The sequence below is a fragment of the Scardinius erythrophthalmus genome, assembly GCF_964197995.2.
Source record: "Scardinius erythrophthalmus genome assembly, chromosome: 13".
Classification (NCBI taxonomy): Eukaryota; Metazoa; Chordata; class Actinopteri; order Cypriniformes; family Leuciscidae; genus Scardinius; species Scardinius erythrophthalmus.
In genome coordinates this window covers 30,079,046-30,139,993 of record NC_138233.1, presented here as the reverse complement: position 1 = coordinate 30,139,993, position 60,948 = coordinate 30,079,046, and the positions used below count along the sequence as shown (strand labels likewise).

Below are 60,948 nucleotides of genomic sequence, written 5' to 3'. Positions count from 1 at the left end.
TAAATAATACATTTTATTTTATGTTTTGTTATCTTAAACCCCCAAGATGGTTTCTTAATAATATTAATAATAAAAAAATAAAAACGAAATACTATGGCATCATTTTAAGTTTGAAACATTTCATACAAACAAATTTGTATGTCAGGATGGCACAACTGCAAACATGGCTTTTTTATAATGAATTGACAAGTTACTAACAGTAAACATGATAATGCATCATGATCCTTGTGGCAGTGAAAAGATTTGTAGATCTCTCTCAAATACTGGTCAAAACTGCTCATTTCAAATATGGGTAAGTTGGTACACTTTCCACGTCAGGTGGTACAACTATATATACAACTATGTGGTTTTACCGCCTGACATTCAAAGTAAAAAAAATTAAACTAAACACTTTAACACTAAACAATGTTATTTAATAACTAAAACTTGTTTAAAGACACTGTTCATGACTCAAAAATATGCATTATATCAGTTATGATTTTTTTTTTGTATAAAATTTGAAAAAAAAATAAAAATAATTGACAATACTATATTGTGCATACATAATTTTTGATCAGGCTCTCATTCAAAGAAATTATCTACAAATGCAAAAACGAGAGAAACAAAAATATATAAATATTAAGAACTGATTGTTGTCGTCAATGCATGCTTTTTCCTGTAAGCTTTTTGTTTTGCGAATTATTAAAAAAAAAGAAAAGAAAAAAAGACATATATATAAACAACCTTTTTTTGCCAAATCATTTTATCAGATAAATACCTGAACCAAGTATAGTGTTTTGTTCTTCCCTCAAAAATAAAATATTTAATAAACATAAAATATTTTCCTCATATTTTGATGGTTTAATTGAACTTGTAGGGTCATTAAAAACAATATCCCCTCCGAACATCACTTTTGGCCACTACAGTCTATCACAATAGGGAAGAAAAAACTTGCAACTTCAGTCTCATGACGATTTTGAACAATCTAATGCACCTCATTAGAAAATAATAATTCACAATCACATTTTTTTTTTATATATATTTGAATCTTTATTTTATGTCACTGTGAAATAGAGTACGATTTCTTCTCTCAATGCAACTTAATCCAAACTATCAGTATCACTTTTGTTACAAATTCACAGATACACTAAACTATCAGGGTACATTGCTTGCCGCCACATCTATATGGAGAGAGCTGGAAAAATAGTGGATGTCTTTAGAGATCCCATTCACATCTTCTGATATGCAACACTCAATCACACTATCATTAAGACGACTGCAGACGATTTCACAGGTCACTCTGGCAGTGTATACAGTTTAAGTCAGAAGATCTGGCCTTCATTCACATGCAGTAAATCTAACCAGCAAACCTGTGACAAACACAACAAAAATGTACCACTTCAAGCATTAAAAAAGAAAACATTAGCTCACTCTAAAAAAAAAACCCTGCATGTTTCCGCAGTACACAGACATTCCCACTAATTAAAAAGGTCAGATTCCCCCGAGTACAGTACAGTCTACACCAGTGCAAACAAATGATCATGTTAAAGGCCATTTACATTAAGAAAACATCACAGTTGCCCTCGAGAAAGCACTTGTTACAAACAGAACTACCCTGACCAAAAAAAAACACATAAAAAAAACCTAACTTCAGCATTGAGTAATAAATGAAGTGCCTTTATCTCTCATGTGACTCTCCTACTACAAATGCATAAAGTTTGATGCTCTGCAGAGATGTAGTCGATCTGAAGATGCGCGTCACTGGGCAGGAGGAGTGTGTGTGGTGGCTGAGCATCGAGTCTGCGCTCACAGCGTGTGTTTTCAGCGCAGGCCTTCATTATGCCACAGTCCACAATCCCTCTGAACAGAGAAACGGCTCCGGAGACCTGCAGATGAGAGGACATTTGACGGTGTTATGCATGTTGATTGACGTGTCCTAAACATGTGCAACGCAGCATCAAGTAGTGATGAAATTAGTTAAATAAAAAATTTTACTCAAGTTTTTTTTAAAAACACATTAAACCAAACATACAGCATGAGCTGTTTAGTCCAATTCATGAGCAAATGACTCTAGAGCTGGTTCTTTATCCTTCACAAATGCTGGATTTGAAACCACATACTACTCTGGAATTTTTACAGAGGTTGTGGGAGAAAAACAGTCTTGGAAGATTCAGACGGGATTAAAATAGCAACGCACGTCTGTGAAACACAAATTTCTCTAACGTCCCCCTAGTAAACTAGTGCTGTCCGAACAGGGCTTTGGTGAGCATGAGAGACTTTCAAAAACAATCTTTCTGACCTCGAACTTTTGAACAAGGGTGTAAATTCCATACTGAAATACCATGCAAGCAACAGATTCAAGTTTTGCATATACTCTGTAAGTCAAGGGAAACACCTGTACTGAAAGCAGCAACAACAGAAAACATGCTGTGACACACACGGTGACATCATTGTACAGGTTTTACCACTTACATGTCTCTTGGCAAAAACAACAGCTCTACGGTGAAGGAAAGTTCATCTTGTCAACCTGATTCATCTTAAGGTGGTTATCCAAAATCTGGAAAAGCTCCTGAATGTTGGGCACGTATCCAGATTGCAACTTGGACCAAATTGGTACATCTAAAACAGAAAGATAGTTATGCATCTGTGACATACATATATTGTTCATATATATATATATATATTTTAAAGTTTTTTTTTTTTTTTTTTTCGAGTGGAGTGGTCATCCAAATGACATTACCATTCAATGTAACCTCAAAAGCTCCTGTCGAGAGGAAATGGGTCTCCAACATGTTGCTAAGGAAGAATGCCATAAGGCAGGAGAAAATCTGCAAAACAGACCATCAACCGTGAGAAACTTTCCTCCAGATTTAGATTGCTTCCTGTTTAAAACCACTACGAAGACAGTGGACAAAACGCAGTTGGCACGAAATGTAAATTCACCCCATCTCTGTAATTGATCTCAATGTGGACAATTAATCTGTGCATATGTTTCAGTTTGTAATTCTTTTAGATATTGTACTTCTTAATCAAAATCTTCCAGTGAAATGACAGACTTCTGACAATTTTCTCCAATCATTTTTTTCTGCTTAAACCCGCACTTTTCTGACAATTGGCTGCAAGCTTTCATTCAGATCTGACTCAATCCAGTCAACAATGGATGCACAGAACCAAGTCCCATTTTATTCTTCGATAGTCAAGAAGAGATAGTCTAGAAGCGTCAAAGTGCCATCTGAAATTTTCTTCTAAAATTAGTATTTTTATCAAGCTTGTATATTTAAGTTCAGTAATTTCACTTTAATGACATTTAATAGGTAATTTTTATTGCCATTAAAATGAAATAAGTGAACAAACATACAAGCTTGATAAAAATGATCATTCTAGAAGAAAATTTCAGATGGCACTTAGAGGCTTTTGCATCTGAAGTCTTCATATATATATATATTAGTGGTGGGCCGTTATCGGCGTTAACGCGCTGCGTTAACGCGAGACTCTTATCGCGCGATAAAAAAAATATCGCCGTTAATCTATTCTCCAAGTTGGGTTGGGAGATGGCTCTACTACACAAGCTATGATGACGCAATCTACCCGCGGCCGCGAGGTACACCCGGCTGCAACGCATCATATTCGTCGTCATCTTAAGTAAACACGGCTGAAAGTTAAAGCTGGTGTAAAAGATCGGTGCAACATTCATTATTTGGACTTGGTTCGGATTTAAGCCGTCCGACGTAGACTGTGTGGTGTAACAGTTCGGTAAGTTAACACACGACTAATCCGTTCTACCACCTCAAATTCAAATCGAAACATAGGCTATCACTGAATACCAGCGCGCGCGTATTATTCCCAATATATCTGAGTGGTGTACTGTAGAACATAATCTCTGTCTGCGCCCGATTTAAAGAATCGTTGTCGTGTTTCTTTTTAACTGAAAAGACATCAGTTAGAATATTCTAATTTTAAATTTGGGGTTTCATAAGCTCCAAGCCATAATAAACATTAGACCTACTTAAGATCTCTGCAGCTAGTGTACTTAAATTTTATTTATCTGCAAAATGATGTTGTATACTTACAGTTTTGCACAATATATGTTCTCAAAACTACATGCACCCTTTAAAAAAAAAAACATTTAGCAGTTGTTTAGCAGGGTCTGTGTAACCTGTTCTGAAATGGTTTTATTATAATATCGTTATCGCAAGAGGCTGCAATGTATATCACAATATAGATTTTAGGCCATATCGCCCATCCCTTATTGATAGCCTATAGTAGTTGATAATAACATAGGCCTACCTAATGTTGCCTACGGACGGTAACAGTACAGTAGTAACTTTTTACAGTCTATGAGTAGAACAGCTTTCTCAAGCAGTTTGTGATGCATTTTGGAAACAGGAGATGAGCCCCTGGTCTAATGCGCCACCTGGCTTGAGAAACCCGTTCACAAAGACTTACTTTTATAGTCATTATTTGGGTAGCACACATATTCTGAATGTCTTCGGCAGAATTCAAATGAGCCATTTTAATCTAGATTAATTTCAAAATTAATCTAGATTAAAAAAATTAATCTATGCCCACCTCTAATATATATATATATACAGTGCCAGATGAGCATCAATAACACCATGTGTCTCTTGACTAAATGCCATGATGTGAAACCTCTGCCACTTTTGATTAAAGACTGTAATATGTGACATAATATGGAATATTTCAAAGTGAAACAGCATATTGAGCTTGGAATAATAATAATGTAGAAACAGGATTTAATAAAATGGTAATAATTAGGCTATGATATTATCGGTTAATATTTTACCTGCGGTCTCATGGAGCATGATTCATCAGTGCATGTTTGTTTTCATAACAGTTTGTTTTCATAACAGTTCCATAAAATGAATGTCCAGCTTTGAAACGACTTTTCTGCTGATGTAACCAGGCTGTCCTAAAAATTTATTTTACATCTTTAACACGGGTGTTTGAAATCAATAGGCCATCGTATACATTCTGCCAATTCATGCCCTTCAAACTGAACAATGTGGTTACGGCTCTGAAATGCTGCTCATTCCTCAAAACAGGCTTAAGCGTCAGTTCAACTATGACACGGTGAAAGTCTATCTTCAGCCTCGACTCCGCTATAAAACCAGGTTAGAGTCCAAGCACTATTTTCAACAACATTACCTTATTCTCCTGTCCCCAGGACCATATTCTTGGAGTGTCCATTCCAAACATTTGAAAAGGATTTTGTCCAGTCACAATCAAAGCGATGGCAAGCAGTTTGAAATAAGAGATGAAGTTTCCTAAGTATCTGCAGAGGAAGACACATGACGAGTTAAGGCAGGACTAAACCACTTTCTGACAGAGTGTCAATTCCATTACATCTGGAAAAATGCTCTCACTTGTTGATGGGTTTGGGAGGGTAATTCTCTCCCTCGATTCGGATGTCCGGGTACAGCTGGCTGATGGACCGGGAGTACTCCTGGAACACCTTACTGTACCCTCAGGATATACTGAAAACAAACACAGTACATGGCCGAGATTATCACTTAAGAAATGGCCATGAATATGAAGATATTTTTGCATATATTATTTTTGACTTAGTAATGTTAAATCAAAATGTCATAACTGTCTCTTCTCTCTAGTGAGGTCATCTCCAATCATTTGATCATACAATTAACAACCGGTACAAAGAAACAAGCTCCACCCTGCATTTTTTCTTTTTTGATAATGCGTTACACTCGCAACTGATGTACTTCACAAACTGGAAGAAAAGATTTAGCGTTACTTCCATATGTACATTTATATATCAATGACACCTATGAGAAAATGGTCTACACTGGTACATGATGTCATCCAATCATAACAGAGGTCATTTACATATAGAAGTCTAAAAGTCGGCATGAGACTTTAGTTACGATCGTATTGTCTTCTAGCCTAGAAATCTAGACGCACCCTAGCGGCAGCAAAATGTATTTCGCAGCCAGGTACGTCTAGCAACTCTCAATAAACCTTCTCGCTGCAAAAACCCAGATTGGGTCAGGCCAATCACGTTGTGTATAGAGTAGGCTAGGCGGGGGCGGGCTTAACATACATGACAGAGTTGCGACGGTTACCTGGCTGCTGCTACTTGAAAACAAAGAATGGCGGCTGCTGATGGAGAACAACAGTCTTTCGAATCGGCTTTGGCCGCGACTCTGGAGGACTTGGAGTTAAGCTTTTCTTTGGGAAAAGAGCAAAGAACGGCAATTAAGTCATTCTTAAAAAAAGGAAGATGTGTTCGTCGTTTTGCCGGCCAGATATGGCAAAAGTTGAATCTTTCAACTAGCTCCGCTGTTGGGAAAACGCTCTGGTTGGTTGAAGCGCTGTCCTATTGCGTGCAGAGGGAATTTGAAAGACAGCCGTTTATCCCGCCCCTCGGATTGAGCCGTGACTATGGTGAGTTTCCAGACCTAACATCTTGATGTAGGTCTGGCTTGCCAGGCTAATTGTCTTCCCTATTGTGACGTATAACAGAGAAACGGCTTCTCAAACAAGAAAAACATTTAGGGTGTGGCTTGATTTTATCACAAGGAAATGATTGGATGGTTGTGGCTTGCTATTGGAGGATCTCATGTGAGTGACAGGTTGTCCCGCCCTCACATCAGTAAGAGAAGAGCTGTCACTGCAAGAGGGATAGGAAGTTATTTTGATTTAAGATTAAGAGAGCACATGAATTGTATGGGCAAACCATTAATAATAAATACACTATAAAAAATAAGAGTTGTTCATTTATTTCATGGTGACTTTTAAAGTACAGTAGACAGACAATTCTAAATGCAGAGAGAGGTTGTAAAAAATGTTGTGAAAATTACAATTGTTTGACCTAAGATGGTGGGATGCTGGTGCTAAATATTACATGCACTGTGAGTGAGAAAAAAATGCTACAAAAATATTATTATTTAAAACCACTTTCACTTAGATAATATTCAACAACATCTAGCTTCATCAGAAAAAGAGATAAAATATTAAAGTCTAATATGTCGCTCATTGTGTTTGGATATATTGTGTTTTAACAGGAGCAGTCATAGACTGCAAAAGGGAGCCATGAAATCCTTATTAGCTTTAAACAGATTTATAATAATCTGCTGGTTTCAGCATTTCACGTAAAGACAAGAATGCACGATAACCTGAGCAGTTTTTGTTGCAGCAATGATGTTAAATCATGTACATAAGTTACATATGCATGAGTTGTAAAAGATGTTTTATGATTATAACGTATTTAAAGGGTGGAATGACGTAAATTGCGCTTTACGTAAATCTTTTGGCATTCATCCCATGACAAAACATGGGCCCAATTTATCTCAGTTCATACTCTTTATTGTGTAAATAGAAATGTTATACAGGTTATAATTATTTTAATGTATATTTATATTTATATATTTTTTTTTCGGGCATGGTGTGTTAGCCGTATTAGCTTATCACCTCCTTTGTCCTTTAAACAGAAAGTGAAAACACTGAATAACATGAATGTCTGTGGAGTCTCTCACCAGAACTGGAACTTGAGAACCGGACCAGTGTATAATGTGTGTTTGTTCGGTCTCTGTGTGTGCATGTCGGGTACGGCGCTGTCTTGTTGAATCATGCTGTTGCGGCCCACATAAATATCCTTCAGTGTTACCACAGTAAACAGCAGCAGGGCTGTTAATATACCCGTCTGACTGTACTCCGCCATCTCCGGCCCGTCCACAGCGACAGATCCGAGCCCAAAGACCCGCTGCAACCGCGGTACCGCCGAACGGTCGAATGTCTGCTAGTAGCGATACAACAGACAGAGTAAATCAGGCTAAAGCGAACAAGTATGTTTCAAAATAAAAGTCTCTCACGCTGAGTCATTACGGCGAGCGTGTAAACAGCGACATCTACTGTCTGTGTCATCAACGCATTTCAGCTCCAGCACGCCACTCCAGCACGTGCTCATCAAAGGAAATGACAGGGAATGTTATATAGATTAAAATTAAATTATTTGAACACTTTTTAAGTATATTTCATAAAAGTTTTTAAAGAGACAACAGTTACAACAACTTGTTTCTCCATTTTGCCAAACGGCACATGAATTACATAATGAGTAAAAAATCAAATGTGGAGAGTTGACATTGATGATTATTGTGTATGATGATGTTAAAGAGATAGCCTATTATAGTTTGTGTTGATTATGCGCATTTGTGTTTGAGTGTACCAATTACAGGCTGCAAACTAATTATGAGTTTAACTTTAAAATATATGACATTTACCCACGGTTTCACAGACAAGGTTTAAACCTAGTCCCAGACTAAAATTAATGTCTGAGCTGTTTTACCTCAAAGAAACGTGCACTAACATACAGTATCTTAAAATATGTCAGTGCCATTGTTTTGTCTCAAGATGTGTTTTTTTTTTTTTTTCTAAGACAGGTTTATAAAAGCTACTTAAATTAATAAAACCATGGCCTAATCCTGGCTTAATCTAAGCCCTGTCTGTGAAACCAGGCCATAGACATATTTCTATAGCACACATTATTCAATATGCACGCAAATACCTTGCACATAGATTTTGAAATGCAATAAATACAAAACGTTTTTATTATATACACTGTTAAATGTTTCTGTTAATTTACACCCAAATTTCAACATGATTACCCTGTTATTTTAAGTAACTGCGCCTTACTGTTATTTTTAGGAAATATATGTTAAATAACACCTCATTTTTGTTATTTAACACCTCATTGTTAAATAACACCTCATTTTTGTTATTTAACCGCAAAATCGAAAATTCAAGATGTCGGATCGAGTACGATGGTCTGACTCTGGTATGTATGGAGATAAATGCTGATATGCAATTTTATGCTCATTATAAAAAAATTTAGGCTATTATTTATCAGTAGAGAAGTTAGCAATTTCATTTCGGTTTTTTTTTTTTTTAGGTTGCTAAACAACGACTGATTCATTCGTCGACGGTGGCAATCCATTACTAACAAACTAAATATTGTATGCATTTACTGAATGAAGTTTAGACAAATAAACACCCGATTTCTCTACTGCAAATGTTATCAAGAATAATATTGCATAGCCTATTCCACAGACAGAAATAAGAAAGTTTGCGGTGTTTTCTGCGCATACGCAAATGTGTTTGTTATCGTGGGTGTAAATAGCCTTTTATTAATACCCTACACTCCGGATTTTACGCGAGACGGCCTATAGCCTACATTTAGTTGAGGAACTGCGCTCCCAATGTCTGTCTCCGCTGTTATTTCTGAACACGGTGTAAATATCCGTATGACACGCAGCACGCAGGCATGCGCCACTTTATTTGGCGCCACTATCTGAAATAACATGTTCATACAGTATTTTTTTTGCAATCTGGGAAGGAGCGTAGAAGGCGGCATTTGAACCTGCAACGAACACGGAGATCCATGTCTGAAGATCGCGGTGGTTACATCGACCAAAATCACAATAATCAGGTGAGATTAAAGAGTTTTTTGAAAGTCATGCATAGTTTTAACATATATCAGTGATGTTGATGTGACGTTATACTAAACGCCACGGACTTTCACCACATGAATAACTGCTAATGAGCCAAGGTGATTCAAGCTAGCAACATTTCGATAGTTTGTCCATTAATTTTAGAAATGCGCTTATTTTAATGTCCATTTATGTATACGATCTAAATAAACAATAGGCTAACGTTAGGCCTATAACGTTTAAGTAGCATTCCCGTTGTCAAGTTTGTGTGGCATTCTTTCCATGTGCACGTCTGGTTAAAGCAGATTCATCCTGAAAATCAAACGGCTAACATAAATCTGATTCTGTTTACTGATGAATTTTTTTTTTTATTTGATGAATTCATGTCTGCTGCTCGTCTTTGATGGATTATAGCTGTTTGGGCTAACTTACCTGACATGCTGGTGTGATTTTATGTGCAGGTTTTAGCCTATCAATGTAAATCCAGCAAAAACAGCTACTACTGATCGGGCTAGTGCAGTATCTAGCTATGTGAACAGCTATTCTCTTTTAATTGCATTGGCATAGTGCACCCTATTTTTTATTTTTATTTTTTTGCTGTTTTGATTATCATTGAGTTGTAGATCAATGTTTACAATTTTTTATTTTTTTTTATTACAGATGCAGATGCAGGGTACCACCCCTGATCACACTGCTGTTCAAGATGATATCCCAGGATTTATATCTCAGAACCAGGTGGGAATTTGAATGGTTTCTTGCTTTAATCTAGCAATTTACTGTTAATCTATCAATAAGTCTAATTGGTTTGCATAATGTTTTCTTGCCAAATTTGTGGACAACAGTCAGCCACCTCTGTGGCCTATGTGAGGCACATAAAAATTCACAGCAACATACCCAATTTAGTACTGCAGTGCTGTATGCCTAATTGCCAAAGGACATTTAAAAAATGTGCTGGTCTGAAGGGACATATTTACAGACATCATAAGGATAGTATTGTTCATATATATATATATATATATATATATATATATATATCTCACTCAGTGGTAGTCTTATGTCATTAATATTGTGTTTAATTTGTTCTGTGTCCTAGGGATATGCCACTGCAGCTGACCTTGAGAGTTCACTCTCAATACCCGCAACTCCTCGTCTGATACTTCTTGGTAAGTTGGTTTTAGATAAGACAGTTGGCTTTAGTGTTGTATGTAGTGAATTCAATGGTATCAAACTAAACTGTATTCAAAATGAAAACTAAAACAGAAATTTGACATTTAAAACGTTTCTGTTTCAGGAGAAACGGGAAGCCGCTTCCAGCGCTGGATGCTCAGCCTTGAGGGCCAAATCATTTGCGAAGGGATCCAGTCCACATTTGTGACAGGTTCTGGCGTCTTTTTTTTCCTGTTTTTACATTTTTAACCTACAGTACCAGGAGGAGGCAGCCTGCACGCTTGAATTCATCCAGAGGTAAGATATTGTCTGTTAACACCTGGATTTTTTCTGGCCTAGCTGTGGCTCAAGCATGGTTTCAACAGGTCTGGTGATGGGATTTAGCAATTAACTTTATTTAGAAAGTTGAAATCGTCCCAAAAAAGAAAGTTAGAAAGTTTTAGTGCAACTTACAATATTCAGGCAAGAAGATAGTGCATGTTGAGGATAGTTCATGTACATTTGTTGTCTTTGTTGTGCTGTTAGTCTGTGTGAATTACTAGATTTTTAACCAGTGTATAATTTTTCAGACACTTTGTGGGGATAAACCCAGAAAAAGGGACAAAGGCTGCAAAGGGGAAAAAAGGAAGAACTGTCAATTCACACGTCGCCAGCCTCTTGCGCAAGCTCATGGACTTTCAGTGGGATTTCATTTGAAAATGGTGAGTAAGATGTATACATTACACATATGTTCAAACAGCAATGACTCAGGAGACTGGGGAAATTCATTCTAATGTTCATTCTCAACTGCCTTTCAAAGTTAGAATGCTGAACTCCTCTTCCATGCTCTTTTGCTCTTTTCCATTCTTTTTTTGTTCTTTCAATGAATTGTCACACTTTCTATTATTTTATGTTATTCTGTCTGTTTTGTGCTCTGTTTCTAAAATTAGCTTTTGTTAGGTCAAGCCATGTGATATAATTTTGGATAAAAAAATTGAAATTATGGAACTCATCTCTCTCTCTCTCTCTCTCTCTCTCTCTCTCTCTCTCTCTCTCATACAGACCCAAGACTTTGCAAAGGATCCTCATTGTGTGCTTTGAGAAAATGGTTAGTGTTCTAAGCAGTGACAGTGTTTTTATTGTTTATTGCTCTGTATTGATGAAGAGTTCCATTAAAGGAGAACTCCGGTAGATTTTAACATTGAGCTCATTTTTTTGTACATTTGGAGTGCTGTCAATACAGAGAACAACGACAAAAATCGGTGTTGCCTACACCGAGTTATTCTATTTTTAAAGTTTGCAGCCTGTTGACTTCAATGGGGCAAGTACTAAACCTGCTTTTAGGCTCTTAACATCCTTGATGTGTCATTACAAGTGCACAGAAAATGTGAGTGATTCCTTCTGAGTGAATCGGTGTAGGTAACACCGATTTTTGTCGTTGTTCTCTGTATTGACAGCACTCCAAATGTACAAAAAAATTAGCTCAATGTTAAAATTGACCGGAGTTCTCCTTTAATGGAACTCTTCATCAATACACCGATTTTTGTCGTTGTTCTCTGTATTGACAGCACTCCAAATGTACAAAAAAATGAGCTCAATGTTAAAATTGACCGGAGTTCTCCTTTAAGTGTTAAGTATTGGTTTGAATGTATTCATACATGTTGAATTTTAGTGGTTTAGGTAACACTAAGTGTTGAGGTTCACTATTTTGTTATAATGAACAATGTATGTGGGTTTAAAAATGTATTTGCTACTTTTTAAGCCATGAACATGAGAAAATGAGATTTGTTAGTGATTAATCTGAGCCTATGTGTAACATTTTTATGTGACCAGGAGTCACAGTGTATATCCTTGGTTTGAGTCTTTTTGGATGAATTTTAGCAGCAGTTCAGGGAACATTAAATGTTGAGGTTTAGGGCCCTATCTTGCTAGTTTAAGACAGACACAGTTGTTTTCCGTCCAGCGACCACAGATGTAAGCAATGAACATGATATCTGTGATTGGTCTGATCCATGTGTGCCTACATTTGTATGTATTTTACCTTTCAGTGTTTGTATTACAATAAAAAAAAAGTTAATTTCAACACGGAACTATTCGTTTTCTTTCACTTAAGTGTTATCTGATGGATTATGCCTATTCTTGTATTAACTCAAGCTAGAATATGTCTATAACAATCAGTGGTACATGTTACTATGCTAAAAATAATTAATATTTAATGGAAATAAAATAAATAGTGATTTAACAGGAAAATAATGGTAACACTGCTGCCAGTTATTTCCTGTTTTTTTCTGTGATTCACAGTAAATTCCTGTTGAAAAACATTACGGGGAGTGCACTGTAAAAAAACATTAACAGTAATAAACTGTTAAAATAACAGGAAAATAATGGTAACCCTGCTGCCAGTAATTTCCTGTTATTTAACAGGGAAATAATTAACAGTGTAGTTTATATTTATTGTATTATTAATATATTTTTATTCATATATGGAGAGATTTTGGAGCCATTGTTTAATAGAGTATGAGAATACACATATGCCCGGTTTCACATGCTTATATCAAGATGCACTTCAGTTTTTTTTCAAAGTTTATAAAATCTTAAATGCAGTTCTAATTTAAGGCCTAATCCTGGCTTAATCTAAGCCCTGTCTGTGAAACCAGGCCTGAGAGTATATCTTAACCATAGGCACTTTTGACTAAAGTTTAATTTCACTTTTAAATCCATTACCTGTTCTGTGAATGCAAAAATCAGTCTAATATTCTATCGCCTGTTTTTATTTAAAAATACAACTGATTACATAAGCACTCTGGGTAAGATTTATTATGGCTTTTTCCATTTGTTTATATTTAGTACAGTGAAAAATTATTTCTATAATTATAAATATTTTTTTCTACATCCTAAAAATTAATGTTAAACTCCTCTCTTTACATTGCAAATTTATCTATTAATCTTTTTAGCATTTATTACAACAGGATGATTATTGTTGCATAATGTTAGTCTATTATAATTGTTAATACTGTCCACAATAATTCCATGAATAATTTCAGCAGAGTAGGATTTTACAAGCGTTTGTAACTCTTTTCAGCATAATATGATAACAATATTGTGTAGTGCATTTGAAAATCATTTAATCAGTTCATAATTTTTCTCTTGATTAAAAAACTCCAATAATTGTTTTAAAGCTTAGCCATTTCTCAGGATATGTGAGATTTAATTTGGTGCTCAAAACCTAACATACATATTGTAACATGTGAGAGCATACAATGGCACAAAACAAGACAAATCATAAGGCTTCAATGTCTTCAGCAGATATAAGGCTAAAACGATTGAAACCAGAGAATTCTCTTATGAATCTGAATTACATTTGAAACCACACATACAAAAAACAGCAACTTCTCCTGTAGAACCAAAAAAAAAAAAAAAAACAGAACAGAAATGGCAGTGGATAGAGGTTATAATAACTAAAACAAACTTACAGGGGCACCAAATTACACTCTTTTTCCATAATCAACATTTCCACAAACACTCACACCGCCAAATTGTCATGTTAATAACATTATTTTCTGGTTCTTTTGAATTGAAATGTAATAATAATTAGCCTGTTTGAACCTTGCTTTTGTAGAAATCAAAGCCTTTATGCATTTGGAAGAACCACTTTAAGATGGTGAAATACTGTGATGCCACATAAATCTTCCCACACGTTTGTGGTGAATTATGAAAAATATCAGATTACATTAAGCATTTTGTTGGGTCACTAAACTATTTAATGCTAACTAACTATCAGAATATGTTTCATAATTTGAATGAGTTTCAAATACATACATGCTGTTAGTGAGGGTTAATGTTAGAAATATTTTAGCATGGAGTAACCACAAGGCTAGGAAAAAGAAATGAATATGTTTTAAGGCAATACAAACATTTAAATGATCATTGTAAAAACTCTGAAACTGCAGTACTGGAGGGTTTGGATTCCATGTGCAGTTCCTGACGGCTGAAACCTTAAAGGGATAGCTCACCTAAAAATGAAAATCCTGCCATCATTTACTCACCCTCAAGTTGTTCTAAACATTTTTATGTTCTGTTGAACAACCACAAAAAATATATATATTTTGAAGAATGCGGATAACCAAACAGTCGCTGGTCCCCATTGACTTCCATACAAAATAATACTATGGAGGTCACTGGGGACCAGAAACAGTTTGGTTATCCGCATTCTTCAAAATATCATTTTTATTTGTGTGTGTGTTCAACAGAACAAAGATACTCATACAGGTTTAGAACAACCTGACTGGGAGTAATTGATAACAGAACTTTTACTTTTGGGTGAACTGTCCCTTTAAGACCATCAGCCAATTATGTTGGAGATGTTGTGTGATGCCCATGAATGAATTTAAATGAATGTGTGACAGAACCAAATGACTGTAAATCTAACAAATGTCACGTTTTCTCAATCCTTGAAAGGTTACTCATAAGTGGTATTTATGCGGATAAAGTGCACCCTGAATTAAGTATGAGGGATTGAAAATCATTCTTCTACACAGGCATGAAATATTGTGTAAACCTGTCTAGCTCGCATTCTGTTTGGATGACAAAAATGAAGCATATTGAAGGGCTATTATATCTTTTTTTTGCAGTTTTTTCTAATTTTTCCTTGCCAGAAATCTCAAAATAATGTACTTGATGTTTTACTTTTGAGTAAACTACTTCTTTTTTGTAATTATAAAATTAATGCTTAATAATACTTATACTTTAAAATACTTAATAATAATATATTGTTTTGCATTACAACAATGAAAATAAGATTTTTTTCCCCCATTACACCCTAGTGAAAAAAACCTATACCAAAATGTATTTAAAGTACATTTATTTCATACTAAGTATCCTAGAAAACCATTAACATATTTACTGACATATCGCTTAAGACTTACTGATATAAACATTACAATTAAACTTTATTTGGAGTACTTCTTTATTGCACAATGCACATTTCTTAATATTAAGCTTAATATGTGTTTTAATATCACTATTAGTAAGGATAGTATGATCAGTATTAGTCTTTAAATGCTAGATATTTAAGTTTACTTGAAATGGTTCCATTTCAGCACAATTAAATATACTTAAGTTATAAGAACCTCAGCACTATTTCTGGATAACTAAAGTACATTAAGTAAAAAAAAAAAAAAGTTTAGCAGACTTTAAGTATACCAATTTAATATACCAAAAGTACAATTGCAGGATGGTATTTATACTGTATTAAGTACCTAACATGTAAATGTATTTGTAATATACTTAGCATAAAATACAGGTATTTCAAATATATTTTAGTATATTTATTTTTCACTAGGGCAGTAATGTAATTTTTGGGAGAAATGTGCTTGTCATGAAAATAATGTCACAATGGAAAAGTGGCATTATTTTCTGTCTCATTTATTTCCTTTGATTTTGAGATGAAATACGACCAGTTTTGTGGGATTTGTCTTTTAGCGATGGTGTAATTGAAAATAGAAAAATAAACAACAACAACAACGTTTTAAGATAAGCACACACACACACACACACACACACACACACACAGGGATAGTTCATGACGTAAAGTAACTAAAATGAGTTGCAGGCACATTCTTGCACTGAATTATCATCAATGTTAATAATTCCACAGTTTAAGGTCCTCAGCATGGGCATGTACTCTTAGGATCGGGCGGATGCGTCAGCCTCACTCTGCCGTCTTCTCTCTCCACGTCTCTGTAGATCAGGGACTTTTGTGCTTTTAGACGACATGCCAGGCACATGAAAATGGAGTCCACATTCTGGCTCTCCTTGGGATCTTTGGCTGATGTTTCAAACAGTAGCATGTTATGGGAATCTGCAAACTTAAGGGCAGTGTTGGAAGGGACCTGGATATGGTCAACTAGATCGCATTTGTTTCCCACCAGAACACGAGGCACTGAGGATGACACCCCGTGCCCGTTACACTCCTGAATCCAGGTCTTTAGGTTCTGGAATGAGGCCATTTTTGTGACGTCATACACAAATACCACAGCATGCACATTGCGGTAGTAGTGCTCCACCATGCTCTTCCGAAAGCGCTCTTGGCCCGCCGTGTCCCATACTTGTACCTGTTAGAGAAGAAACAAGACAGAAACTAATTTCAAGGTTGCAGAGAAGGTGAAGGAGAAAACTGATGCATCAGAAATAAACTAGCATGACAATAAATAAATCTACTTTGGCTATTTTTTTAAGCATTCAAGGTGTGACGGTAAATCCAAATGATTACTGGTCAAATCTTTGAACTTTACTCATAATTGTATATGACTGTGCTCTTTAAATGTCATAGTGTTTGCCTTTTTTAATTTATGACAACATAAATTGGCTCAACATAAAGATCATTTCAGTGTTGATGCATTTGGAATATTTAGTACTGGCTTCTATTGCATTAGATGGATGTGTAACTTTCTCAAAATACATTTTTAATAACATACAAGATACATGCAAACAATTTTATCAAAATGAATGTATTAAAGGGGTGACTGAACACACACACAGAGAGAGAGAGAGAGAGAGAGAGAGAGAGAGAGAGAGAGAGAGAGAGAGAGAGAGAGAGAGAGAGATAGATAGATAGATAGATAGATAGATAGATAGATCTCATCTGTGTGTGCATGTGTGTGTTATCTATGTAATGTCATCCCCTTTCCATCAGTCTATTGTATTAATCACAATAAATGAAAATACAAGATATTGTTGAACAATACCATAAACATTCTATTGGACAATCTGGCTCTAGATGGAAGCTGTGGAACATGCTAGTGGGTCATTCTGTGTCAAATCAACCAAATTGTAGAATTTATTCCTAGCTCAAATTTTTTATTTTGTTAATATTTCTTCTAAAGAAATACAAAGATTAATAGTGATGAAAGCCAAAATATTAAATGTCATGGATGTATATTTACTGAATAATCCACTATTTTGCAGAGGGGGTCAAAATGACAATTTTCACCTGAGATTTGGAGCCAAATTACACCGGGGTAAAAATGACTTTAGAAAGATGGTAGCATCATTATTTTATTTTTACACTGAGATTTATTATTTAAATCTGTTGACTTTGGCAATCTTTGTAACAGTATATGCCAACAGAGACAGTTCAGAAATGGGAAAAAGCACTTCTTGTGTTTTTTGCCTGAAGTTTGTGTGCCTGTAAGTCAAGAAGTATTTAAGATCTATCTTAATATCCTTTGGTTTTTGACCACTGAAAATGTGTTCAATTGACCAATTTACTCATGGAGGTGCATTAAGATGAAATAGCAGGTGTGATGATTTAAATAAATAATCGACATTATGGCATGTAATTTGATTTGTCTGAAATGAAAGACGATGACCAGGCGCCTTGATGCAACATGCGATCAGAACATTGATATTACTCAGAATGTAAACACTGAGCTTCCTGATGCTGCTGTCTGTCACACGTCCACCCAAAAACACAATACAATCGTGACACAACGAGATATCGGCCTTCGGAAAGAGACCAGCCCCGACAATATATCCCACCTTTATTTTCTCGCCCTCGATTTCCACGGCTTTCTCCCTGAAATCCACGCCGATGGTGGCTTCAGTCTTGCAAGGGAAGGCTCCGCCGGTGAAGCGGAAGGTTAAACAGGTCTTACCCACATTTGAGTCCCCGATGACAATGATTTTAAAAATCCGCGTCTGCACACTGTGGTCTAGAGACGTGCTCAGGTCTAGAGACGACGTTATGTTGGCATGGCGTGAGTTGGCAGTTCTTTCTCTGTTTTCTGGGAATTCATTTGCCATAACGGTGAAATGATGTACCGAGCCTGGTGTTCACTGGTCCGGCGGTGATGATGGTGGTGGGGATGGGGGAAGGGATGGCAGATACACTCCCTTTGCAGATGCAGTGAGTTTACTAGACTGACTGACACTAGCTGATGCAGTAGCCTAAACGCAATTAAAATCGTATAATAGCTGAAAAAGAAATGATACTTTAACCATAGTTGAATAAAAATGACAGTATGGGTGTGGTAGTTAAATTTAAAGGGATAGTTCACCCCAAATTTAAAATTCTGTCATTATTTTTACTCTCATGTTGTTCCAAACTTAATTTTAATGAATTAACCAAAACCAAATTAATTTTGGATGAATCTTTATGTAGCTCTTTTCCAGACAGTGATCATATAGTCAACAAAACATCATAGAAGTGTCCAAAAAGAACTCCATATGACATTAAAGGGTAACTAAACCCTAAACCAACTTTTTTTAGTTAATGATCTGTAAGAATGGGGCTTTATTAGTGCTGTTCATTGATTCGAGTAACTTTTTTGACATTTGGGTATAAAGTGTTTTAATTCTACAATATATGGTGTAAAAACGTCTGAGTGCTGCCCTCTTCAGGTTGAACGGTGGCTACTGCAGTTGAATTTTCCTATTGGATGTTGCGGTACTGCGTGACGTAAGCGGTACTGCGTGACGTAGGCTGGTTCCAGCTCACCACGCCCTCCATTGGTACGATCTCACCAGGCCCTTGGATGAGATAGCGTAGATTTATCTGTATTTAGTACAGTGGTAGGTGTAGTGTGCTGGGTGCAACAGCACTGCTGAACAGCATAGCTTTCCAGCAGACTTGGAAATTAGGCGCCAATGTTTGCATGCACTTGGCCTGGAAGACCGTGAGTGTGAAACCTGCATTTTACGCGGAATTGCTTTTCCAACGCAATAGAGGTGGAAATGGGCTTCTCCACACAGCTCGCGCTGAACAGCGACGCAGTGCCAAACGCTGCTCCTCCTGCATGGACTCCACCACCGCAGCGGCGTCTTGATGTGAGTGATCATATATATTTTAATCACAATTTATGGTTAGGCTAAAGTTAATCCTCTGGGGTCGACAAACGCGTCGGCGCATTTTGCTGGATTTTTTCACATAGCGGCAAAATATGAATATGCCTATAGAGAGCGCGCGCTATTGACATCAACTCGATAAAACTCATCAGATGCATATTTACGTCGTCTTGCGACCCTGTGAGCAAACTCTCCATTTTAGACAGTCTGACAGCAGGACTCTCAGGTGCACGCCCTTCCGCTCACGGTTCGTCCCCTCTATCTCCGCTGGGGTCTGCCCACTTTTCTAGCATTTTTCAAATATTGCCAGTGGGTGGAGTCAGGCTCTGACCAGGGGTTTAGTTACCCTTTAAAGCAACACTAAGGAACTTTTCCTCTTCAATCCCCCTACAGGTTGGAAGCGGAATTGTCCATTAGCGCTGTCGTAAATAATTTCGCCGCCCGCAGTCTACTTGTCGCACGCACGCTCACTGTTTATCCAGCACCGGCTTTGGAATGAACAATGTCCACAGACAAGGTAGAGTATGTTGCATGATTTCATGAAAGTATGATGTATTGCGGCATCAGAAACAAAGAAAAACTAAATAATGACTATTGTAACGCTTGACGTAAAGCAAGTCAAATTTGTAGTTTTCTTATGTCTCATTCGAACTACAGAAACGCGACCCGGTTTGGCAAACTTGCACAGTGCGGTTATAGCCGATATAGGGTCGCAAAGCGAATGCAGAAGTGTCGTTCACCCTGTTACGAGTTGATGAACCACTGATACGATTTTGGAAACATTATTTTAAGGTAAAAAATGTTCCTTAGTGTTGCTTTAAGAGTATGTAGCCATAAAACTAATGTGTATAGAATAGCTCGGATAGTTTGGTCTTGAGTGAATTTAATAAGAAATTCATATACATATTTCATAGTTCATATTGAGATCTGACTTTTGTTTGCAAACTTTAGTATCTTGTTAAATCTGTTGCACATATTGTGACATCGTTGAGATCTCTTAAACTCTAGAGCAGACAAATCAGATAAACACTAAAAATCCTATCTAGGAGATGATATCATTCATATCTCATTGTGATTTTTATTTTCTAGTATGCATTAATTAGTACTATTGCTTGATTCATCATTGTGGCATCTTACATTTAAAATGTAATAGACCTCAAATTAAATGAATAGGCCCACATTAATTTACTTAGTAATGTTGTGCAATTGTGGCATTTTGTAAAATAAATAGTATATGTTAAAGAGTTGAAACAAAAAGACCATAATAGTATTATTTATTTGCCCAGTGTGGCAGTAAGTATCTTACATAATTGTGTTCTTGTCTTATTTTTTGTACAGCTACCACATCAATAGCAACATTTGTACCATACATTGCCTCATTCCACTCTGACAAGGCCATTTTGTTCTAACGCACTGAAGAATGCAAGAAATTCAACAGGCAGTATTTCAGACAAATTGCAGACATTCTGGAATGTTTTATGTTCAATTTATGTTAGAAAATAAATGATTGTTTACTCTGTGGAATATATATAAAAATGTACAAATTCATATTTTTATAAATTAAAAACAGAATACCAAAGACATCTTATCCCTGGGTCAATGGATGGGCAGATCCAAAGCTAACAAACATTTAACAACATTGATGAGGGCATTTTAAGTGCATTGGTGCACTTAATACATTTTTTAATACAATATATAAACCCAATTTCCAGAAAAGTTGGGACATTTTGTATAATGCAATAAGAATTTGTGATTTGTTAATTCTCTTCAACTCTTGAACTGACAAATGTACAAAGAAAATATTTCCAATGTTTTCACTGACCAACTTAATTGTATTTTGTAAATATTTTGATGGCTGCAACACACTCCAAAAATTTGGAGACAGAAGCATGTTTACCACTGTCACATCACCTTTCCTTTTAATTATACTTTTTAATCATTTGGGGTTTTGAGGATACTAATTGTTGCAGTTTTGCAAGTGTAATTTTTATCCAATCTCGCCTGATATAAGACATCTACTCAACAGTCTCCTTTGATAAACCACTCCGTTGTTGCACGTGCAGAATGAGGCCTAGTATTGTCATCTTGATGCTTCCCAGGAAAGTTGTCATCTTGATGCTTGATGGCAGTATCTCTGTACAATCCCAATATACACCTCCACATCAACTGTACCTTCACACATATGCAAGTCAACCATGCCGTTTGCACTGATGCACCCTCATACCAGGACAGATGTTTGCCTTTGCACACATTGTTGTCGTTGATGAAAGTCTGGATGGTCCCGTTCATCTTTGGGACTAAGAACTTGATGTCCGTTTTTTCCAAAAACAAGCTGAAACATTGACTCATCTGACCACAGCGCATATTTCCACCGTTTTTTAGACCAGATGAGATTGGGCCCAGAGAACTCGCCTGCATCCCTGCTTTGAACAGATATATAGCTTTCTCTTTGCATAGCAGAGATTTAAGTTGCATTTCTTGATGACTGTGTTAAGTGAAAACGGTTTTCCAAAGTACTCCAGAGCACATGTGACTATATTTAACAGTAGCATGATGGTTTCTCTTGCAGTGCCATCTGAGGGCTCAAAGGTCACGCACATTCAATGGAGGTCTCCTGCCTTGCCCAAAACAGACTGAGATTTCTCTGGATTTCCTGAATCTTTTCACAATATTATGTATGGTAGATGGTGAAAAACATAAATTCTTTGCAATCTTGCATTGAGAAATGTGATTTTTGAATTGTTTGACAATTCCCTCATGAAATTTGGCACAAAGTGGTGAGCCATGACCCATATTTGCTTGCAAAGACAGAGAATCTCCTTTTACACCCAATCACAAAACCCTCACCTATTACCAATTCACCTGCTAATTGTGTATATATATATATTGTACAAAAGTACAAAGAAAATTTTCCAATGTTTTCACTAACTGTTTTTATATATATATATAAATAACAGTTAGTGAAAACATTGGAAAATTTTCTTTGTACTTTTGTCAGTTAAAAAAAGGTTCAAGAGAATTAACAATCCACAGATTGTGGATTTTATTGCATTTTACAAAAGGTTCCAACTTTTCTGGAAATGGAGTTATATCTATATTATCTAATGGATGTATGTCTATTGCTCAGATCACTTGAAGGTATGTTGATTTGAAGTCCGTTCCCAAGGCATTTCTAGCATTACATTTGTAAATCCCTGAGTTCATGAGGCCTGGGTCCTGTATTACCAAATTTCCCTCCTCTGTCATGTGAATTCCACTCTGTGCTGTGAAGCGACTATTGGGTACAAGTGTGGTGCGTCCAGGCAGAGTCCAAGAAATGTCTGGTTTGGGTATGCCAGAAGCTATGCAGTTCAGAATCACAGGAGACCCCCTGTTAACTCTGGTTATCGAAGGTGGAGCATGAGTGATTTGAGGTGGAAACACCATAATACTCACTGGATATGACAATGTTGATGATCCAAATGTGTTTTTGGCTTTGCAGGTATATGTTCCTCTATCCAATTTGGAAGTTTCTTTTACCTGAAGTGTGCCATTAGATAAATATGTTACTCTTCCAATAACTTGAGGCTTGTCCAAGACCAGGCCATTTGGAAGAGTCCAGGTAATTGTTGCCTGAGGCCAACCATCCGCATTACATGGCATATTCAGTGTCTGCCCAAATGAAATCTTCATTGTTGCAGCAGTACTTCTAATTTGAGGCTTTTGTCCAGGTTCTAAAGCATAGCGCTTTTCTCCTTGTCCAGCTACATTTTTGGCCAAGCATCGATATACACCTTTGTCAATGACACCTGGTTGTATAATGTGTAAAGTCCCATTTCCCAGGAAGTGAGTGAACCGTTGAAGTTTCATGCCTGGATTCAGTGCTGTTCCATTGGGTAGAATCCAAAGAAACTCTGGCTTTGGTTTTCCTGTAGCACGACACTCCAAAGAAATATCATCACCATCTGGTTTGAGAGGAAGAACCTCTATATTTGGCACTGAAAAGCTGGGCTTCTCAGCAAGTGATGCTACTTCCAGGTCAACTGCTAGACTTGCTTCCCCTAAGAAATTCTTGGCTACGCACAGAAACCGACCTTCATCAGTCTTTCGAATGCCCCTCAATTCAAGAGTGCCATTCCTGTGGACTTGGAACCTGCCTCCCAAATATGGGGTGGGTAGAGACATGCTATAAGGTGTGGTCCAGGTGACCTGTGGCTCAGGCATACCCTCTGCTTTGCAGCCCAGCAGCAGTGTCTGGTAATACACTGCTAAAACTTTGTTCTCTGTTCGCCCACTCTGTCCATTGATTTGCGGCCCTTTAACATCAACTAGAAGCTTCACATTCTTGATGTAATCTCCGGCTGGGTTCCGTGCCACACAGGCATACTTTCCCTGATCAGCCAAAGTCAATTTTTTTATGATCAGAGTCCCATCGTTCAGGATTTGATATTTGACCGAAGATGAGGTAATTATCTCATTCCTTGGTGAGATCCAGATAATCGTAGGTGGTAAAACACCTGTAGCATCACACTTCATTTGGACTGATTGCCCGAAAGGCGCCCACATGGATACCTGCTCTTTAGAAGATATTTGGACTGAGTTTGGCACCACTTGGACAATTACTTTCATTGCATCCTCCCCCAGGTTGTTCTTTGCGAAGCATGTATAATTGCCTTCATCCTTTTTTCCCATTTGTTGCAACAAAAGCGTTCCATTCCCAAAGATGATATAGCGCCGGTTACGGGTTCCGCTGTCATCTGACTGAAGGGCATTGTTGATCATGGTGCCATCTGGGAGGCTCCATGAAACCTCAGGGTCTGGAAGGCCAGAAGCTACACAGTCCACCAGGAAGTTGTCTCCATTAGCTATTCTTTTATGTTGTGCCCCATTGTTCTCTATCTTTGGCGGCCTCATGAGAACCTCTACTTGGAACAGCTCCATGTCCTCACCATTTGGTCTTTGATACATGCAAAAATAATTGCCTCCATCTTTTTCAGTCAGTCTCAGAATTCTCAGAGTGCCATTGGGGAAAGCAGTGATGTGCCTTTGTGGACTGAGAACAAAAAGAGAGAAATTGTTTACACCTTTTTATGACAGCTGAACTCTTTCATAGTAATTAACTATGATAGAATAAAATAGCTCATAGAATTCTTCCTACGCTGCACACAGTGCAATTTCTTTTCCCTGTCCATTACAATTGTTACTTGTCAGATTTTGTCAGATATGAGTCCGGTGAGATTTTGCATAAAAACTAAGCTGAACAGAGTGGCATCTATGCTGATTCAGACTGTGTGATACATCTACAATTTTGGTCATGATTGACAGCGCTGACTGGGAAGTCCACATCCATTTAGGGGTGCGTTTCCCATATAAAGACGTAACTCACTGCATAACTCCGTAGTACTATGAATCGTGGTATGCATTGGTTTTCCGAAACCTTAGTAACATGGCCACACCTCTGTTGTTTGAAACGTGTTATAGATAAAATTAACTAATTTAAAATTGTATGATCTTTACAACAGAACTGAATCAACACTGAACTGACTTTAGCTGAACAACAGCCAAAATGCATAATTTTGAAACAATCTATATTGTATAAAGTGCTATATAAATAAAGGTGACTAGACTTGACATTGGCTCAATATATAGGAGTGTAGGTAATGGCATCACGTGTCAGAGTTTTTGCTTTGTAATGTTTTATTTTGACCACTAGAGGTCCCCATAAGACTCTCGTGTTTAAACGTGTGCCTTTAGTAATCAGTGCTATTGTTTTCTCGTTCTGTGCTGTGTATTTAAGCTGGTCTGTTTCTCTGTATCTTTGCTTGGTTATTGTTGTTCCTAAGCAAGTTACTGTCGTAAGTCTGCTCTTGTTCCTAGAAGTTTTCTTTTGTGCCTTTTGGATTGTTTCCCTGAGTTTATTATTTGCAATTTTGAGTTTTTGTTTTGGAGATTGTTGTTTCTCCTTTTGGATTTTTTGGATCTTTTTTGGTCTGGATATTCTTCTGTTTTTGTGGCTGTCTTGAAGAAAGGGATTTTTTTGTACCCACATGCAGGTGTTGGAGTAATAACTCCTGCTAATTAATCCAATCAATTCAAGATTGCAGTTAATGTAATATTATTATAGTTAATGTAAGTTAACAAACAACAGAAAGCTGTTCATTTATTTTAATCACGTTCACATTCAGTATTTAACTGCTGTATACTTTACTCCCGTATACATTCAGTCAGCAGCTTACTCCACAACATAATTTCTCTGAAATGCTGCTGTAAAGAACATGGCATCTGAGGACTACTTTAACCTTTGTGTTTCCTGTCAAGACAAACTTTGAATGTTGACGTCACAAAGCTTTGTTTGAAAGTAAAAAAAAAAGTGTTTTTTGATGAGCACTAATTGTTCTGAGCAACTAAACTAGTTGTTTGACTGAAAGTCTCTCTTACCGTCTCTCTTTCACACCACACACATTGGGTTTTCATGTTTTATGGGGACATTCCATAGACACAATGATTTTTATATTGTACAAACTGTATATTCTATCATCATCAATTGCTGTGCTCCTATCCACCTTTTTCCTATGCCCAATGACACAGTGCAAATTATGGGAGTAACTTCTGTTAAACTGTAAACAGCAGTGAAAGGTCCGCTCTATGGATGCAATAATAAGCTTTAAAAAAATCTGGGTACAATGAAGGGACATTATTCACATTAACATTAAAAGGATTAAAAGGAAATTAATTTAAGTGTAAAATGATTAACAAATTACAAGAACAGACCATGATTAACCCAAAAAGCTTGATTATATCCCTATTAGCAGTGTTTACTGTAACATTTCTAAAGTTGGTAAATACAGTATTTGTTATTTGTTAAGCACAATACTTAAGTTAATGAACATTCATTAAGGCAAAGTATGTTACATAATACAGACACACACACACACACACACACACACACACACATACACACACCAGGCTTGTGCAAAATTCAGAATTTCAGAATTGGCCTCCATTCAATTCATGAATTTGAATTTGAATTGAATTTACTCCGCCCTACAGGACGTTGAATTGAATTTCCACAGTCACACAACAGAAAGAAAGTGTTCTCGCATGCATTCAGTGTTAGGAAGGTTACTTTGGAAATGTTATTGCTTACTGTTATTAGTTACCCATTATAAATGTGGTTTGGATTACTTTATTTGGATAACTTTATCAATGCAAAGCAATTTCGTTTTAAGTTGATTAGTAACTAATTGAATTAAACATTTTACCTCAGTAATGCAACTAAATACAATTACATTAATTTTGTAATTTAATAACAGAAATTTCATTTCACATAACTATTTACTCCTCAACCCTGCATACATTTTGTTCTAAAATAGATATTGATCAAATTCTTGAAATAATTTACCCCCTCAATGTTGTTTAATTAGTTTTGCTTTTAACATTGCTTTTAACATTAATTGCTGGGGGAGAACATATCCAAATTCGAATTGTAATTCTAGATCCTGTTTTTGACATCAATTCAAATTCAAGAATTGAATTGGAATTAAGGAGTCATTCTCAATTCAATTCTGAATTGTGCACAAGCCTGACACACACGCATGTGTGTGTGTGTGTGTGTGTGTATGTGTCTGTATTAAGTGTCATAAGTGTAAAGCATCCGTGTGAAAACATGCCTGGAAAGAGAAGTGCGAATTTGGGGAGAAAAACGAGAGATTCTCTGTGCACTACAGTGATTTATTCATGGGATATATTGTAAATTAAATCGGGAGAGCAGACCACAAATTCACATTACTGTATATGTTGTCTTTTTAATGTTACAGCGGAATACAAAGAAAAAAGAAAATAGGATGAAAAGAATGCAGCGAGTGAAAAGCGCTATTGCCATATTCTTAAAATTAAAAAAACGCATTATGTTATTCTTCTGACGTCTGAAAATAAAAGTTTAAGGGAAATTGACAGCTCATTCAGTCAAAATGGCTGATGTTAATTTGTAGTGGAACCTTATTATTTGAAATTATTTGTTTCAGTCTTTTTGAATGGAATTTCCCCAAACCGTAAGTACCACAATTCAAAATGCATTAGTCTTGTCAGGAAAAAGGTGGATTGGTTCTTCATTAAAAGTCACATTGCATGACTGTGAACCAAAATTTCAGAAATTTTAATAAGATTATTTTTTTTTTTTTACATCATTTAATTTTGATAAATTTTAGTTGTAGGCATAATAATGACTGACTAATGTTAAACATTTGTTATATAACTGCTTTAAGTAGCCTGTTGCATAGCTGGCTGAGCATTTAGACAAATTGCCCTTGCATCCCGCTCTGTTACTGTATTGTCTGGATCAGCAGGGGTTGTTTGGGCTGAGACAGACTGCTTGTTTAATCTACGCCAGACATGGTTTGAATTCCACTAGTGATGAAGTTGGCCTGCTGTGAGTTTGAGAGCATATGTCAGCTTGAACAGTGAGGACCAATAATTGCTCAAAAGAGAAAAGTAAAACACTTAATAAAGGAGAAATAACTATACAGCTGTGACGTCTTGACTTAAATAATACCACTGTTGGATTATTATGAAAGGGAAAATAAGTTCCTAAACTATTAAGCCGATAAACTCTTCATAATTTTATTCTAGAAAAAAAAAAAAAAAAAAAAATCATGCTAGATAGAACATATATACATTTAGCTTATATTTAATAGCATAAAACATGCTACCTGTACTGATGTTCCAGTATGGTTTTAGATGGCAGTCTCCAGACTGTACCTCTGTGGGAACCTATGGACTCTGGACAATGCAGGAAAACTATGGATCCATATGTTGCCTTGACACTGTGTTGCTGGTATAGGCCTTTCCAGGGGCCAGGAGCCTCTTGCCTAACATCCATCTGCACCGTTCTTTTAGCAAAACCCACTGGGTTGGTTGCTGAGCACTCATACCTCCCTGAATCATTGGGAGTGACGTTCTTTATATAAAGTGTTCCATTTGGGAAAATAAATATCCGGCTTCCAATAAACTGTGTGGGCTTGATTTGTGAACCATCAGGGAGAACCCACTTAATAAGAGGGAATGGCTCTCCTTTAGCAGTGCAATCCACATATATGTTTCTTCCAATATTCGTAAACATTGTCTCATATGACATCTCAACAATTATTGGAGGGAGCGCTGCAACACGAATGTGGTATGTGAGTGTATCAGCTCCTGCTACATTGCTGGCAATACACTTATAATCACCTTTATTGGAAAAGTTTGCTGAATGAATACTCAGTGTTCCATTTGGAAGAAGAGATATTCTTCGGTCAAGGATACCAATGTCTCGCACAAACGTCCTATCTGGAAGAATCCATGAAATCTGAGCTTCTGGTTTACCCAAGGCAATACAGTCCAAGCTGACTGGGTTTCCCAAAAACACTGAGACATCTTTGGCCTTTGAACTCATGATTTTTGGAGGCTGAGTCTGGACAACCAGAGTAACTACCATGCGGTCTGAGCCAAATTTGTTTTGAGCTGTGCAAAGGTACTGGCCTCTATCTTGCAGCTGAACATTTTTAATCACAAAAGTACCATTTGAAAGGACCTCAAATCTTTGTCCAAGTTTTGTGTTGGTCTGAATTGTTGCACCTGTAAAGGAGTTGGGAAAAAGAATCAAGCATAAATATCAACAAACTAATAAAAAAATGTACAAGCCAAACACAGTTTAATGATAGCCGTTATTACAGAAAATAATTACAGCTGTAATTACAAGCAAGTTTTTTTTTAAATATACGTACAATGTAAAAACATGTATGCATACAATAAGTGCATTGTATCAAACAGTTCTTTTAAAGGGGTGATATGATGGTTCTAAAAAGAACATTAATTTGTGTATTTGGTTTAATGCAATGTGTTTACGCGGTTTTAGGTTTAAAAAAGTCATTATTTTACACATACCGTACGTTATTATTGCTCCTCTTTGCCCCGCCTTTCTGAAACGCGTCAATTTTTACAAAGCTCATCGTTCTGAAAAGCGCGGTGTGCTCTGATTGGCCAGTGATTCAGTGCATTGTGATTGGTCCAATTACAATTACTATGTAAACATAAAACCATGTCTGTATTTGTGATCGTAGAAATGTCAAACAAGCGGTACTTTATACTGCTCAAAACCTGCGTTTGAATAGTCCGTAGCAAATTCTTTAAATGCGAAAACATACTTACAGGCTGTGTCTGTGAGTCAGAAGCGGCAGAATGTACTTGTAAAAGATGGAATTGCTACACTTTTCAGAATCAGCCTTTGTGCACAAAAAGCGTCTCCATGACATGGCGGTGCCGGCAGCAACAATAATACAGCGAGAATAAAAGTTACGCCTTCTTTCTTTGCGTATACATTGGGCCGGAGTTATGAAACTCTGCCCCCACACACTGACGTAGATTTGTAGGGGCGTGTTTGAATGAAGCGTTTTAGGAAGGCGTGACTAAGCCTTAACTTTTACAAAGAATATCTCTTTAGGTTTGAGACTTTGAGCCAACCTATCTCACAAAGAGAAGGCGCAATAATAATTCTGATATTAGAAATCTATCTAAATATTTTATGGTTTATTTTCAATAATTTTACACCAAGTGAAAACTGTCATATGCATTAGAGATGCGCGGTTGGCGGTTACAGCCACGGACTCCGCGGATAAACCGCGGATCGGGCGGATGACGTGACGAAAAATAATATTTTAATTAAATTCGGGCGGGTGGCGGGCGGTTGAACTAATCAAATGAAAAATATATGTATACATACAATCAGCGGATGGCGGTGCGGATGGATGGCGGACGGATGATGAGTTTTGTGATGCGATTGCGGATGAAATAATAGCCCATCCGCGCATCTCTAATATGCATGTTCAATTTGGCTAATATAGTTGGCCAAATAAATGTGATCAGTTTTGGTATTATCTTGGGCAATTATTAAGCATGATGGCATGATTAAGCATTTGTTTACTGTCAAAGTTAAGCACTCAAAAAGGGGATCTCATCTTCCATTCAGATAAACGCATCCACAGAAGTTTTGTAATGAAAAATCGCCTAACCTGTTGAAACTTTGGTCCATGAAACAACAGGTTTGGGGTCCCCAGATGATCTACAGGACAAGAGCACATCTGCCTCTGCTAGAGCAGATACAGTTACAGATTCAGTTGCTGTGATCCTGGGTTTGACGCCACTGCCCATCAGGTTTGGAAAGGGAATGGCAGTGATCTTTGCTCCAAAATGACTGTAGTGCCAGCGACTACCATATGGTACGCTTGCCGTGGAGGGTGGTTTGATTGTATATGCTAGTAAGGATGGGGGAGTCACAGGCTTGTAGGTGCTTGGGATATTTGGTGCTTGGTGAGGCTGTGGGGTGGGATAATATGTCATTGACTTAGAAGTGACAATCTTTCCCAGCTGGGCTTGTCGATATGCATCAAGCTGTGATTGTCTATATCTGTTTCTGAGCCTGTTGAAAAGTAAGTGGTTGCGTACATGAGACGAGCTGACATGTGGAGCTATGGTCCTCAGAAAGGAAGCTGTTGCTGACCCAGAAATGTAAGTTGTGGGCTTTGCTGTTTGAGCAGTGATTTCAGGCCAGTTGGTGACCCCTGCACCCCTTTGTTGGAAATACCAAGTTTTGTCTTGGGAGTGGTGGTGCCTTGAGCTATGAACTGTGGGCCAGAAGGGAATGCCATAGTTCTTGGCCCAGAAGGGAGACTGAGTGTAGGGATGTGGTGCAATTGAGATTTGTTTTTTTGGTATATTCTTTTGGATTAGCCAAGGGTGAATAGGCACACCTTCAGGATGCATTCCCCAATTGTAAACACTCTGTTGGTCCACATTAGTTAAGGTTGGTTTCCCAGTCGTATGTGCTCTTTTTGTGTCTGAAGCATTTATGTTGCTGGTTTGAAGATGAGGGATGTCTGTTACCGAAATCTGCCTTGTCTTATTGTCATTTGGGTAGCTATTAGTTCTAAAAATGATCTCTATGTTTTCATGCCCATACCTGTTGATCTGTCTGGGGGCAAGTGTAGCAGGAACTACTTCCGTTTCTTGCAGAGGTGTTGTACTTAGGAGCTGAACTAACCCAATGTGTTTTGTTTTGCCTTTAAATTCATTAAGCTTCTCCTTTTTTATGAATGTTGTTATAGGTGTTTTAAGATCTTCTGTGACAGCCATGGCTAAGCTTTCAGTTACTGGGTAATGAGTAGGAGAAACTTCTAAAATCATTGATGTTTTGTTTTGGGTTGGAGAATAAGAGTTAGTGGTCACAGTCTTGACTGGAGACTGGGTGAATGGTACTGCTGTAGTGTAAGCTAGGGTGTAATATGGTCTCTTTGGTCGTGGTCTACGTGATTGAGGCCTACGGTGTCTATATGGGAATCTTCGTCTTTGGTTCCAGATGGAATTATTGTTAACCCTTATTTTCTCTTCTATTGTGTGTCTGTCTACCTGTTTTACCAGCTGTGTCTTAGGTTCAGGTACAGTTGTTGAGTCCATGTGTACTAAAGTCAAATCTGAAATGTTAGAATCACTTGTCTTGTAATTAGATTTTTCTCCTTGTGTAGTTTCTTGTTTTTCGTACTCACTTTGGGATGGTGGTTCCAGCTGTTTCGTATTGTAATTGTGTATGCTTGAACTTATGCTGGGACTGCTTGCTGTAACTTCTGTTTGAGTAGTTTGAAAGGTGTCAGCTGTCGAAGGGGTGGTGGTTGTAGTCATTGATGACTCTGTCACTGTTTTTGAGGTTTTTGTGATTTGTAGTTGCGTTGTAACTGGTGGCATGGTTGAGAGTTTAGCATTAGCTTTTGCAATAATCTGTTCCCAGCGGCTGGGGTCAAGCTCTTTGACAGAGTTATTCGGTTTTCTCACACTCTCCTTTATTTTATTTTCTTTTGTATTTTGTCGGCCAAAACCCTCTCTGTATTTTCCACTGACCCTCTGAGGTGTTAGTTTAGCAGTTGGTCGTTTGATTTCTTCATATCCTGACGCTTCGCTGTCCTCACTCTCAAAAAGCGGTAATTCGCCATTAGATACGGTAACACCTTTTTGTGCTTCTTCCTTTTTACCAGTTACAACAATTAGATGAGACAACATATCAGCCCCATAGAGGTTAGCTGCTAAACAGCTATACTCTCCAGCATCCTCGTAAGTCAGTTTTTTGATTATCAAAGTGTTGTTCTGTGACACGTACACCCTTCCTTTCATGTCTGATGCTTTGAGAATTTGATTGTTTGGAAGGTACCATCTTGTCTCAATTGGATGAGGAGATGTTACTAAACAGGGAAGAGTAAGAGTGTCCCCATTCTCCACAGACATCTTCTTTCCATTTAAATCACTGGGACTTAACAGACGCATCCTGACTGTGAGTCTATAGGAGACGATGTCTACATTAGTGTCTGTCCTCACAAAGCAATGATAAAGTCCAGAGTCTGCTATACTTGCATTTTTGATTACTAGCCTGTAATTCTCCAACCTTAATTTATGGGAATCAGTTTGATCCACTGTTGTTAAGTCTGGAAGCATCCACTCCACATGCTGATGCCCTGTGCTGTGCACACTACAATCCAGACTGACTTCAGAGTGTTCTAGTACTGACTGAATTCTCCCTGGAGCTCCTCTTTGGATCATAGCCCAAGAGGAGACCACATCCTCCTCATCCCCTCTTCCAATGATGTTCTTTGATATAAAAGTGGAGAAGTTCAGCACCAGTTTTTTAGTTGTAGTTTTGCGCCTGTTCAGCTGAAGGGTGACCCTTGGTTGTAAAAGCCAGGCTGGTTCAGCTATTAAGTGTCCTTTGAGCTCTGTAAAATATGGTGATTCTTCACTTGAGGCTTGAGAGTATTGAAAAGTCACCTGGGAAGAATTTCCAAGTCTGGTTCCCCGTTCTAAAATAGCTGGGCTCTCGTAGTAATAGGCAACTAACCTCCAAAGGTTCTGAAGAGCATCTCTATCGATCTCACACTCCAGCAGTGTACGTAGAGTCACATTTACAGCAATCTCATCTGTTCTCCTCACTGGCTCCCACACCATGGAGGTGTCTTCAACAGGGTGTGTTACATTACAAGCCACGTGTGCTCGATTCCCATGGCTGTCAGAGAGAATAAATGTCAGGTGGCCAAGTGGACGCTCCAAGTCCTTGATGTAGGGGGAATCTGGCTCCTGATCTTCCCACACGCTACTCTCTCCGATTTTTAGAGGGGATTGAAGGGAGGGTTGGCCACAGGTGAGTTGATTGGTTGAAAGCTGCAAGATCTGGCTGTTATTCAAAGGCTGTGGTGAGGCACATGCAGCACAGTTGCCAGCATCTCCAGAGTCACGGTCCTTTTTGCACTTAATAACTCCTTGAAAGAGAGAGAGGGGTAGAGAATGTTTCAGTAAAAAAAACTTTTCTTTGTTTGCCTTTTCAGTTATTTGCAGCCAGTAGAGTTGTACACATTCAACCTTAAATGTAATGTTACAATACAGTGCATCTAAGGGCCAATTCACACAGCACAGACAAACAGCAACAAAGACCAAAAAAAAGGGTTGGCCGTTAGATTTATAATTTTATGAAAAATAACTGTCATGTTCACACTGCCCCAACAGACACTGACAAACTTGAGCACCCACGAAAATGGTTGAGAACCCACGGAAAACCACGAGATATTCTCCATTCATTTTAACCAATAAAAATAAAAGATTGCTGCTTTCAGACACAACTTTCTTCTCGTCTCTTTATGACAACTGTAAAGACTCTAAATACAAAAGGGTTTTACCCTTTATAGTTCATTTGAGGCGGTTTCTATGGCGTTAAATGTTGAGAGCACATTATTGTAACGCGAGAGTGCATCCATTTAACAAATCTCTCCGCTCGCAAGCGGATTTCTTTCACTCTAGCACAAAACTTACTGGACGCACGCTTTCAAATATGGCTCTGCTCTCGCTCAGATTTTACGTGTGCATGCTCAAACTTTGTCCAGTGTGCTCTCGCGAATCTCTATGCTCTTTCTGTAGAATTGTCTTGTAGTTTGGGCAGAAACATGCCATTTTCACTACAAGGATAATTTAGCAAGCACACCCAGCACCCACACACAGTCTTTGCAAGGGACATTTCGGGGCCAGATCAGATTACGTCAGAGTTTGTTGCCGTTTGTTGGAAAATCATATCACACTGCTCAGACATTCCATGACCCAACAAACAACGATTGAACATGTTCAGTCGGGTGAAAACAAACCCCGACCAACGCCAACAAATGCTGACAGGGGTAACACACTGATCCAACAAACTCCGACAGACTTGTTTGTTGGTGTTTGTTGGCATTTGTCTGTGCGGTGTGAATTGGCCTTAAGACTGAGGATAAATGTGACTATTTAAAATAAATAATGTAGGAACACATTATCTGAGAAGTTCAAAATATTTGTGTGCAATGTTTTTTTCAGTTTTATTTTATTTTATTCCATTTATATCAAATTCTGAGTGAGTGATGCAAAGGTTGAAAAATACAATCAATGTAGTTTCACCCTCATGATTTTTGTCCCACTCCAAGAGCCAATGTAAGTGGCAGTCACAGGCCCAGGGGTTTCCATGCAGGGATAGGACTTCCAGCCTGTGCAAGTGCTGCAGAGTTCCAGGCAGCAGGTATTCTAGTTGGTTGTCTGCCAGGTGCAGGTGCCGCAGTCCTGAGCTCCAAAATGTGCCCAGGACTGAAACAGTAATAAATGTGTGAGAGTGAAGGTCCTGCAGTTTGTTTCCCTCTAGTTGCAATAGTTTTAATGATGTGAGTCCTCTGAATGAAAAGGGCTCAATGAAGTCAATATGGTTGTGGTCTAAATGAAGCCGTACAAGGCTTGTCAAGCCCTCAAACAAACTGGGATCAACTCTTTTGAGTTTGTTGTAGCTCAGCTTGATTATCTGTGCCGAAGAAGAACAACAATTACTCAAATGCTATTTCAAAGTCATGTCTCATAACTATTTATATAGTTTTATCGAAAACTAGAGACACAAAGAAGCTACAGTACAGTAGTTAAATATAATGTGTTTTCTTTTGTACATCTCATATAACCATATATGAATATATACCTGGAGGGAACGGAGGTGGTAAAAGGATCCGGAAGACACAGAGGAGATATCGTTTCCATGGAGCATAAGCATTTCCAATTGCCGTAGGTTCACAAAATCTGAAGACCCAATCGTGCCAATGCTGTTATAGCTTTGTAGTAGACAAAGAGGATTAAGGAAAAAATGTTAGCTTAAAACATATCACATTGGTTACCCCTTAATTTTGTAAGATACAGAGTAATCAACACCAATTTTGAATATCATTTAATTCATATAATTTAATTAAAGAAATTCATACAACCACAAGTGTCACAATACCCTTTTTTTCTTCATTTTGAGTATCAACTTCTTTTTGTGAAGTGTTTTGCTTAAAAAGTGTGGTTATCCTGTGTGACTTAAGTGTTCATCTTGGTGCCTCTTTATATGCACATTTGTATTTAAACATGAATATGTTCAGTCTGCCAGTAGTTCTTTAGCTAAAAGCAAAAGCCAGCAACACAGTAGCTTACCCTAAGTTGAGTCTCTCTGTGTCCTGGGGTAGGTTTCGTGGGGCAGAGGGGAGGTGACGGAAGGTACAGTGCACTTCCTTAGGGCTAGGGCAACTACAGGACCTTGGGCATGCATACAGGCAGCATGATGGCAAGATGAGCAGCAGATACAGAGCTGCCAACATCAGGAGAGTAGGTACACCCACTGGAGCCATGTCCCACTCATGCCATTATCTGATTTAGGAACAGTGTAACTGCAAAGCACATACAGTACAATGTAAGCAATGTGTTGATACAAATCAAGTAACAGCAATCAGTCTACAATTTCACTTTGCAAAAGATAGAAAGTTAAAATTAAGCAAAACACAAATTTAAATGTTTAAAAAAAGATTTGAACTTATGTTGGATTGATGTTGAATGTCTCCTAGAAGCTTTTTGAGTTACCATGTGACAATACACCTGAAGAGTGATGACTCATAAACCTCTGAAAGTTGTGCCCCTGCCTGACTAGCAGAGATAACATATTGCAACATTTAAAAAAAACAAAATCCACATATGTCTCTTAAAGAATGACTGAAGAACTGTGATTCAAGGAACATACTACTCATCAGTTTGTTTGATCCGTGACAGATGTAATGTAATCAATTATAATGGCAATGTGCAAGTACCTAGTTTCACTAAATAATAATAAAAAAGGTTATTTGTTAATATTAATAATCTGTAGACACTGTGACGTGTGACCTAATTTATCCAATTATAATTACTGCACATATTTAGGAATATTTACTGTGTTGTACATACAACAAATATATTGCAAATATGTTATTTACACACACAATTTTCTGAAATGTTTATCTAAGGTAAAGCATTGCATTGGTTTTCTACCACAATCTGGCAACTCATCCACAGCTTAATTACACAAACTACATTTAAGAGGAAGAAGAAAAGTGTTGCACTTTCTAAATACAAGAATGTTTAGATTTTGAGACACAGAAATGTCTGTTTTGCATTTTAATTACTTTTCTGACAGCTTGGGTTGCTCAAATCTGCTGTTTAGTGCAGAGCAGCCAAAAAGGTGAATAGTCAGACATGATTTATTCAGCTGACAGAAGCCCAATGATGACCCATGATGACTCTCAGACCATTTTGGACAATTTTATTCTCTCTGCATTCCTGTCTCTTTCATGCTGCTACCATCTGCTGGTAGGATAACTACTCTAAATCAGGATACTGACTGAATGAACATGGGCCTGTAAATAAGTCCAACAATTTACATCCAGTATTTTCTGGTTTGGTATTTGAATGTATTATGAATTATGATTGGTCTAACTGCTGTTGAACACCCTACTTGCACAGAAAACTACTTGCACTGTAGAAAGGATCTAGTGGCAGCTTATGCAATAAAGCATAAGTTTACTATATCTTGCAAATGATTGGGTCTCTAGTAATATTAAAGTTTCATACAAATTAGTTCTGCTTTGACTTTTGAGGGCATAATTTATGTTGAAATGAATTCAAATTGATCTTTGGTGACTTGAATTACTGTGTAATACTGGCTGATTGCCCTGGAACTCAAGACAGAGATTCACTTTACTTTTAAAATATTAACTAAATTCATACATAATTATGTCAAAGATATTTAAAAAATCATCAAACCTCAATGCTTCTTTTGAAGTTAACTTTTGCTCAGGCTTCAGTTCTGTTTAATATGCAAGGTCATAAGTCAAATTTATGTGAATTTATTCAAATAGGATAAAACTCATATTCTAATGAAACCACAAAGTTCCCCCTAATGTCCAAGAGGAACTACAGTGAACTTCTCAATATGCACTGAAATATTTATAAGAAAGCTCTGAAGGAAAAAAAAAGACAGATCTCAACTTGAGTCCCTTGGAACAAATATTGCGTCTTACCTCAAGATTCCTGTTGACAAAACGTTACAGGTGAAGACGTAGTGTGTAATTGTTTGCAGATGACTTGTTAAAGTTCCGTAATTTTGTTTATCCCTTTACTTGACTGAGCAGGAACTGTTGGAGGCTCTGAGTGATGGAGGCTTATCTGGAGAAAGTCGGACTCCAGGAGTAGCAGTCAACTACATCTGGAGAAGTGCTTAACTCCCACCTACACTCCTCCTCTGAACTGGCCTGTACAGGGGGAGGGAATGCTGGGAGACTTGGCTTCCATCCATCCCCTCTCTTCCTCCATTACCTGCGCTTCCTGAAGTTGTTTCTTTCCTGATGTTTTTCTTTCTCCTTGTGCCTGCACTTTGTTCTCTTCTAACTCCACTCTTCTCTTACTCACTGTTCTGTTTTCTCACTTTTAAACACATTAATAACTGCTTGCATATGCAAACACATGCTCACCTCAGAGTGTCCCACTCACACTTTTTTTCATTTTCAGACATTCACATTCTGTTTATCATTCCCCCTTCTGTTCAGTTTCCAGCAGTTCCATGAACTTTTAAAAGGTCAAGAGAGCTTATTTTCTAAAGCATAATTAATGCATGAGAGACTAATTGCCAGTGACAAAACTATTGTTTGCAAAATATTAATCAAATCAACTAGTTATAGAATAAATGAATGGGAAAGAGTATCACGAAAGTTCATTGTCAAATAGGCACAGTATTAATTGTGCTCATTTGGTAACCTTGGGTAAAAATGCTTGTCAGTTAAAGGACTGAAAGGTTCTAAGTTCAAAACCAGATTTTCGTCTTTACGAACTGAAGGATGATTAATTTTTTTCCGTTACTTGTGATTTAGTCTGTTGCCACAGAAAATAATTTTGACTTGTCCCTCAGTAATGCATTTACAATGGAAGCCTATAGGCAGAAATGTGAAGTTCCCTTTCCCTTTCTGGTAATTGTATTGTATATGTATCATGCCAAAGCAGTCAGTTTTACACGATTTACATTATCATGGCAGCAAACAAGGCTGGTAAAGTAAGAGATGATTTATGTACAGCCTGTCGATAATGTGATAATATTCTATACTATACGATAATATAATATGACTATACTATATTTGAGATAAATTTCTTAACCGTATTTTGTGGTAAGGCTTTTACTATTACAAAAAATAGCCCAACATACAAAACAATCGGCCTAACAACAAGACAAACACTATTACAGTAATATACTTAACCGTTGCGACTTTATCCTTACGCACGCCATAGGCTGCCGACCACTGCTCTAGTGGCTACCCTTACGAAAAATACATTTATTCAAGTGTGCTACAGCTACTATACTTCTTTCAAACTAAAAATAAGAAAGTATACTTTCAGTCTACTCTATATTTGTACTCAATCTTTTGATCAAGATATACTTAAAAGTATAATTAAATATTAAGTAAATATTAAGTATACTTGGCTTGTATTTGGGTTTACTCTTTTGACTGAGTAGCCTATTAATTTTTTTTCACATAGTTTTACACACTGCATTATAAACTTACATTGTTTGAAAATATTGACTAATAAAGAAAACAGATATGTTCCTAATTCTAAGTATCTGATTTTTGTTGTGTAGGCTAGTCCACTGGTAGTATACATAGGAATCTACTTTACTCTTTCCCCGCCATTGACTGAATTTTCCAGCTATCCATGTTTTCACTGTTATAGGGGGCGCTATTATGCATCTTCTGAAAGAGTACAGAATCTCCAGGTCAAAACACAGGTGAGGAAGAAGCAGAAATGAGTGATAGAAGATTGCTTACGCAAATGTAAAATAACACGATCATCAAACATTAAACAGCATAATATAAGTTCAAAACTGCTTAATGTTACTGAATGAAATGTTGAACACATGAAGAGGAAAGGACCGTGAAGCTTTGGGGGTGTCGATGGACTCGAACTACTACGACTATTTTTTGATCATCATTCTGAATGCGATCTGGATTTTTTCTTTGACAAAAATGTTTAAAAATGTTTAAAATGTTGCTTTTTTTAATTAAACGTACCCACTAAGTGAACTAAGTATATTTATTTTTGTAAGGGTAGCTGTTAAAGGAGAACTCCGGTCAATTTTAACATTGAGCTAATTTTTTTGTACATTTGGAGTGCTGTCAATACAGAGAACAACGACAAAAATCGGTGTTGCCTACACCGAGTTATTCTATTTTTAAAATTTGCACCCTGTTGACTTCAATGGGGCAAGTACTAAACCTGCTTTTAGCCTCTTAACAACCTTGATGTGTCATTACAAGTGCACAGAAAATGTGAGTGATTCCTTAAGAGTGAACACGAGTGAATCTGACTGCAGTAGATGTGAAAGATATGTATAAAAATGATGTTATTTAAGCCAGCGCAAATACCTGTGTTTACATCCTGTTTTTCGGTTGAAGTCCAAAGTAATCGATTGCCGAGTTCACGCGCATAGGTTTAGTTACCAATGATCACGCGCGTGAACTCGGCAATCGACTACTTTGGACTTCAACCGAAAAACAGGATGTAAACACAGGTATTTGCGCTGGCTTAAATAACATCATTTTTATCCATATCTTTCACATCTACTGCAGTCAGATTCACTCGTGTTCACTCTGAAGGAATCACTCACATTTTCTGTGCACTTGTAATGACACATCAAGGATGTTAAGAGGCTAAAAGCAGGTTTAGTACTTGCCCCATTGAAGTTAACAGGGTGCAAATTTTAAAAATAGAATAACTCGGTGTAGGCAACACCGATTTTTGTCGTTGTTCTCTGTATTGACAGCACTCCAAATGTACAAAAAAATTAGCTCAATGTTAAAATTGACCGGAGTTCTCCTTTAAGAATACATCGGTTGCACACTCTTTATTGAACTGAACTGAATTGGAAATGAATGACTGCACTTGATGATGTCTCCTCAAATAGTGCACTATATATAAGGGTATAAATAGTCAACTCGATGTCACAGGAAAACACAACTATTTTACGAGGTGGCATTTTCATATGAATTCAGTGTGAATCATACATAAACATGGAAAAAAAAAGTAGGCTTGGAGGTCCATGAATGGTCCTAAAACTTAATTGTCACTGGGGAGTAGAGCTGCAAGACTCTGGATAAATAGATAAATTCTAAACTACACAAAATAACGTAATTTACTAGAGGTTCTAATTTATAATTTTTTTTTATTGCTGCAGTCTATTTAAAATGTATATGTATGTGTATGTATTGTATATCTGACCTTTAAGCTTTTATCCCAATATTTCTTAATATTTGTAAATAACAATTTTAACGAATAACCGTGCAGCTCTACAGGGGTTTAAGGAGATCATAACATACAAAAACATACGAATGAGACTGTGATTGGAGAAACAAAGCTTTTTAAAGCTTTGAATCAACTGACCCAATTGCTTCGCAAAGTAATTCATTGTTTCAAAGCATTCGAAACACCACAAGCTGGTGATGCCTGCTGGTCAAAACAGTATAAATGCAACATCAGGCCAAACGAGCATAAAAATTAGCTTGTACAAACCCATTGCAAATGCTTTATTGAAAATATAAACTATCAAATGCAATTAACTAATAATCTAATACAAATAAATATTAAATGTCTGTATAATATGCGTATAATGTTCTTGTATCAATTTTCAGGGTTTCTTGTTTTGTTTGTTAAATGGATGGCTCAGCTAAACAGGCCAATAAGAGACTACTAACTACTATTATTCCTTTTAATTATACAAATGTCTCATTAAAACATCTATAAATGTATAGAAATTAGAAAGTGATCAGGTAAAAACCATAGACAATTGTTAAATAGCTCGCCAGTGGGGGGCAATCTCAGTGAATCGAAACAGTTATGACATAACAAAGCCTTGTTTACTGAAATCACGTGACTTTGAAAGTTTGATACGTGCTCCAAACTATTGATTGGAAACAAAATATTTGTAAAGGTCTTAAGCTTCATAAAGCAGTGTTTCAAAAGCGCTCATCACTACTTGTCCTTCTATGGTTGTATGTTGGTGTTCTCAGTTCACTTTCAAACATTTGTTCGATATCCCACTATGGGAAACGCCTTTTTTTTTAAATGGCGGGTACTGGTGTTTCGCATTCGTTCGGCCAATCAACGTACACTAACGTCACTGGTAGTTCCTATAGTGCTGGTTTAGACCCTACTCTGAAGTAGGAGCTAAATTAGTTCCTCCAAAAGGAGTTCCTAGAACTAAAATCGTTCCTAGTTCCTACACACCAAAATCCAGGCACTTCCGCCAATAGATCTAGGAACTATGAAAAGGTTTCTCTGGTGCAAAAGCCCCTTATGTTTACGTCTGCTAGGACTGATAGGCTCAACTGTCTCGGTTATTCCACTGGGACTGTTGTGAATGAGTTTCAGCTCTGGATGGCAGCACATCATTTGTGTCCAAAACGCCATTTCAACCGCAAAGTGATAGTATCATCACTCTGCATGCGGGCTCTCCGTCACTGGAGGGATCACACGTTTCTCTACTCAGGGACTCTGCTGGGGGCAGTTTCTCTGAGAAAGGTGGTTACAACGGATGCGTCACTTACAGGTTGGGGTGCAGTGTGCGAGGGCAGGATAGCGAAAGGGAGATGGCCCAGCTTGCTACAGAACGTGCACATAAACTTCCTAGAATTGTTAACAGTGTTTCTGGCATTGAAACATTTTGTGCAGTCCTAGGGAACCACCACATTTGGATCAAATCAGACAACACAACAGTGGTGGCATACATAAATCACCAGAGAGGCACACGTTCTCCTCAGCTTCACAGTCTGGTACGAAAGCTGATTGTGTGGGGCATGAAGCATTTTTAATCATTACAGGCAATGCATGTCCTGGGAATAATGAATATGGTGGCTGACGCACGACTGTACACCTTTCCTCCACTGAGTCTGATCCAGTGCTGATCCTACACTTTTGCGGGCCCAAAGCAAAACTTTGTGAAACAGTCCCTGTCAGTGCATTCTTTAAAACCCCAAAATTCTTTACCAACACAACCCGAAAGTAACATTTCATCATGGGGCATTTCTAATGAAACATGGTGGAGACTGGAGTTATTGGTTTTACGGCTTGCTTATGAATTTATTGCTTTGTCAAGACAAAATAAGAAATTAAAATGTAAAAAAAATACATACTTTCTTCATTCTTGGCACTTTTTTTCTGTTCCAGAAGGGTAGTTTCGTTTTGCAGCCATAGCCATGTTATTATCTGCCGCACTGCAAGATGTCAGAGTGCGAAACAGTTATTTAATAAATACAAATCATTATTAAAAATATTTCCACAAAATGCAAATGTTTAGTAGACACTGCACATATATTTGCATGTTATAAAAAAAAATTCACATTATGGTAAATTACCATTTATTTTTTATATGATGAGCAAGGGGGCCCCTGGTGGTTCTGGGGCCTATGCAACTTGCGTAGTTTGAGTATAGGCTCTGGTCTGATCGTACCAACACTAAAAAGATTAAGGGGATGTGGTCATTCAGTCATACTATTCGCCTCAATCTGGCCAGGGAAATTGTGGCTGACGGAGACAATTTAACTCCTGTTCGACCAGCCCTGGTCTCTCCCATTGGGCAGGAAACTCCTCTCTCAAGCAGGCGGGGAGATTTTTCTCTTGGCCATGGACAAAATGGCTCTTTGGGCCTGGCCCTTGAGAGGTTAAACTTGAATGTTATGGGTTTGCCTGTGAGGGTGATTGAGACTATTCAGAATGCGAGAGCGGCTACAACGCGCTCTGCGTATGATCGGAAATGGAATGTGTTTGAGCGATGGTGCGCTCACAAACACGTCTTTCCTTTTCTCTGCTCCTGTGTTTTCTGCAGGAGCTTTGGGATAAGGGCAGAACCTTTTCAACTTTTAAGGTTTATCTTGCTGCAATTTCTGCGTGTTGTGTGGATTGACAGGAATACCATAGGTCAACACCCACTCATTTGCAGGTTTATGAGAGGTGCGTGGCGTTTGCACAGGGTTTCAAAGCCACTGATTCCGCTGTGGGATCTGTCTTTGGTCCTTAATGCATCTCAGCCCCATTTTGAGCCTATATATAATATTGATTTAAAGCTCCTTTTGCTAAAGTCTGCTTTATTATTGGCTCTTTCGACTGTGAAGCGGGTTAATGAACTTGAAGCTTTGTCGGTTCATAACTCCTGTATGCAGTTTGCTATGGATTACTCGAGAGTAACTCTCAAAACTAATCCAGCGTTTGTGCCTTAAGTAAGCGAGTCAGCTCTCGTCTGTAAACAGGTGGATTTACTGGCTTTCCATCTGCAGCCTTTTTCCTCATTGGAGGATGAGCAGCTTCATTGCTTAGGTCCTGTCTGTGCGTTGCGTCACTATGTGTACAGAAATAAATCACTAAGGAAGAGTAATCAGTTATTTGTTTCATGGGCTATTTCTCATAAGGCTAAACCTATTTCATGTCAGCACCTGTCCCACTGACCCCCATATTAGGTTATAATAGCATGGGAAGGGCTGAGGGCTCCTTCTACCCTACCAGAGGTATGGCTACATCATGGGCACTATTTAAGGGCGTTTCAGTCCAGGACATATGTGTGGCAGCAAGTTGGGCTTCACCTCACACATTTGTCCAATTTTATAGACTGGATGTCACAGAGCCATCACTGGCTCATTCCGTCCTGTGTGTAATAAAACAAAAAAACAAATAAAACACTTGCTTGTGAGGTGTTTTTTGCTTTTTGTTCACATATATTCCTGTTCTGTTCTGAAAATAGTTACGGATGTTGTGTTTATGTTACATACATCATTGAGTTGGTTGACATGCCCCTCTTCGGACAGCATATCTGCAATATGGGAGTTATATATCTCACATATCTGTATCCCATAGTGAGATATCTAGCGAATTTAAAGGTTACTTCAGGTTACTTACTTAACCCCAGTTCTCTGATAACATGAGTTAGGTATTTCACCACACTCACCTTCTTGCAGTGGCAAGCGTCTCAAACTTGTGAAAACTATATGCGATCGATAATAATTTTACATACAACCAAATAATCCATTAGTAATCGGATTGACAGCTCAATCGGACTGAAAAGCCTTCATGTAAACACCTTAATCAATCCGATTGAAATTTCGATCGGATTGAAAGGGGTGGCTTATTCCTTTTCTAATCCGATCGAGAGGACATGTAAACACTTGATCGGATTGAAAACCGAAACTGAGAGGACTGCGCATGACGTAAGACGCATGGAACGAGCTATTGAAAAAGTGTCATTTAAATGAATGTCCCATCATTCTAAAATTCTCCTTTCATTCTGCGTCTGTGAAGCGGAGCAGGACAACGTCCCACCAGTCCTTGTTTCGGATTCTCATCCACAGGCGGTTTTGGGCACGAGGAGGGACATTTTTACAGCGTGATAAATATAAGCAGCACGGCACAACGGTTCATATTATGACCAGAGACGGATATTAAGTCTGCTGTTTAAAACAAATAAAGAACCAATGTAGGAAAATAGTTAATATGTGCAAACAGTGGGAAACTCTGTATATTTGTGGAGAGTGCGCATGTAAAAAAAAATAATTCCGATTTGAAGCTTGTAACATAAACGCACACACCAACCCGATCTTTATTTAGTGTTCAAGTAAACGCTATGTTCGGATTCATCAATCGGAATGAATTCAGTCCGATTGAAAAAAGGTGTGCATGTAAACATAGCCACAAGATCGTATGAATGGATAGGCCGAAATTTCAATTGAGCAATTAAATCTGTCGCAAATTGGATTAGCCTACTCCTGTTCATTTTGCAAAGCGATCGAGTCTCTTCAGAACATTTTGACTAAACTTCTCAATTCATATGGATTAGTTTTACAATCTCTTTAAGAACTTTTTGAAGCATCAAAGTGGTAGTTGCATAGCTGTCAATGGAGAGACATAAATCTCTCAGATTTCATAAAAAATATCTTCATCTGTGTTTCGAAGATGAACGAAAGTCTTATCTATCTATCTATCTATCTATCTATCTATCTATCTATCTATCTATCTATCTATCTATCTATCTATCTATCTATCCATCCATCCATCCATCCATCCATCCATCCATCCATCCATCCATCCATCCATCCATCCATGCTCTGGCTCCATGCTCTGTGTTCAAATGTGACTCTGAGCTGCAGTGTAGAAAGCACTGTCTGTCTGTCTGTCTGTCTGTCTGTCTGTCTATCTATCTATCTATCTATCTATCTATCTATCTATCTATCTATCTATCTATCTATCTATCTATCTATCTATCTATCTATCTATCTATCATTCTTAGAGGTGTCGCATTAAATATCACAGCTTTTCTCCATTGTGACGTCCGGTCAGCTCCAGCCCATCAATAAGGCTGCAATCCTTCCTTTCTTGCACCCTGTGAGGCGCATTTGGATCCTTCATTTTGCTTTCTTTTCACGATCCCCTCTCTCTCTCTCTCTCTCTCTCTGCCGTCCTCCAACTGCGGGAGGAAATGCGTGCTTTTCATCATTCCAGCCTTGTCTCTCAGCCACAGCTGGCAAATTAATTTAGGTGCTTTCTACACTGCAGCTCAGAGTCACATTTGAACACAGAGCATGGAGCCAAAACAATAATATAGTCGAGGCAAACCTTGAGAAATCTTTACCTGAGGACACACAGAATATTTGGGCACACTGTCATTGAATAAAAAATAATAGCATTCATGGCACAAGTTGTTCTCTTTCCCTGTGAGTTATTAAAAAACCATTGCTTAATATTGTAATTGACATGTTTTCTATTCTTACTGCACACTAAAGGGTTGTTTCGGCGTCTAAACAATGTTAAACACACCAAAGGAATGTTAATGATCAAGCTTAGACAGTCAAACAGGGGAACGGGAAGCACTGAATGAAGCAAGTGGGCTGTGAGTGCTCTCATCTTACAGAAATAAGCTTCTGTTGCATTTCCCACAACATTCTTTTCAGCACTGGGAAACAACTTTAGGCCTCAAAATTAATACTGCTAAAATACTGCAAGAGTAATCAGGGCTGTGCCAAGTAGGGCCCAATAAGGTCCTCTTCAGGAGAGGGGGCCACTTATTTGATCAAATACATTTTATTTGTAGGTGATTTAGTGAAGGCAGACGCTGAGATTTATTTGTAGGTGATTTAGTGAAGGCCGACGCTGAGATTATCTTACAGGGCATAAGAAGTTTGTATCTGGAAGTATTTTTGAAATGAAAAAACATTTTAGAAGGAGGTTAAATAAAACAATGCCATGGGAAACTTGTGTTATTTTTTATTTTAACTAACAGTTTGAAGCACCCTGTTGGTGGCTGGAGAAGGGGCTTTGCATAATATCTCATTATACAACAACCAGAATGGCAAAGAGCTCTGAGAAATTCAATCACAGCTAGCTTAGTCAACCGCCGGAAAACATACTATTTTGAGCGCAAATGTGTGATTGGTGGTTGGACTGTTTATCAGATGGAAATGTGGTGATATAACTAAGCATTGTAATCTTTTAAAATGCTATTCTATGTGGTTTTGACTCTCAGTGACGAAGGGTTTCAGAATTGTTCTTTTTCTTAATTTATATAAATTACTAGTCTCAATAATCCAGCTCAACACATTTTTTTCATAAAGATTTTTTGTTCTGGTGATTTGACAAATCTGTGAGTCCCTTCAATATGCAATTGACTTGAACAAACCCTTAATTCCTAAAATAAACTTTGCAGTGTAATTCATTCAGCACTTTTTATGCTATGGACATGAAGGAAAACTGAAATCATAGGGGCTTGACATTATTCACATTTAGAACTGCTTTTGTTGTATGAGAGTTACTGGTAGTAAATCTATGGTTGTCAAGCACTGATTGTGTGAAAGTAGGTGTAGGTCAGTGACCTAACAATGCCCTGGCAGCCATCCGAAACACCCTAACATAGTGACGGTGGGTTTCGTGTGTGCTAGCACTGACCCCAAATCCAGTTAAATTTAAAATAATGAGGTTGTTCAAAAATATTGATTCAGTCAGGAACAAAACAATTGCTTCTCAAATCAAAGGCAGCATTCTAACAAGGCTGCATATCTCAGCCGGGATGATGGTGGGTGTTGTCCTCCCTTTCTCAGGCATAGGCTAACTCATCACGGCAGGTGGAAGCTTCCAGTCTGTGGGTGGCTCAGATGTTTTCTCCACTGAACGGGGTGGTAACAGGCTGGGCTCTGGACAGACACTCTCCAGACACCTGATGATGGCCTCCCTCCAGCTAAGTCCTTTGGTGTCTGGGAGGTCTACTGGGTGGTAATAGTTGGCCCCGATCCAAAAGAGAGACTTTAAATTCTCATTGTCAAGTGCCGTCTGTACTGCAAGCTGACTGAATTCAAATGCATAGTCCAGTAAAGGAAATCTTGCAGCATAATCCATTTGTGGTCGGTTGTTCTGTCATGACGTGGTGTAGGTAGAAGACAGGACGAAGATGAAGAATTAACAATAGACTTTATTAAAAGAAAGATTACCATAACCAAACTTAGATCTTGCATTAACGACAACCGACAGTGAGAACTGAAAACCCAGGCAGATTTAATGCATAATTAATGACACATAGCTGGAGAGAATGAGTAATCATATCAGTAACCATAGTGACAAACTCAGGCGCAGACTGAATACTTAATAGAAACAAACTAAAACTCCATGAAAATGAAACTAAGACAAAAATAACAGATTATGTGTTACATTTCAGACACAGCCAGTGACTTTATGAATGAGTCATTGAATTATTAATTTAACTGATTCATTACAAAAAAGAAGACTCATTCATGGAGCATGAAGAGTCATGAATCATTCATTTAAATGATTTGTTCAAAACAACTTCAATTTCAACTATAAAGCAGTTCTCCAGTGTGTTCATGCTTTTACTCGTCCCAAAGGTGGAGCCCCAGAGATACATCTACATAATCATCACAGATCAATGATAGTTTGAAAGTGTTTATCGGCCAGAGAGAACTTCTGGAAAGCTTGCTTTGGCAAGCTGTTTTGAATTCCCAAAACAAATTAACTACTTTTGGGCTTTATTTTGTTATAATTTACTTCTGTTTCACTTGAAATATATTAGGGCCTTGAAGAACATTCCTTAGGTTTCCCTCTTCAAGTGTGTTCACACTTGTAGTTCGGTTCGCTTGGTTTGATTGGTCCGGACCAAAACCCCACAAAAATGTAGTCCTGGGGCCTGATGTATAATGTTGCGTACAAACAAAAACGGCATTGAAATGAGTATACGCAATTTTTCACGCACATATCGTGATTTAGAAAAAAATAAACTAGACATAAAAATGTGCGCACCGTACAGACACTCTAGACACTCTCTTTTTTCAAGCTTTCAAGATCAAGCTCAGTCTCAATGTTTGCAAAGTCTGCGAAGCGACGGGAAAAGTCTGCATGCAGTCGATCAAAGTGTTGCTGTACCTGTCAATGTGAAACTGTGTTATTGGTGTGCTTAGTCCGACCATGGTAGGAAAATGAGCAAAATCTTGGCTGGATATCTGTCTGGAGAACAATTCAAGTTTGGCCTTGAACGCTGTCACGTTGCTGTACAGTTCTTGTACAAAACCGTCCTTTCTCTGAAGTCTCAAATTGAGACCGTTCAGATGCCTCAGTGTGTCCATACTGAACGCGAGGTTGGCCAGCCAGTCTGTGTATTGTAATTTGGGGAAGTCGTCAGTTTTACCAACCGTATTGAGGAATGTTGCTATCTCAGCTTTTAGTTCCCAGACATGGTGAAACACATTGCCGAGACTTAGCCAGCGCTCATTTGAATGGTACAAGAGGTCATGGTGTCATGATGTCAGTACTTTCATCAAGTGTGATAGAAAAATGACTGAAGCTGTCTGCTTTTTTTTTTAGTTCGGAGAGCAGCTCCTTAGCAATCACTTCCATGTGCCTGGTAATTGTTCTCCTCAATAAGCTAATTTTCTCAAACTTACTTTTAGAACCAGTACAAAGTATGTCAGCAGTCTCCACCATACAGTCTTTCACAAATTCCCTATCTGAAAAAGGCTTGCAATTTTATGTGCCAGTACATAACTAGCTTTTGTTGCAGATTCTTGAATAGAGCACTGTTTCGTAAGTGTACTTTAATGGGCTTTTAAGTTTGTGGCACATTTTAAAACCTTGCTTGCCTTTTCTGCAGATGGCAGGTTGACAGCATAATTCATATGTGTGATTCACACACCAAGTGAACCAAACTACAAGTGTGAACACACCCTTCAGTGGTCTCGGTCTGCTTGTGTGGTGCGCACCAGGGTTCAGATGGCAGCATTCACACATATTCAATTAAACCGGACTTAAAAGAGCAGTCGCACCAGGGTCCGTTTTAATCAAACTAAACATGCCAAGTGTGAACACACCATTATATTTGTCTCTTGAGCCATTGTATAAGCAATATCACTGTTAAGAGTTGTGCTATGGATGTATATCAGCACGACTGTGATTACTTTTATTATTGATCATTACACAGGTTTAATATTATGGGTTAGCACATATTAACATACATCTGTAGCTAATAAGGGTCAGAGAGACGTTAGCACAGAGGATACATAGATTTCAGTGTGTGATTTGTGGTGTAGGCGGACGGCGTGGGCAGCAGGGATTGAGCCAAGTAGCCTCTGGCTGCCACCAAACACAGATCTCAGATTCCTTCAGCCTTCTCTGCTCATTAACCAGAGCTGAGCATGATACCCATGAGTGCTGAACTAGTATGGCATCCCGTGCGTGAAATCCTAACAAACCACTGAAATATGACTCAACTGATCCCTGAGGAAATTGACTGCATTTGTACTGTAGGTTTTCTAATGTGCAGGATCAAGTTCAAGAGTCTCCCTGCCCTGTCTCTCTTATGTACGCTGATATTAGTGCTTGTATGGGATTGTATTGTGTTCTAGAACCAATCAGTTATATGGAGCCTCTGTTCTTTAAAGCTCTTTGAGTCAGAATCAATATACCTTGATTTAATACAGTGCTTGTTGTTTAGAGAAGTGGCTGGATGGATCAGACATGTTAGCTTTGATCATAACAAATAAGCCTTAGATTTGGAGATATGTTAGAAATTGCCCAAACAAATTGGTCATGCTAAGGAAAAGTTTAAAACTTCTGTTAATCAAAACCTGTATAACTTCCATAGAACATATAATTTAAATAATGTGAAATAAATTATTGATAAGAAAAAAAATATATATATATATTCAAAACATTTGGGAAGTTATGGCTACACTAATATCTCAGTATATGAGTTCCCTTTCAGTCACTCACGTTCGACGTAACGTTGACGTGACGACGTAATTGGGATCACTTCAGGGAGCCCTATCAACTTCGAGTGTCTACAGAACGAGCCAATGAAAGTTGGCGTGCGTGAATCGCGTCACGCGCCCCCGCCCCGCCGCGCGGGTATAAACAGGAAGCGGGCGCACGCACACATTGTCTTTCACTTCGGAGCCGAGTTTCTGTGAGACTTTTTTGTCTATGAGAATCAGCCTTGAAGACTTCAAAGAGGATCATCTCTCTCTGTTCCTGTGTTGGTGTGATGGCGCGATCAGCGGTGGCCGCGAGCATTGCAGCTCTCAACTGCTGTTTTCACAGCACTGTGTTTGTGTCTGTGTGTGTGTGTGTCGGTTCGGTGGGCGTTTCCCCTGTGTGTGCATTCACACTGCGGCTACCCCTGGGTGCCTCAACACAAAAAGAGAGTTCTAAATCCTTTTTTATTTTTTACTAAAAGAGCAACACAAGCGTGACCCTGCGTCTTTTTCAAGATGTCATTCCGCTTGTGCGTTTCTGGATGCCGTCGTTCCCTGGCGCCAGCAGATGGCCACAGCAGTTGCCTCTCGTGTTTGGGCATTCAACACGCTGAGGCAGCTTTTGTGGATAGTTCATGTTCCCATTGCGGGAATATGACTATCGCAGCGCTGAGATCGAGACTTGCTTAACTCAAGGGAGGTGCAGTCCCCTCGCCTATGCCCCGATCTAGTGTCTATTCTGCCCCGCAGAATAGACCTACTTTGGCGCATGACCAGGGTGATCTGAGGATTACCGTGAGGGCTTCCCCGTCGAGTCATCCTCCGCGGGCCCCTCACACCTCACAAGCGCTGTCGCCACTGGAGCCCCTTAGTGGACGCCTTGGTCCTTCTCCGGAACGACCAACCGTTTCCTTTGGGGCTCCGGCTGATGACCAGATGTCGATCGCAGCATCGGAGGGGGAGCTGTCCTCTGGAAATGACGACTCGGCTGCGTTGCCCCCCTCGGGGTGTGTAGCGTTGTCTGAGCCGGATCCAGAATGGACTGCTATGCTTTCCCGGGCCGCCGAGAAGGTCGGGCTTGCGTGGAATCCTCCACCACGTCCCGAACCTTCTCGGTTGGACGATTGGTTTCTCGGGGCGGGCCGTGCTGGTTCTCAGTGCGCCGCCCCGGTACCTTTCTTTCCGGAAGTGCATGAGGAGCTTTCTAGGACGTGGAAGGCACCGTATAGTGCCCGAAGGAAACCGCACGTTCGGTTGGTCAGGCGATGTCCACTCTGGTGGTCCAGGAACGCCACCTTTGGCTCAACCTGGCGGATATGAGGGACACCGATAAATATCGGTTCCTGGATGCCCCTCTTTCCCAGGTTGGGTTGTTCGGCGACGCGGTCGAGAGCTTTGCCCAACAGTTCTCGGCCGCACAGAAGCAGACGGAGGCCATCCGGCACATCCTGCCCCGGCGGACCCCTGCTGCTCCCACCCGTCCGCCGGCTGCAGACCCTCCGTCTGCTCGTCGCCGTGGTCGGCCTTCTGCGGCGTCCTCCGCTCCCGCTAAGCCCCAGCAGCAGCAGCCATCATCCAGGCCTCAGCGTGGAGCAAGCCGCAGGAAGCCGACCCCGCCCGTCCAGGCCGCTGCCAAACCAGGAGGCAAGCGACGGTGCAAACGACCCTGAGACGGGCGGCCCAGAGGTGGATCAAGTTGCTCTTCAGGAGATGGCGAAGGCGCCACTCCTTCCCCCGGTGGAGGGCCTGGCGGAGAATCTTTTGTTTCCTTTTCTTTTTGTTCCGCCACTGACCCACGGGTCAGTGGTACCCACATTTTCAAAAAAAGAGCAATTTCTGAAACCTCTGGGCCCCAAGAGGGTGCGCTTGGCAGTCGACGATGCCGCCATGCCTTGTCACTCCCGAGCCCCTCTTTCATCGCCAGCGAGCAGCAGTGGCTGTGTTCCGGACGTGCTGTCGCCTCCACACACTCACTCTGCCCTTCGACGGAAGCAGGTATGTGCTGCACCACACACTCAGACCCCACTTCGGGCCGCTGTGCCGTCCGAGTCGGGTCCCTGCATTCCGCCGCGCTGCCCCACCCCGGGTACGTCTGTGGTGCCGTTAGTCCCGCTTGCTCGGTCTCTGGGAGCCTGGTTAACGCTTCCCAGCCCGTCTCGCTGGCTCATCCGTACCATCAGACTCGGCTATGCGATTCAGTTCGCCCGGCGCCCCCCTGCTTTCAGGGGCATCCTGTTCACCCGTGTTCTGGCAGACAATGCCCCGGTGCTCAGGGCGGAGATCGCAGTCCTACTGGCGAAGGACGCGATCGAGCCGGTCCCTCCAGCCGATATGAAGACCGGCTTCTACAGCCCGTACTTCATTGTACCCAAGAAAGGTGGTGGGGTTACGACCAATCTTGGACCTGCGCGTCCTGAACCGGTCCCTTCACAGGCTACCGTTCAAGATGCTTACGCAGAAACGCATTTTCAAATGCATCCGTCCCCAAGATTGGTTTGCAGCGATCGACCTGAAGGACGCGTACTTTCATGTCTCGATTCTCCCTCGACACAGACCGTTTCTCCGCTTTGCGTTCGAGGGACGGGCATATCAGTACAAGGTCTTACCCTTCGGGCTGGCCCTGTCGCCCCGCATCTTCACGAAAGTCGCGGAGGCGGCCATTGCTCCCATGTGCGAGCGTGGTGTTCGCATCCTCAACTACCTCGACGACTGGCTTATTCTGGCCCAGTCGAGAGAGCAGTTGTGCAAACACAGGGACATGGTGCTCAGTCACCTCAGCCACCTAGGGCTTCGGGTCAACTGGGAAAAGAGCAAACTCACCCCCGGGCAGAGGATCTCTTTTCTCGGTATGGAGTTGGACTCGATCAGCATGACAGCGCGCCTCACCGAGGCCCGTGTCCAGTCAGTGTTGAACTGCGTGAGCACGCTCAAACGCAGAACAGCGGCACCACTGAAACTGTTTCAGAGGCTCCTGGGGCATATGGCATCTGCAGCCGCGGTTACGCCGCTCGGATTGCTTCATATGAGGCCGCTCCAACACTGGCTCCACGATCGAGTCCCGAGATGGGCGTGGCAGAGCGGCTCGTGCCGGGTCCAAGTGACTTCGCACTGTCGCCAAACTCTCAGCTTGTGGTCGGACCCTTCGTTCCTGCGGGCAGGTGTTCCCCTGGAACAAGTGTCCAGGCACTCTGTGGTCTCCACGGATGCCTCTACCACCGGCTGGGGGGCCACGTACAACGGGCATGCAGCTTCAGGTCTGTGGACGGGGCCTCAACTGCATTGGCACATCAACTGCCTCGAGTTGTTAGCAGTACGTCTTGCATTGAGCCGTTTCAAAACGCTGCTACTAGGCAAGCACGTACTGGTCCGTACGGACAGCACTGCGACCGTTGCGTACATCAACCGCCAAGGTGGTCTACGCTCCCGCCGCATGTCACAACTCGCCCGCCATCTCCTCCTCTGGAGTCAGAAGCATCTGAGGTCGCTTCGTGCCGTTTACATTCCGGGCCTGCTCAACCATGCAGCCGACGAGCTCTCACGGCAGCAGGTGCTACCGGGAGAATGGCGACTCCATCCCCAGGTGGTCCAGCTGATTTTCAGGCGCTTCGGGACCGCTCAGGTAGATCTGTTTGCCGCCCCGGACACGTCTCATTGCCAGTTGTTCTATTCTCTGACCGAGGGGACCCTCGGCACGGATGCTCTGGCACACAGCTGGCCCCGGGGCCTTCGCAAGTATGCGTTTCCCCCAGTGAGCCTTCTTGCACAGACCTTGTGCAAAGTCAGGGAGGACGAGGAGCAGGTCTTGTTAGTTGCGCCGTATTGGCCCAACCGGACCTGGTTCCCGGAACTAGTGCTCCTCGCGACAGCCCCTCCCTGGCCCATTCCTCTGAGAGAGGACCTGCTCTCTCAGAGTCGGGGCACCCTATGGCACCCGCGTCCAGACCTCTGGAAACTCCATGTCTGGTCCCTGGACGGGACGCGGAGGTTCTAAGTGACCTACCCCCTGCGGTAGTTGACACCATCACTTCCGCTAGAGCCCCCTCTATGAGGCGCCTCTATGCTTTGAAGTGGAACCTGTTCGTTGACTGGTGCTCCTCTCATGAGGAGAACCCCCGATCTTGCTCGATCAGAGCCGTGCTTTCCTTCCTGCAAGAAGGGCTGGAGCGAAGGCTGTCTCCCTCCACCCTTAAAGTGTATGTTGCCGCTATTGCCGCACATCACGATGCTGTTGATGGTAAGTCTTTGGGAAAGCATGACCTGATCGTCAGGTTCCTGAGGGGAGCGAGGAGACTGAATCCTCCTCGCCCACTCTCTATACCCTCTTGGGACTTGTCTCTGGTCCTTTCGGCACTTCAGAGACCACCCTTTGAACCTCTGCAATCAGCTGAGTTAAAAATTCTGTCCTGTAAGACAGTACTCCTGGTTGCATTGGCCTCTATCAAGAGGGTAGGGGACCTGCATGCATTTTCGGTCGACGAATCGTGCCTAGAATTCGGCCCGGATAACTCTCACGTCATCCTGAGACCCCGGCCCGGATACGTGCCCAAGGTTCCTACCACTCCCTTCCGGGACCAGGTAGTGAACCTGCAAGCGCTGCCTTCGGAGGAGGCAGACCCAGCCCTGGCTTTTCTCTGTCCCGTTCGCGCTCTGCGTCTGTACGTGGACAGAACGCAAAGCCTCAGGACCTCAGATCAGCTCTTCGTCTGTTACGGAGGCCAGCAGAAAGGGAAGGCTGTCTCCAAGCAGAGGATGGCCCACTGGATAGTGGATGCCATCGCCTTGGCTTACGAAGCCCAAGGCGTGCCCTGCCCGCCTGGGTTGAAAGCCCACTCCACTAGGAGTGTCGCTTCTTCCTGGGCGCTGGCTCACGGCGCCTCGCTGACAGACATCTGTAGAGCTGCGGGCTGGGCGACACCTAACACGTTCGCTAGGTTTTATAGCTTACGTGTTGAGCCGGTTTCTTCCTGTGTGCTCGCTTCTACTAGCCGGTAACACCGAAGTTCCCGCTCTAGTGTCGGCTTGCTGCGCCACTCCCTTCCTAGGAACGGATACGTGCGCTTTTTACTCCAGTCGAGTTCCCCTTTGGCGAACCCTGAGAGTTCCTCCGCACCCCTTCGGCAGTCGGACGTTGCGGAGCGTCCGACGCCAGGCCTAGTGCTCGTATGCTTGTGTAACTTGTGCTAGGCTGGGTTCCATATGTGGTGATCCCTGCGGCGATCCCATATGTGTATTCTTCCACGACCAGCTCCCTGCGGTGAGCCCGTGTCTTCCCTTGGCAGAGTCTGCTCTGCCGTCACTGTCCGGTGTGTCTCCCCCTTCGGGTGGAGCCACCCCAGTGACATTCCATATGTCGCACTGCCCCCTCGGCCAGTCCATATGTGTATTCTCCACATGTTACCTCCCTTCGGGCAGGATGTGGCTCCGCAGCGTTCTTTCCCCTGGAGAGGTACGCTTTCCCAGTGTTATCCAAGAGTTCTGCTGTGTGGGGTATAATGGAACAGCAGTTGAACTCCCTCTACGCAGGTCTTCCGCCCCAGCAGTCTGAGAGTCTTGCGTAGGGCGCTGGATGTGGCAGCAACCGTGGCGTTTTCCATGGGATCCCAATTACGTCGTCACGTCGACGTTACGTCGAACGTGAGCGACTGAAAGGGAACGTCTCGGTTACTGATGTAACCCTCGTTCCCTGAAGGAGGGAACGGGAGACGTAACGTCCCGTCGCCACCGTTGCTGACCATCGCTGCATGGCCGTCACAAATCTCGGCTCCTCAGCGAAAAACAATGTGTGCGTGCGGCCGCTTCCTGTTTATACCCGCGCGGCGGGGCGGGGGCGCGTGACGCGATTCACGCACGCCAACTTTCATTGGCTCGTTCTGTAGACACTCGAAGTTGATAGGGCTCCCTGAAGTGATCCCAATTACGTCGTCACGTCGACGTTACGTCTCCCGTTCCCTCCTTCAGGGAACGAGGGTTACATCAGTAACCGAGACGTTTTCCCTTTGTTCTCACTCTCTGCCTTGTCATGGCAGTTCTGTGGTAAATGTGCCCAGCAGGGCCCAAAAACCATTTGCCAAGGCCAAATGCAAGTCAAATTTGGTTTTGCAAATAAAATTGTGTAATTGAAACATAATGCATTTTTAAAATTGCAACTTATAAAACTTCTGGACAGTTATATAAGTTTATAAAGAAAAATATTAAAATGTAAAATACAGTTTCTAGTATGCCATTAGATATGGCTACTGTTAAACCTTGATGCCATTTCTTGTTACAGTAGTCAACATTGGATAAGTGGATCAAAACCTTTCATCAAAGTTAGACACACATTTTGAACAATATTCTTGTCTTAGGACAATTTTGATGAACTTTTTTGATCCACTTCAAATGCAGTCCACTGTATTAAAATGAATCTATTTCTTCATTTTAGACTTCAGCTTCTCATCACATCTTCTGTCCAATCAAATTCTCTCTAGAATCTAAAGCCCCCCCCATTGGCTATTGACCCTAAAAACCATAGATATCATATATAAACGCTAGATGTCTTATGGCGCAGTCACTTCCTCACCAACAGTGTATTGAAAAGACTTCCAGGGCCCCTTTGCACGAGACACCTTTCATTTTAGTCTGAGGTCTCACTTATCACCAGCATTGGAGAATCAACAGTTTAATCAGTGAATTAGACCGGAGATTGCTGGACAACGTTATTGGAAAAGACAGACTCTTAGCTGTGGGCAATAAGCACTGATAATTCACTACCTTCTCAGTGAGGACCATCCATTACACTTCTAGATGCTCATTAATTTCCATAGAAGCGAAGCATCATCAATTCTGTCTTCTCTCAAGTGTGTGGCGAGTTCATTTACAACCTGTAGTAGTGTGGAAGGGGAATGTTCTCCAAGGGGTTGATGGAAACAGCAAGTGGTATAGCTATCCAAACAGAGGGAAGGGGGATTAATGGTGATGTTGTGAGCAATTCTGTGTGATAAAGAAGATGGAAGAACGTCCTGAGGGGAGGCCAAATTGCTTGAATGCTCTGTTAATATTTGTTTGCAGAAGACACATGAAGACTTGAGAATGAATGTTTCTTTGTTTTAGTGGGCTTCATTTCTCTCCATCTTCTACCCCTTCTAACAGATTTACTTTGCTTTTAATACATTTATTTTCACTGACTTATATTTATTGATCTGCATCAGCAAGTTTGAGGGATATCATTATGTATTACAATGCTGTCTTTACTCGTGGAGAAACTTACAGTATGTGTCATGTTTCGATGTTGCAATGTTGAAATCTCAGTTAGGAGAAATGTTTGCCAAAGTGTGGACCACAGTGGTATTGTGGGAGGCTATGGCCTAGGCTAAATCAATCAAATTAAAATATTAAATTAAAATAATTAAAAATATATTCTCTGTTCTATTTTTTTTTTATTATAATTTTAGTTTAAATGCATTAGAACTAATATTTCTTTTCATTATTATAAGGTAAGATACCATACTTATTTCTAACTATATTTAGTTACTTATCTCCAACAATTTCAGTAACCCAGTCTGTTCACAATATCCTGCCCATTCTAAAATGCATCAATGGCTGCAACAAGGCTGCAACAACAAGCCAATAATGTTTCTGATGCTGCTTGCCACAGTGTATCTCTGCGAAGTGGGATTTACGGTGCTTGGGTCCTTAAAGACCAAGTACAGGAATGTGTTAAGTGTTGAATCCGATCTCTGCCATAAATTGGCATCTGTACATTCAAACATTGAATCCGTTCACACACAGTACACATTTGTGCATTCCTCTGCATTGCTTGTTGTATAGATGCACTAGATGGATGTCTTTGACCTTTGCATCTTTTGTGTTTCCAGATATCAGGGTTGTGCAAAATAGAACAATTCACGAGATTCTGAAGTGCACAACCACTGGACATTTTACTATCCTATGAGGCCACAGGAGAGTCTTTCTACACACATCCATACTATATAGAACATACTTTTTTAAAGTTCACATCAAATGTAGTACCTACTTAGCATTCAATTTTTTGACCCAGCAAATTATATTTTTCGGCACATTTGGTTGTCTGCCAAGTGAAAATTGTCTGATGCTTCTAAAAGTACACAGCACCAGCTAAGCATTAAGAAGTGCGCACGGAAAATCCTTAGCCCTTAGTATAAGCGCAGTAATACATTTTTTTCGACTGAACACGACAACAACGCAGTCCTGAAGTATCAAATAGTCTCTCCCCTGTGAAGGCCTCCTTCCCTTCCCTTTACCTCTGCACAGATAAAACGTTGTCGGGATAATTCCGGTTCACATGGCTACGCGGAAACGATACAAATTCTGTATTATAAACTTTAAGGCCAGACAAGTAGTTTGTTGAGGGTTGGTTTGTAAAGAAGGACTAGATGCCTGCGCACATATGTATTCAAACGCGCATACCTATAGACTAAACACGTAAAACACATGTGCGTGCCATCAGCGTTCTCACAGGTTCGTGTTTTTAAAGTTTGCGCATAGAGAACTTAAGAGTTTTCTGTTAGAACGGTGCCGTGTAAGCGGCCCCTAAGTTAATAACTAATGATCGTTGTGACTGAAGTGAATCAATCAAAAGTAACTTTTTTCACATTACCGGTAAACAAGTGCTTATGCGCTACAAAACAAAAGAGTTAAATTATTTCTGCTTATCATGTGACCTCAGTTAATGGTCTATTGCAGTGATTCCCAATCCTGGTCCTGAAACCCCCCAGCACTGCACAATTTGGATGTCTCTCTTATCTGACACACACATCTTCTTTGGGTCTTTACTTAATGAGTTGGTGAGTTGAATCATGTGTGTTTGATTAGTGAGACATCTAAAATGTGCAGTGCTAGGGGTACTCCAGGACCAAGGCTGGGAACCTGTGGAAGCATTCCTTACTCTTGGATGAACAACCACTGAGCTTTACATAACACAAAGGTTTTGACTTTTTGAACTACAAAGATTTTTTTTTTCACCTAAAAATCCTCAAAAATGTGTTCAGAACTGCCAACAAATTTGGTCAATCATGGGGCCTCATGATCACACAACGCAAAAGACCCACATCTCATTTGCTGCAACATGCATTAGCCCAGATTCAACAAGGTGGTTTGATTCCTCTCTTGAAGAACTGGGGAAATGGAAATATGTATAACAAAGACCAGCTGCTGGTTCTTCTCTCCTGGCCAGTGGACCCTAGCCAGAACGACAACTCTTGGCATGATAAGTCTGAGAAGCTGGGGTGATTTGTCGAGCATTTCCAGAAGAACATAATCCATGGCCTGATGAGGCTGCTGGGCTGTCATTCTCACCATTACAGATCTGCCTGTAAATCTCTGGGATCTGAGTACGGTAACTCATGCTCCTTATGCATGTACACACGCTCTAACTTTTGGTATATGAGGGTCTTTAGTTGAGAATATAGCCAAAAAGCCAGCCAAGTTCACTTAAATATAATATTTTTGCTGAAAAGTACAGCTTTCCATCTACTGGTTTTGATAGCTCATTCATCAGTAACTATGTTTCCATCAAACTATTTTTATGATCATTTTGGGATATTGCATAAAAAAATACTGGATGGAAATGCCAAGATGCGCATAAATTCCAAAAATGCACATACAAATCTTATGCTCTCTACTGAGATACAATGGAAATGGTGCTTTATTCGCAAATGTTTTATGCGATATTCAAATTTTGCACATAAGTTAAATTCAAAATGGTGTGGTGCTTCTACAGTTTTATTGAAGAGGGCAAACAATTGCGGACAGATGTGAGTTACTAGCATAGAATTTTACATTTTTTTATAATGAATTATTCTTAATACTTTTTTTTTTCTTTTCAGTAATTATCAGCATGT

The 60,948-nt window shown here is 39.8% G+C and overlaps 3 protein-coding genes across 3 annotated transcripts; all 3 read right to left on the bottom strand.

Moving 5' to 3' along the window:
- Positions 1-1,013: 1,013 nt before the first annotated feature.
- Positions 1,014-7,808, bottom strand: selenot2 (selenoprotein T, 2). Its single transcript, XM_081382471.1, has 6 exons — positions 7,491-7,808; positions 5,364-5,474; positions 5,146-5,272; positions 2,720-2,807; positions 2,452-2,598; positions 1,014-1,865 (listed from the first exon to the last, which is right to left on the bottom strand). Exons 1-5 carry the CDS (start codon positions 7,673-7,675, stop codon positions 2,477-2,479), a joined length of 633 nt encoding a protein of 210 aa, XP_081238597.1. The 5' UTR covers positions 7,676-7,808; the 3' UTR covers positions 1,014-1,865; positions 2,452-2,476.
- Positions 7,809-15,867: 8,059 nt separating this feature from the next.
- rab33a (RAB33A, member RAS oncogene family) lies at positions 15,868-18,518 on the bottom strand. The gene is made up of 2 exons (XM_081381887.1): positions 18,126-18,518; positions 15,868-16,699 (listed from the first exon to the last, which is right to left on the bottom strand). The coding sequence occupies exons 1-2, from the start codon at positions 18,387-18,389 to the stop codon at positions 16,253-16,255; spliced, it is 711 nt and encodes a 236-aa protein (XP_081238013.1). The 5' UTR covers positions 18,390-18,518; the 3' UTR covers positions 15,868-16,252.
- A 2,208-nt stretch (positions 18,519-20,726) lies between these two features.
- On the bottom strand, positions 20,727-37,972 carry LOC308700307 (matrix-remodeling-associated protein 5). Its single transcript, XM_081381886.1, has 7 exons — positions 37,838-37,972; positions 35,946-36,178; positions 35,458-35,587; positions 34,899-35,289; positions 30,455-33,739; positions 28,118-29,021; positions 20,727-24,462 (listed from the first exon to the last, which is right to left on the bottom strand). Exons 2-7 carry the CDS (start codon positions 36,137-36,139, stop codon positions 22,554-22,556), a joined length of 6,813 nt encoding a protein of 2,270 aa, XP_081238012.1. The 5' UTR covers positions 36,140-36,178; positions 37,838-37,972; the 3' UTR covers positions 20,727-22,553.
- Positions 37,973-60,948: the final 22,976 nt, after the last annotated feature.

Coding starts and splice junctions, on each gene's coding strand:
- rab33a (XM_081381887.1), bottom strand. CDS start 18,389: ATGGCAAATGAATTCCCAGAAAACAGAGAAAGAACTGCCAACTCACGC. Junction 16,700..18,125: donor TCGAGGGCGAGAAAATAAAG/GTGGGATATATT, acceptor CTTCTCTAACAG/GTACAAGTATGGGACACGGC.
- LOC308700307 (XM_081381886.1), bottom strand. CDS start 36,139: ATGGCTCCAGTGGGTGTACCTACTCTCCTGATGTTGGCAGCTCTGTAT. Junction 35,290..35,457: donor ACCACCTCCGTTCCCTCCAG/GTATATATTCAT, acceptor TCTTCGGCACAG/ATAATCAAGCTGAGCTACAA. Junction 24,463..28,117: donor ATACTGGAACATCAGTACAG/GTAGCATGTTTT, acceptor TTTTGTTCTCAG/TCCACAAAGGCACATCACTG.